The sequence below is a fragment of the Pelophylax lessonae genome (genome assembly GCF_965119305.1).
Source record: "Pelophylax lessonae genome assembly, chromosome: 7".
NCBI lineage: Eukaryota > Metazoa > Chordata > Amphibia > Anura > Ranidae > Pelophylax > Pelophylax lessonae.
In genome coordinates, this window is record NC_138774.1 from 185,543,042 (window position 1) to 185,603,989 (window position 60,948).

At 47.8% G+C, this 60,948-nt stretch overlaps 1 pseudogene across 1 annotated transcript; it reads left to right on the forward strand.

Moving 5' to 3' along the window:
* Nucleotides 1–35,500: 35,500 nt before the first annotated feature.
* Nucleotides 35,501–37,044, forward strand: LOC309560561 (annotated as a pseudogene). Its single transcript has one exon. The product of its transcript is annotated as an uncharacterized misc_RNA (transcript).
* The last annotated feature ends 23,904 nt before the right edge of the window (nt 37,045–60,948 follow it).

Sequence of the window (60,948 nt, forward strand, 5' to 3'; positions counted from 1 at the left end):
ACTATTCCTTCCACTGACACTGATGATGGGGCACTATTCTTCCCACTGACACTGATGATAGGGCATTTTTGTACCTGAAGGGTTTCACATGTACTGTCGCTTTAAGGCTGGCTCCACCCAGGAGTGATGACAAGGGTCAAGGGGCAGAGTGGCCATCTTTAGACACATGTAGAGATGTATTGATATGCAGAGCTGTCCTGTAATGCTGTACAGTGAGTCCTGAATAAACAACCGTTGTTCCAGACCAGAGTCCTGTGTCTCTCACAACACGGAGAATATAACAGTGGCGACGAGGGTGGGATTTACAAGGTTACTATCCGTGTGAGAAAAGAAAGAAAGAAAGAAAAAAAACTCTGGATTGTCAGGAATACAAAATGTCATTGATCGGGACATTAAGTGAATTTGATGGCAAACAGACAACGTGTATTTCTTGGATTGAAAGATTAGAACAATATTTCTGTGCAAATGCCATCCCAGGCGACAGGCAAGTAGCAGTATTTCTGACAGTGGTTGGTGCTAGGACATATGACACACTTAGGGATCTCCTTTTCCCTGAAAAACCAGCAACTAAGACTTTGGCAGAGCTCCTGACACTGTTAGGAAATCACTTCCAGCCTAAACCACTAGAGATTGCAGAAAGATTCAGGTTCTATCAGCGGCAGCAGCAGCCAGGTGAAGATATTAAGGCTTATGTGCTTGCCCTTCGCAGACTAGCCTCAACCTGTTCTTTTGGGGAGTATTTACCGACTGCACTGAGGGATAAGTTTGTCATGGGACTGAATAGTGAGTCTAGCCAAAAGAGACTGTTAACAGAGAAAGACCTCACCCTTACAAAGGCAATTGAGATAGCTTCAGTGATGGAAATGGCTTTGAAAGATACAGAGGCATTGAACCCCCAGAGTAGAAGGGGAGAGGTTAAAGAGGAAGTTTTCAGAACAGCAGTCAAGCAAACTGCAGCTAACTGTAAATATAGACCCTCACCAACCAGGACGTCAGCTTGCTACCGTTGTGGGAATACAGACCATGATCACAAAGTCTGCCGGTTTAAGGATCAGCTCTGTCATAATTGTGGAAAGGCAGGCCATCTGAAACGAGTCTGCCATAGTAAGAAAGTGCGAAATAAACAACCTCTGAACACCAGGACAAAGGCATATATGGTGGGAAGATATACATCGTCATCTGAATCAGAGGATGAGGAATTGCTCCACAGATTGGACATACATCATATGCATTCAGCACCATCAGCAATGACTGTAGAGGTAACCGTGGAAGGAAAGAAACTCAAGATGGATGTAGACACAGGAGCAGCAGTTTCAGTTATCACCCAGAAACAATGGAGAAAACTTCTGATCCGAACAACTGTCCGTCCAACACCAATCAAACTGCAGACATATTCAAAGCAGATACTCCACCCTCTGGGGTACGTGAAAGTACAGGTATCCTACAAGGGTCAGACAAAGAGAATGCCATTATATATCCTAGAACATGGGGGACCCCCTCTTTTTGGGAGAGACTGGATTGCTCACTTTGGCATGCCAGACATCGCCATTAACCCCTGCAACACCGTGACCATCCCATCAGGGGATGAAGAGGGATGGGTGAAGTCCCTGAAACAGCGATTCCCACAAGTCTTTGATAACCATTTGGGAAAAATAAAGCATGACTGTGTGAGACTCAGGCTGAAACCCAATGCCCAGCCTAGGTTCTTCAAAGCTCGGACGGTACCTTTCGCACTCCGAGCAGGTGTGGAAGCTGAACTAAGCCGGCTGGAGGAACAAGGTGTCATCTCAAAGGTAGAGCACAGCGAGTGGGCATCACCAGTTGTACCAGTAAAGAAAGCGAATGGGGACTTACGCATTTGTGGCGATTTCCACATGGCACTAAATTCTCAACTGGAGATAGACCAGTATCCCCTACCCAGAGTAGATGACATTTTTGCCTCTCTTGCAGGAGGTCAAAAGTTCACCAAGCTTGATCTCAGGCAAGCTTATTTACAGTTTGAGGTCCACCCTTCGTCCCGCAAGTTTCTAACAATCAACACTCACAAGGGACTGTATGAATACAATCGGATGGTGTTTGGGGTAGCCTCCGCCCCAGCCATTTGGCAACGCAAAATGGATGAGATTTTGGCGGACATTCCTTTCACACAGTGCCTGTTAGATGACATGCTCATCACGGGCCTGACGGACCAGGAACACAAGCATAACGTGGAGCTTGTGTTGGCAAGACTGCAAGAGCAGGGTCTAAAAGTGAACTTGGCGAAATGCCAATTCATGGTACCTAAATTGGAGATTTGTGGCCACCTTGTGGATGCAGAGGGTATACACACCACGGAAGCCAAAGTTGATGCTTTAGTAAAAGCTCCAGCCCTGACCAACGTCCAGCAGCTGCGATCATACCTGGGCTTGCTGAACTATTACCACAAATTCCTGCCGGATCTAGCACACACTTTGTTTCCATTAAACAAGCTTTTGGAGAAACACTCCAGATGGAACTGGTCGGCTGCATGCCAACGTGCTTTTGAAGTTTCTAAGCGAAAGCTGTTGGCGTCACGCATGCTCGTGCACTATGACCTCCAAAGGCCTCTCACCTTGGCTTGTGATGCCTCACCCTATGGTCTAGGGGCTGTACTATCTCACGTTTTACCAGATGGGTCAGAGAAACCTGTGGCATTCGCCTCCAGGTCCTTGACAAAAGCAGAAAGCAATTACTCTCACATTGACAAAGAGGCTCTGGCGCTCATATGGGCAATTAAGAAGTTTCATCTTTACCTGTATGGTAGGGAATTCACCATACTGACTGATCATAAACCACTCCTTCAGATCTTTAGCCCTGACAAAGGCATCTCCCAGACGACTGCAGCCCGTCTTCAACGCTATGCCCTATTCTTGGGAGCATATAGCTACAAAATCCAGTATCGCAGCCATGATGCCAACGCTAATGCAGACGCCATGTCCCGTCTGACAAGGACATTAACAGACTCTTCTCCACCTGTCAAGAGTTGTCGTTACACCAGCCTGTCCTTTCTGTCTTCCGGGGAAGTAGCAGCCCATACAGCCAAGGATACCTTCCTTAAGACAATACTCTCCTGGGTACGGTACGGTTGGCCTGCAACTGTCACACAGGATTATGAGCCTTACTTCCGTAGGCGTCTGGAATTAACTGTGTCTGGCAACTGTGTTTTATGGGGAGACCGAGTGATCGTTCCACAGACCCTCCGGAGATACATTCTGGAATTGCTACATACTGGTCATCCCGGGGGCACACGTATGAAACAAAAGGCCCGAGGCTATGTGTGGTGGCCGAACCTCGACTCCGATATCACGACATATGTGAATGCGTGTGCTGGATGTGCCCTCAAACGGTCCAGGAACATGTACGGCAGTCCCAAGACAAGAGGGTCGAACACGACGAGATTCCCTGGTTTACAGCCCAGCAAAAGGTATGGGCCCGATCTTATGGCGCTTCCAACACTCGTTGGCTTCCTGCTATCGTCGCAGAGACTTTGGGACCCAAAATGTATAGGGTCTGCCTGGAAGATGGTTCCATTTGCAGAAGGCATGCGGACCAATTGCGTCCTCGTTCTCAGCTGCCCGAATCCCTGACATCGGCTGCACCTCCAGTGTCTCAAGGATCTGCTCCTACCGGATCAGGAGGCATTGAGACTGATGCTTGGGGAGACTCTGAACTTTTGAACTCAGCTCCAACAGAGCCCTCCAGCCCTGGTCCAGAGGTCTGCTCACCCTCTGAGCTAGGGGATCCCCTCTTGGCCCCGCCGGTGTCCATTCCGGCCAGCCCTGCTTCCTCCAGCCCCGAGTCGCTGGGTGCCTGTCCTCAACGACACTGTCGCCCTCCTGACCGGTTTCAAATGCAAGACCGGTTACGAGACTTTCGACGGGCCCGCCGAAAGTGATCCGCTGCCATTTTCTCCCCGGAGCTTCACTGGAAGTTGTTCTTACATCCGGACGTGGAAGAAACCATGTAAATCTCCTGAGTTGGAGGACTGTATTGGACAATTATGAGTTACTGTTTTATGCCTGTTCTCGTTTTGTTGTTTTTTTTTTTTTTTGTTTTGTTTTTTTTTAGGTATGGATGGAAGGTGTTATACCTGAAGGGTTTCACATGTACTGTCACTTTAAGGCTGGCTCCACCCAGGAGTGATGACAAGGGTCAAGGGGCAGAGTGGCCATCTTTAGACACATGTAGAGATGTATTGATATGCAGAGCTGTCCTGTAATGCTGTACAGTGAGTCCTGAATAAACAACCGTTGTTCCAGACCAGAGTCCTGTGTCTCTCACAACACGGAGAATATAACAGCATTATTCCTCCCACTGACACTGATGATATGGTGCTATTCTTCCCACTGACACTGATGGAGTACTTTTCCTTCCTGTGACACTATTGATAGGGTACTATTTCCTCCACTTACACTGATGATTGGGTACTATTCCTTCCACTGACACTGTCACGTACCTTGTGGCAGAGCCTGACGTGTAGAAGGAGAGCTCTCGTACTATTCCTCCCACTGACACTGATGATATGGCACTATTCCTCTCATTGACACTGCACTGATGATAGGGTACTATTCCACTCACCTACACTGATGATAGGATACTATTCCTTCCATTTGCACTGATGATGAACACTATTCCTCCCATCGACACTGATGATAGGGTACTATTCCTCCCACCGACACTGATGATGGTGTACTATTCCTTTAGCCCCCCCCCGCCCCAAAGCACCCCCCCCCCCATGTTGAGGGCATGTGACCTGGTATGGTTCAGAAGCCTGGCTCGCTCGCCCCCACCCCCATTCTGGCCAGCCAGGCTGTGTGCTCGGATAAGGGTCTGGTATGGATTTTAGGTGGAACCCCACGCTGGTTTTTTTTTTTTTTTTTGTTAATGGCGCAGGGTTACCCTTTAAATCCATACCAGACCCGAGGGACCTGGTATGGATTGGGGGGGGACCCCACGCCATTTCTTTTCAGCAATACTGACATAAACTGATATAAACTGAAGTGCCTATATATATATATATATATATATATATATATATGTATATATATAGATCTATATCTATATATATATATATATATATATATATATAGGTTTTCTTCCAGAATGGTCCTGTATTTGGCTCCATCCATCTTCCCATCAATTTTAACCATCTTCCCTGTCCCTGCTGAAGAAAAGCAGGCCCAAACCATGATGCTGCCACCACCATGTTTGACAGTGGGGATGGTGTGTTCAGGGTGATGAGCTGTGTTGCTTTTACGCCAAACATAACGTTTTGCATTGTTGCCAAAAAAGTTCGATTTTGGTTTCATCTGACCAGAGCACCTTCTGCCACATGTTTGGTGTGTCTCCCAGGTGGCTTGTAGCAAACTTTAAACGACACTTTTTATGGATATCTTTAAGAAATGGCTTTCTTCTTGCCGCTCTTCCATAAAGGCCAGATTTGTGCAGTATACGACTGATTGTTGTCCTATGGACAGAGTCTCCCACCTCAGCTGTAGATCTCTGCAGTTCATCCAGAGTGATCATGGGCCTCTTGGCTGCATCTCTGATCAGTCTTCTCCTTGTATGAGCTGAAAGTTTAGAGGGACGGACAGTTCTTCGTAGATTTGCAGTGGTCTGATACTCCTTCCATTTCAATATTATCGCTTGCACAGTGCTCCTTGGGATGTTTAAAGCTTGGGAAATCTTTTTGTATCCAAATCTGGCTTTAAACTTCTCCACAACAGTATCTCGGACCTGCCTGGGGTGTTCCTTGTTCTTCATGATGCTCTCTGCGCTTTAAACTGACCTCTGAGACTATCACAGTGCAGGTGCATTTATACAGAGACTTGATTACACACAGGTGGATTCTATTTATCATCATTAGTCATTTAGGTCAACATTGGATCATTCAGAAATCCTCACTGAACTTCTGGAGAGAGTTTGCTGCACTGAAAGTAAAGGGGCTGAATAATTTTGCACGCCCAATTTTTCAGTTTTTTATTTGTTAACAAAGTTTGAAATATCCAATACATTTCGTTCCACTTCATGATTGTGTCCCACTTGTTGATTCTTCACAAAAATTACAGTTTTATATCTTTATGTTTGAAGCTTTAAATGTGGCAAAAGGTCGCAAAGTTCAAGGGGGGTGAATACTTTCGCAAGGCACTGTATATATATATATGTAGCACCCTACAGGTAGGTGCTAGGTAAATGTATATAGTGGGCCTTGTCTGCCTAACAGCAGGGCTGTGATCTTTTTAACTACTTGCCTTCTGTGCACTTAAACACCCTTCCCATCCAGACCAATTTTTAGCTTTCAGTGCTCGCACGCTTTGAATGACAATTGCGCGGTCATGCTACACTGTACCCATATAAAATTTTTATCATTTTTTTCACACAAATAGAGCTTTCTTTTGGTGGCATTTAATCATCTCTGGGTTTTCTATTTTTTATAAAAAAAAAAGAAAAAAGACAGAAAATTTTGAAAAAAAAAAAGTTTTTCTTATTTTTTGCGAGTAAATTTTGAAAATAAATAAATTTTTCTCCTTCACTGATGTGTGCTGATGAGGCGGCACTGATGGGCACTGATAGGCTGCACTGATGGGCACTGATGAGGTGGTACTTATGTGCACTGCTGAGGTGGCACTTATGGGCACTGATGAGGTGGCACTGATGAGGAGGTACTAATATGCCGCACTGATGAGCACTGATAGGCGGCACTGATGAGCACTGATAGGCGGCACTGCTGGGCACTGAGAGGTGGCACTGCTGGGCACTGAGAGGTGGCACTGACGGGCACTGAGAGGTGGCACTGACGGGCACTGAGGTGGCACTGGCGGGTGGCACTGATGAGCACTGATGGGCGGCACTGATGAGCAGCACCATCAGTGCCCACACTCAGTGCCCATAGTGCTGCCAGTCAGTGCTCATCAGTGCCTAGATGAGCAGGCACTGATGGGCACTGACTGGCAGCACTATGGGCACTGATTGTGTGCACTGATGGGGGGCACTGATGGTGGGCACTGTGGGCATTGAAGGTGTGTTTGGTGTACCTCTGGTAATCAGGGCACTGGTGATCGGTGCCCTGATTACTTTTTTCTGTGTCCCCGGCGCTGTGCAGCTCTCCCTCCTTCCTCACACGCAGGCTCTGTGTGAGGAAGGAGCGCCGGCGATGAGAGATGATCTCATATGTTTACATATGAGATCATCTCTCATTGGACGGCTTGATCACGTAGTGAATGGCCGCTGTGATTGGCCATTCACCACGATCTGTGATCGGCTGTGTCCAAGGGACACGGCCAACACAGATTCCCCCCGATGCGCGCTCGCGGGAGCGCGCGGGGGGCGTGTCACTGGGAGGCCGTTTAAAAACGGCCTCCCGAAAATTCAAGTCATATATAGGCTGTAGCGCGGACGGCAGGAGGTTAAAATAGGGTGTCAGGGCTTCCAGATTTGCCTGCTGAGGGGAGAAGTATCCCCACTGGCTCCTGTTAGAGGCTTCTCATAGGGCAGTGTGGGAAGCCCAATCAGGGGACACATCCCAGCTTGTAACTACCCCAGAAGGCAGATTATGCTTCAAAGGATTCTGGGAGTGGGTATAAGTTTGGGGGGAAGTGCGTGGCACGGTGTTTTTGGCGGAAGCAGAGTCCCAGGAAGGAGAGTGCGGCTGTCTCTCCTCCTGTCTGAGGAAGGCGGATGTCTCAGGGTGTCGCCTGAGTGTCCAGAGAGTGCTGAGTTGAGCTGAGGGGATCCGGTGTGCCGAGAGCCTGCAGAGAGAGAGAGGGGTCCAGTCCCAGGAAAGCCTATACAGGTTGTGAGTACTGAGGATTGCCCCTGGGGGTCTGCCTGAAGTTAGAGGGGACCACTTCGGAAGAGGTTCTGGGATCCAGTGTCAGCTAGCTGTAAAAGGGGTACCTAGGTTGAGGACCCTGAAGCTACAGAGGGGGTACATAGTCAGTGGACCCTGAAGAGTTTGAGGTTAAAGGGAGCACCTGCATTTTAGGCCCTGAATTGTACAGAGAGTGCCAGTTACAGTGACAGTTATACAGAGTTCTACTATATACTACCTCAAGCTGTGCCAGGCGGGGGAAAGTATTCAGTGACTTTCACAGTACAACAGTGTCTGGAGTTCTACAGTTCTCAGTCTTGGATCTCTGGACTATAAGTCGAGGATTCAGCACTTCTTCTGTTTTACAGAATATTCTCAGTGTTAGTGAGCGTTGGCTGGCGCTGGCTGGCGTCAAGGAAGCGCCAACGGGCATTTCAGAAGTAAAAGTCCCAATTGTCATTAGTTTAAGCCTCAAGGAGTATCCCACTCATTCCCTTCTCCCATCCCCTTAATTCCAATAAAACTACAAACAAAGATACCGGAGTTTTCGCTGCTTCAGTTATCACATCCAGGGTCACAGCTCACATGGGCTGAAGAGATTATCGGTACTAATGGCAGACCCACATCAGGCCATAGGCCTGAAAACCTTGCTACATATATGTATACAGTATATATATATATATATATATATATATATATATATATATATAACTTTGTGGTATACACTGCACTGATCTCAACAAACTGTAAAATGCAAAAATCTCTCTCCCTGCCAGAAATGTATTATTAACTATACTGCACTGCACTATCTGTTAAACTCAATACACTCTTCCTCGAAGGAATTCCACTCATAAATGACCCGCTGGCCAAGGGATTCAAACCCACAACCTCTCAATTGCAAGCCTGGTATTCTACCACCTACACCACCATCAAGCCTGATTAGGCTGAACACACTCTCCCTGCCTGCCTAACTACCTAACTTCTATCTCGCCCTACACACATTGATGATAGGATACTATTCCTCCCCCTGGCACTGATGATGGACACCATTCCTCCCACTGACACTGATGATGGGCACTATTCCTCACACTGACACCGATGATGGGGTACTATTCCTTCCACTGGCACTGATGATGAATACTATTCCTCCCACTGACACTGATGATGGGGTACTATTCCTTCCACTGACACTGATGATGGGCACTATTCCTCACACTGACACCGATGATGGGGTACTATTCCTTCCACTGGCACTGATGATGAACACTATTCCTCACACTGACACTGATGATAGGGCACTATTCCTCCCACTGACAATAATGATGGGGTACTTTTCCTCTCAGTGACAATGACAATGGAACACTATTCCTCCCACTAATACCAATGATGGGGTACTACTCCCCCTACTGACCACAGGCTCTATGTCATTTTTTAACTCCCACTTACTACCAAGCACTGTTTACTCCTAAAGACACTGGGCCATTTTCTTCTCCCACTGACTACTTTTGGGCTTAGAAAAGCCATGGCCAACTTTGTTACATACTACAAAATTTCAGCCTTGGTTTTTCACACCAAACCAAATGTGACAGTGGAATCCCTGGCCCTGTTACCATGCTGCTAAATCCTGATGTCTTCTAAAATATCTCAGACCTTCCACTTCAAAAGCTCAGCGCCGTCCCTTGTGGGTTGCTTCTTCACTTTTATAGAGAATTGGTTTTCTCGTGACGTTTAACCTCTTTATCTGATATTTTATTTTCCCCCTTAATTGGTTACTCGTTGCTGTGCCGGGCAGGAGGATTGCGTGAAAGACACAGATGGCGAATCATTTGAAACGTCTGTGTTGGGTTCAAGCAAAGGCACTTCACATCCAAAGGCAAGTGTGAAATTCTAGGATAGTCTACTGCACTCAAACTTTCTCCTTAAAAAAGGCATTTTCAAAGGGCAAAGTGATGCTTTCATCTGACTTTGAATCCAAATCTACCGTACAGAATGAGATTGCCTTCGTTTAATACTGAAGACAGCTGCCGGTTCACACTTCTGCGTCTGTCCTGGAACTGAAGACTGAACAACTGAATTTAATGAGATTTGTTCCGTTTCTTTATGCCATCAATAATTCTGTTGATTGCTTTTTTAAAGCTTCATAGAGTCAGACAAGAACATTTGCCATCTTAACTGACTCCGGGGACACAGCCTACCTCCGACTGTCACCCTGGTGTCCATCTTTTGCGCCTGGCTGCACTGTTTCTCCTTGTTGCTGGTAATCCTATCTTCATAAAGGTTCTGAATTTGTGAAAATTCAGGCAGTTTTCCCTGGTTCTCAGCACTTTCCTTTTTATGCCTCAGAGATGGAAGCTACACAGCACAGAGTCATGTACTGGCCCCCTTCTCCAGATGCATTGTAATATATGGCTGCAATGGGCACACGTGTACTTTGTGTAGGGGTGGTGCATTGTTTCAATAAATTGCATTTTTTACTTTTTTTTTTACCTTATGGTTACTTTTTTATCTAACGCTATGGGTGATGTACGGTGGGCGGCGCTGCAAAAACATGTGCAGCAGGGAGTGGACTACAGCTATCTGACTTTGCAGGCTTGCCTTCTGCCTTCCCAGACTGTATCCCCCTAGTGCTGGGCTTGGATTACTTGCATAACACTTCTGAGCCTAGAGGAGAGCATTGTGGGAACTGTAGTCTTCTGAGCAGACATTCTGAGCAGCTCCAGGGGACAATTATGGCCCACTATAAAGTGATCTGCCGGGCAGGCCTACACTCTCTTGTTTCTCTGGTCCCATCGTATGAACACCCTCTCACAGCCTACACAAGGGGCGCCCCCAGCAGCATTGCTGAAAGCATTGGAAATCAGACGACTCACTGATTCAGCAGACTTATTGCCTTCTCTGCCTGCTTCCAGTAAGAAGAAGCCACTTAGATCATTCGTCAGGAAGTTACCAAAGTTCCCAGGATTAGTGAGAGGGCACCTGCCCAACATCCAGCCAACAGCCACTATCATATCACTTTGAACACTGTATACAGACCCTATACCAGGATTGCTGAAAGTTTTTCTATTAGTCAGAACTAATTGCTTGCCTTGACTGTCCATCACTGTGCCACACTTAGGGATCCTTACTCTTTGAGCTCTAACTGCCTGTGAAGATCCTTGCAAGGCCTTGCATTCTGACCATTGCTGCTCTACTGCTCTTGAAGGGGACACGTCACTAATACCTATAATACATCATCTCTCATTAGGATCAAGGGTATTATAGGCCTGCCTGGGGTTCCCCATTAGTAGTAGTGATATCTACAGCATTCAATAGCTCTTTTCTTTGAGGAATCTAATCCCTCAGAGTCTGGTATTTTGTACATGGATATCATTTGACTGTTATTTCTAGTTATATAATTGTCTTGAGAACTATTTTAACTTAGTCTTGGCAGTTTTTCCAGGACTCAGCTGACCAATACCTTTTGAGTCTCTTCTCTTGTTCAAGTAAAGTTGAGAGAGCTAAAGTCATATACATTGTGTCAGTGTGTTATTTAACCAGTTCTGGACCGGAAGGATTTGCCCCCTTAATGACCAGGCCATTTTTTGTGATTCGGCACTGCATTATTATAACTGACAATTGCGTGGTCGTGTGATGCTGTACCCAAATAAAATTGATGTCCTTATTTTCACACAAATAGAGCTTTCTTTTGGTGGTATTTGATCACCCGTGCAATTTTTTATTTGTTGCGCTATAAACAAAAAAAGAGCGACGATTCTGAAAAAAAAAAAAAATAATTCAGTTTCTGCTATATAACATATGCTATATAAATTCCCGAATTTTAAAATCAAATTTGTTCATCAATTTAGGCCTATTTGTATTCTGCTGCATATTTTTAGTAAAAAAAAAAAGATCCCAATAAGAGAATATTGATTGGTTTGCGCAAAAGTTATCGCATCTACAAAGATTTATGTCTACAAAGATTTATGTCATTTTTTTTCATTTATTTTTTTTTACTAGTAATGAGGGCGATCAGCGATTTTCAGCGGGACTGCGACATCAGCAGCAGACAGATCAGACCCCTAGCTGACATTTTTGGGGGGACCAGTGACATAGTAATCAGTGCTAAAAATATGCATTGTTACTGTACCAATGACACTGGCAGGGAAGGGGTTAACACCAGGGGCGATCAAAGGGTTAAATGTGTCGCTGGGGGGTGCTTTCTAACGGTGTGGGGGATGGACTTATGGAATGAACACAGGGACCTGTGTTCCTAAATAGGAGGAACACAGGAGCCCTGTGTTCATTGCTGACAGAACAGCGGTCTGCCTTGTTTAACCGGTTGCCGACCGCCGCACGACTATATACTGCGGCGGTCAGCCCCGGCCAGGCAGAGTGACGTATCGGTACGTCACTCGCCTGTCACTGACTTGCGAGCCTATAGCGAGCGGGCGCGCGCCCGCCGAGGCGCGCGCCCGCCGCGGCTCGTTCACAGGCAAGTCAGTGCGTGTGACCGGCGGACTCGATGTCCGCCGGCCACACTACGATCGCTCCTGTGAAGGGAGAAAGACAGAGCAGCTTGTGTAAACAAGCTGCCTGTCAGTTCTCCCTGTGTAAAAGTAAAGATCTGACCGTTCTACTATGTAGAACGGTTGATCTTTGCTTTTACACCAATAGCAATGTCCCTACACAGTAGAAAGCACGCCCCTAGGACACACTTAACCCCTCCCTTCCCAATAAAGTTAACCCCTTCCCTGCCAGTGTCATTTTTGCAGTAACAGTGCATATGTATAGCACTGATTACTGCAGTAATGTCACTGGTAACCCCAAAAGTGTCAAAAATGTCAGTCAAGGGTCCGATCTGTCCGCCGCAATGTCGCAGTACCGAAAAAAAAATCGCAGATCGCCGCCATTACGCGTTAAAAAAAAAAACACCAAAAATGACAAAAATCTTTCTCTTTGTTAGTAAACGCGGTAACTTTTGCGCAAACCAATCAAAATACGCTTTTTGCGATTTTTTTTACCAAACATAGGTAGCATAAAACAAATTGGCCGAAAAATGTTAAAAAATTTTGATTTTTACTTTTTTTTTTGGGGAATTTCATATAAAAAAATGTGAAAAATATTGTTATTTTTGCAAAATTTACGCTCTTTTTTTGTTTATAGCGCGTGATCAAAAAATCGCACAGGTGATCAAATACCACCAAAAGAAAGCTCTGTTTGTGGGAAAAAAAGGACGTCAAATTCGTTTAGGTACAGCGTCGCACGACCGCGCAATTGTCCGTTAAAGTCACGCAGTAAAAAATCGCAAAAAAACCCCTGGTCCTTTAGCAGCCAAATCCTCCGGGGCTTAAGTGGTTAAAACGGCAGATCGCCATTCTGTCTCCCGTCAGCTTCCCGTCTGGCGAATGGGCGCGCGCGCCCCCATGAGCGCTTCAGCGAAGCGACGTATGGGTATATGTACGGCGGCTGGTCGGCAAGTGGTTAAAGGTTTACACAACATGTCTGAACCTAGAGTGTCAGGAGGGCTGGAAAGTTCACAGGGTCAAGGCTGCGCAGAGGAACATGCAATTTCAAGCAAACCACAAGGGGGCAGTGCTACAAATGCATACACGTCTCAGTTTTTACACTGTGCACACCACTGCACATATATGATGTGAACAGGGCAAATAGAAAAAAATGTTTTTAATGTGCCCTTGCATTGATACTCATTGGTCTATGGTGATGAATGCCACTCAACAGAATTGGTGTGAATGAGCCCTAAAAGAAATCTCAGAACGCTTTCTAAGTTGCACACATTGCAATGTTTTGGAAAGTATTGACTTATTGCTTTTTACTTGTAGCACAACCAGAACTAAAAAAAAAGTGAAATAATAACCATTGTCCACTTGTATGATCTTCAGAGCAGTCAGTTCTTTCTTTCATGCTATGGCTGAGTGTCCCATTTTCTAGGGGTTTTTTTCTTGGTAAGGCGCCTGAACTCTGCCTCCAGTGTGGGTGTGTGTGATCTCTGCTCTGGATATCCAGTGGTGGCAGAGAAGTGTAATTGGTTGCAATAATCAGCGATGAGTAATGCTCACAAAGTCTTCTTTGCAGCTCTCTGGGGGTATTGGTCTGTCTGAAAGGGAATTTTTACTTTGCTTGTTTGGGCCCTGCTGCGTATTTCAGGATTATCCCGGATCTCTGAAAGCTATTTTAAGGCCGGATTATGGGTGATTAAGTGGGGTTTATATAGGCTTTTAGCCAGCGCTTCATGGTCTTAAATTTTTACAGTAGATTTTGCCTCTCTGGTTATTTATGAAGTGCTTTAACTGAAAGTCTTTTCTTTTTTTTTGGGTCATTTGGACAAGGGCAGACATCCTGTGTTTAGAAGGCAACTTCTAGGCAAAAGGTAAAATCCGTGAGTTATCAGCTAATGCTGTCTGGGAATGTTACTGTATTAGAAAGTTCACTTAATTTACATTTACTCTGAGCTTTGGGCCCCTTTCACACAGGCGGACTGTTCAGATCCGCCTGTTCGTTTTTTTGGCGAATCTGAACGGTCCCCCCATGCATTCCTATGGGGGATCGGATGTCAGCGGAGACATGTCCGCTGACATCCGACCCGATCCGATCCTTCAAATCTGGACAGATGGAAACCCTATTTTCCATCCATCCAGCGGATCGGATCGGATGAAAACGGACCGACGGTCCATTCCCATCTGATTTCCCCCATAGAGATGCATGGGGAACTGACAGCTGTGTCTCCGCACACAGCGCGGAGACACAGCTGTCATCCTTCTGCTCAGCGGGGGACCGGCGGCTCGATCCCCCGCTGAGAAAAACGGAATCCGTCTGACGGACGGATAGTGTGAAAGGAGCCTTAGCAGGTTTTTCACAGTGCTTCTGGAGGGGACTGCAGTATTTGCCATAAGTCTCAGCTGTACAACCACCCCTTCTATTAGCAGCAGAAAAGTGTTGGTGCTGGAACTATGGACCATACCAATTGCATTTCAGGGGCTATAAATAAGGCCTTGCAGAATGTAATGATACTTGAAACAAAAAAAGATGTAGTAAGTGGTCAGCCATCAACACAGAATGAAAACCAGAGTAAAAATTAAATCTACTCCACAGCAGCCTTTCTAAACATTGTTAACACCGAGGAACCCTTGAAATAACTTTCAGGTCTCAGGGAACCCCTGCTAATAATTACTATATCTACAGTTCATGGTACATACAGTAAAGTCTAGTACACACGGGCCGAATATCAGGTGGCATCAGCCGGTTCAATAGAACCCAGCCGACATTCGGCCCATGTGTACTGCAATCGGTCCGACAAAAAAAAAATACTGACCGGAGTCTTCTGGCCAGGGGGGCTGTCCCCTTGTTGGGACATAATAGAACAGCAGTGGACATCGCTGTACTGAAGTCAAATAGTTAGTACAGCTGCTCCTCCTAAGCTGTCAGTTTTTTTCGTTCAACCCTGCAGGGTTGAATAAAAAAAAAATACTAGTGAGTACTAGGCTTATGTGTGAAAGTCACTAGGTGGAATGCTTCTTATATGTGTGGACATTGGGAAGAATCTCCCCTTACAGATATCTAAAAGGATCATTGGTGTCAGTGGTTGCTTATCTGAGGAGGCAGAAACTGCTAAAGGAACCCTGGTAACCTCTTGAGGACCTTAGGCTTCCACGGAACCCTGGTTGAAAAAGGCTTTTCAAAAGTTTTAGGTTTTGGGTTGTGATATCACTTTAGTTTCCACGTTTGTACATCAGCCATTGCTAGGAAAGGGACCCATAGGCAGGATCCAGTGCCGGCACATATACACACATCCTAAAAAGGAATTTTGGCTTTACTGTACCATGTAAAAGCAGACAAAGACCCAGTGTTGGGGATTACATTGGAAATTGGGTCCAATTAATGTTCTGGACACAGACAGCAGTATTCTGTCAACAATTTTTAACCAGGTTCAGTTGCAAAATCAACTGACCTGGATCAAAGTGACCCACCACCCAACACCTATCATTTTTTTTTTTTTTTTTAAACAAAATTTTATTGGAGTTTTTGAAATACAAAAACCATAAACATATGGAAGAAAACAAATGAACATATCAGTAAACCATACAACTGTACCCATACAGATAGGAGGAGAGGACACGAACTGCAATTGCACTAGGTGTCGTGTGGGGATGAAGCAGAGAGGGAGGAGGGGGAGGAGGAGGGGGAGTGGGGGGGGGGTATTGAGTAACTGGGAAGAGTAATACCGAAAGGGGGGGGGGGTGATAAATAAGAAAAAGAAGTCAAGTAAGAGGACAAGATAAGAAGAAAGGGAGGTTCAAGTCGGCACAAAGATTCTAACGTATTAGGACAAGATGCTCACAGTGTCACACAATAATTTCCAATCAGGGTGTTCCAGATGAAGGCTGGGGAAAATAAGACAGGTACGAGTTCCACTTGGCTTGGAAGCGTGCGGGGGAACCCGACAATAGCTTTACATCTAGTAGTTCCTTAACCATAAGTGAACTAAGAACGTCGTGCACCCCCTGGATCTTGGGGGGTCGTGGGAAGTCCACTTCCTGAGGATAGACCTTCTGGCGACCATGAGACATGTGGATATCCAGGGTTTGTTCTGGTATAATATAACTGACTGTTAGGACCATGAAGATTTCCGAACAGAAGGAGGAGTGGGTTGTTTATTGGGGGTAATCTTGATACTGTTGTAACTAAATGCTGTACATCCAACCAAAACTTGGAGATTTGAGGACAGTCCCAGAGTCTGTGGGATAGGGTTGGTCTATGCAGTAGACACCACGAACATGCTTGAGCTGTGGGCGAGGTAGCAGAAGATGCAAACGGAGAGTAGGCCCTATGCATAATCTTTAGTTGTTGTTCCCTCCAGAATTCGTTTTCAATGAATTTACAGATCGTATTAAAGCCGCTGACAATGGAGGTGAGCAAAGTGAGGATAGTGAAAGACATTCTTCCAGGGTGTTGGTGGATCAATGTCTTTTCTATGGAGACGGTGGTTTAAGAGGGGTTTATAGACATCCGATAGCGTTAATTTCCTGATTTGAACTAAGGAATCTAGCAAAGAGTCACAGGAGCGCTTGCTCTTATCCGGGCATAAGTCTTCAGTGAACTTTGTGGCTTGTTGGAGATGCAGAAAATGGTTAAGTGGTATATTGTATAGGTCACAAAGTTCTGAGTAGGGGCGTGGGCGACCCGAGTTAGGGTCAAATAGCTGATGAGCAAGGGAGAGACCATTGTCGGGCCATGTAGAGAAGGGCAGGTATTGTCTGGTTTGCGGAAACAAGGGGTGGCCCATGATTGGGAGGTATTTGGAGAAACGGGAAGACAGAGATAATAACCTTCGACACTTCCCTCCATGCTATCACAGTATCTCGCAACAACAGATTATTTCTCAGACATGCCGGTATAGTGGGTAAAGAACAATGTAAGAGAGCTGCTAAGCTAAGAGGTGACACCATGTGGGATTCCAATTCAAAGTTAGCAAATCTAGACTTCCCTGTGATCCAGTCAAGACCCACCCTCAGAAGACAGGATAAGTTGTAGAGTCTAATGTCTGGAATGTTGCCCCCTCCCCCTCTCTTCTGGGACCTATCATCTTTTATGGTGTCAGTTAAAGCTATTGGCAGGAGCTTGGGCTCATCTGCTTGGCAATTTTTCTTATCAGGCAATGGTTAAAATTGTCCAAAAAATTCTGTGTGTGGCATACAGAAAGCTACTGGTCTTGGCAAGGTTTTTTTGGCAGAAAAACCAATTACAATTTCAATATGAATTACAAATTTGAAATCAACCTTTTAGCACATCCGTTTTTCTTTGCCTACAATGTGAAACTATTGTGCATGAAAGCTCATTTTCTGTAGCTGGAAGCAACCTTCTGCTTCTATATGTACAGTATATGCAGATGTATACAACCAAGATCTCTAATTTAAGTCTAGATTTAGATGCCCCTCCTTGTCATTTTGAGGAATAATTTTGTATGGCACCGGATCACTTGGTTTTAGGTATGGATCTTATTGGTAGGTTTTGTCTGGCATAGGAAGTTTCCCTTAAAGCAGCCATCTGGAATGAAGGCCCGTTTTTCCTGATTAGCAAGTCCTACTCCATTCATGCACTTTAAACTGAAACACAGATTGTTTTCTAGAGCTGTCGCATTTTGTGACTGTGTGGTTTGCTCTGTAGAGGAGGTCCTTACTGTTTATTGAACAGCCTTTGGATAAGCATGCCATACAACAGAGGTACCTACCACAGAGTGTTGTCTTATGCGTAATTCAGTAGGTCAAAAAATTGGGCCACTTTGTGACTTTATTTTGACATGGAGCAGATGTAGAAGCTGTAACTTCTGGCAGAGAGGAGATGATTGAAGGCAGGGCACTGAGTGTCCTCTGGATAATGTCAGTGCTGTGAGGACTGGGCATGTGCGTGTGTGTCTGCCAACAATGTCTTCCTCATTCCTGCCCTCTGCTTGTGCCCAATGTCACCTCACATGACGATAGACATGTCACCAGACACCAGCCTCGTGTTTTACAGTGTCTGAAAGAAGAACTGTCTGTGTGTCCTCCATTTCACTACCCAGTGATGGTGTCACTGTCATCCAGCAGAAACCTAACTGGCTGTCAGGGACAGTAAGTGTAAGTCAGTAGCTGGCAGCATGTGAAACACAGAGCCAGGTCACAGGGAGATTTTTTTTAACCACTTGCCGACCAGCCGTCATATGTATCCTGCGGCAGGTCAGCTCTGTTACGCGAAACAATGTACATGTACGTTGCTTCGTGTAGCAGTTAGTGTGGGCGCACATGCACCGATTGGCTAGACGGGGAGCAAATCAGCGGGTCCGGCGAGCACGATGTCTCCTGGGCACCCGTGATCGCTTCCCATGGAGACAGACCGGCGGTCTGCCGATGTAAACACGGCAGACCGCTGTTCTGTCAGTGATGAATACAAGGATGCTGTGTTCCTCCTTTTTAGGAACACAGGTCTCTGTGTTCATCCAGTGAGTTCATCCCCCACAGAGTTAGAAAGCACCCCCTGGGCACACATTTAATCCTTTGATCGCCCCTGGTGTTGACCCCTTCCCTGCCAGTGACATTAGTACAGTAACAGTGCATATTTTTAACACTGATTACTGTAGTAATGTCACTGGTCCCCCTAAAAGTGTCAAAAGTGTCAGTTACAGGTCCGATCTGTCCATAGTTTTATAGCAGAAAGTAAAAACGATTGTTTTGGTTTTTTTTCAGAATTGTCGCTCTTTTTTTGTTTATAGCGCAAAAAAAAAAAAAAAACCACAGAGGCGATTAAATAGCACCAAAAGAAAGCTCTATTTGTGAGAAAAAAAAGGACATCATTTTTATTTGGGTCAGGGTCGCACGACCGCGCAATTGTCAGTTAAAATAACGCAGTGCCGTATCGCAAAAAAAAAGCCTGGTCATTAAGGGGGTAAAACCTTCTGGTCCTTACGTGGTTAAAGCAGTTGAGTTATCAGTCATATAAACCTCTGGTGTGGAGCGGAATCTAGCTTGTATAATAGTGGGGAAGGTGGAGAGGAACAGGGTGGTCTAGAAGATGGTACCCAAATGTCTCTGTTACTATAACATGCTTTTTTTTAAAGGATGTAATGTCTTTTTATTAATTTACCAGTATATTTTTACAATGTAAGCATACAAATACACACATTATCAGTCAAAAGTAAAAAAATAAAAATGGGTAAAATAATGAAAATAAAAGAGGGGGGGGGGGATATAAATACATTAAAGCGGAACTGTAGTCTGCTCACATAATTTATAATAAAAACATCTTTGCTATTCTGAAGCTTTCCTCCAACCACTTTGCATATTATTTTAGATATACAATGATTCTCTACTTGCCAAAAATGCTGCAGAAATCTCACATACACACACACACACACACAAATATATATACACAGACACACACATATATATATATATATATATATATATATATATATATATATATATATATATATATATATGGACACACACACACACATATATATATATATATATATATATATATATATATATATATATATATATATATACACAGACACACACCACTTGTTGCCTGCTCATTTCTCCTCTCTGGATGAATACTCATGGATCTCTGCAGTCTCCTGTTATCTCCGCCCTCATCCAGCCCCCTCCAGCTCTGCAGCTAACTCATCCCTCCCTCCCTTGCTTGCAAATTTTACAAGAGTGAGTGAGAGAGCTGTACATGATTTTATTAGCCTAGACAAATGACCAGACAAGAAAGAGGAAGTGGACTGTATAAGGTATTTACTGGCAGGAACAAAAATGTTTTACTATCTAAAGTTAAACCAACAAGGGCAGAGGGTTTAATAGATTTAAAGATGAAAAAAATGACTAAAGAGCCGCTAAGAATTCCAAATACTACGTACAATTTAAAACAATTTCCCTATAAATGTACTTTCTTGTAGAAAAGGGGGGGGGGGTTGAAATAGGTGTTTCAACCCATATAAATACCTCCTGGAGAGGCTTACATTAATAACATTCAAAAATCCCATACTTTCTCTCTGAATTAGATCTGTGAGAAGTGTTGCTTCCATGTAGTCCATGTATTCTAGAATTTTTCGTAGCTCCCCTTACACTTATGAACCCAGCATTCAGCTTCCATGATCCTATCTACCCCTAACCTCCAGTCTAGCAATGTAGGGGCACTGATGACTCCTACAATATCGGGGTATAAGCAGGACCAGATTAACGTAGGGGCTATTGGAGCTGCAGCTCCAGGCCCCTACCTTTATATAGGCCCCAGGTTGGCCATATTTACTGTTACCGCTCTTCTGTCACTTGTAAACACAGAAGTCTGGCTTCTATGCTCGCTTCCCCAGGCAGCTCCCTCAGAACCTCCCCACACAGCACGAAGGCCGGACAAGGAGGGACAGTTGCCGATGCATGGATGTGTTTATGGGCTTCAGAGACAGCATCCCATGTGGAATTAGGCATGCATGGCTGCACCCTTCCTCCTCTGGGTGCATGCCAAGGCACGGCCCTTAAGGCCCTTCAAAATCCTCAGCACCAAGCCCATGATGCTCTTAATCCGGCCCTGGGTATAAGACTTTTGGCAGCATCTAAAAAGAAAGGTAATACTCAGTTCCTATAGCCTTTGACTAAGATTACCGTGTTATGAAATAAGATTTGAAGGGGATCCTTACTAACTGGCAGAAGTGATATTCTGTTTATCCATGTTAAAATATCCTCCCAATATTTTTGTATTTGAATGGCATTGCCACCATAAATGCATAAGTGTTTTTGGTTATGGTGTAACCTAGTATTTATCCTAAAGTAGGGTGACCAGATGTCACCGGTTTTCAGGGACAGTCCCCGGACAGAGGACACTATCCCCGGAGCCAGTCTGTCCCCGGATTTGTCTTCGAGTTGCAGGGACAGCGCTAGATGCAGGGCCGATCGTGGGTGGGTGCTGAGGCAGAGGGGGGTGCTGAAGCCAGTGGCATACCAACGGGTGGCAGTCCACCCCAGATGCCACACATTGGGGGGGGGGGCAGGCTGGTGGCGTCACCCACTGTGTCAGCTTTAATTTGAATCGCTGGGCGCGCGGCATCACCCAAAGTCCCTCCTCCTGATTTGGCTCCTTTGATAGACAGCACACTTGTCCAATGCCGGACGTGTGCTGTCTATCATAGGTAGGAGCCGATCCAGGAGACGGGGCTTGTGTGACGGCGGGCGCCCGGCGATTCAAATTGGAGCTGACACAGCAGGCGACGCCAGTCTGTGTGATGATCCGACCGGCTCTCCTCTTCTCTCTGATCCCCTGCACTGGTGATGCTACATAGATCGGCACTGGCGAGGCTGCATTGCTGGGCACTGGCCAGGCTGCATTGCTGGGCACTTGTCAGGCTGCATAGATCAGCACTGGAGAGGCTGCATTGCTGGCCACGGGTGGGGCTGCATAGGTGGGCACTGGTCAGGCTGCACAGGTAGGCACTGGTCAGGCTGCATCGCTGGGCACTGGTCAGGCTGCATCACTGGGCACTGGTGAGGCTGCATTGCTGGGCACTGGTCAGGCTGCATCACTGGGCACTGGACAGGCTACATTGCTGGGCACTGGTCAGGCTGCATTGCTGGGCACTAGTGATACTGCATTGCTGGGCACTGGTCAGGCTGCATTGATGGGCACTAGTCAGGTTGCATTGCTGGGCACTGGTCAGGCTACATTAATGGGCACTGGTCAGGCTGCATTGCTGGGAACTGGTCAGGCTGCTTTCCTGGGCACTGGTGAGGCTGCATTGGTGGGCACTGGTTAGGCTGCATTGCTGAGCACTGGTCAGGCTGCATCACTGGGCACTGATCAGGCTGCATTGCTGGGCACTGGTGAGGCTGCATTGGTGGGCACTGGTGAGGCTGCATTGCTGGGCACTGGTCAGGCTGCATTGCTGGGCACTGGTGAGGCTGCATTGGTGGGCACTGGTGAGGCTGCATCTGTGGGCACTGGTCAGGTGGCATCGCTGGGCACTGGTAAGGCTGCATTGCTGGGCGCTGGTCAGGCTACGTTGCTGGACACTGGTCAGGCTGCATTGCTGCCAACTGGTGAAGCTGCATTGGTGGGCACTGGTAAGGCTGCATCGCTGGGCACTGGTCAGGCTGCATTGGATGATGGGCACTGGTGAGGCTGTATTGGATGATGTGCACTGTTGAGGTTGCATTGGATGGGTACTGGTCAGGCTGCATTGCATGGGCACTGGTCAGGCTTCTTTGGATGGGCACTGGTCAGGCTTCTTTGGATGGGTACTGGTCCGGCTGCATTGGATAGGCACTAGTGAGGCTGCATTGCTGGCCACTAGTGAGGCTGCATAGATGGACACTGGTGAAGCTGCATTGCTGGGCACTGGTCAGGCTGCATTCCTGGGAACTGGTCAGGCTGCATTGCTGGGCACTGGTGAGGCTGCATTGCTGGCCACTGGTGAGGCTGCATTGGTGGGCACGGGTCAGGCTGCATTCCTGAGCACTGGTCAGGCTGCATCGCTGGGCACTGGTCAGGCTGCATTGCTGGGCACTGGTGAGGCTGCATTGGTGGGCACTGGTGAGGTTGCATCTGTGGGCACTGGTCAGGCGGCATCGCTGAGTACTGGTAAGGCTGCATTGCTGGGCGCTGGTCAGGCTGCATTGCTGGGCACTGGTCAGGCTGCATTACTGGGCACTGGTCAGGCTGCATTGGATGATGGGCACTGGTGAGGCTGTATTGGATGATGTGCACTGTTGAGGTTGCATTGGATGGGTACTGGTCAGGCTGCATTGGATGGGCACCGGTGAGGCTGCATTGCTGGCCACTAGTGAGGCTGCATAGATGGACACTGGGGAAGCTGCATTGCTGGGCACTGGTCAGGCTGCATAGATGGGCCCGGCTGAGCCTTGCATTCTTTATGTAGCTCACTCCTGAGCCCTGCATTATTTATGTAGCATGCTCCTGAACTCTGCTCTTTGATTTTTCTCTTATCTTATTTTATCTTATTTTCATAGCATTTGGTAGTCATATCTCAAAAAATTCTAAGAAGTATCTTTTCATTTTTATCTCATGGATGAAATGTGAGAAATAACGTATATATCATAAATCCATAAACACATACCACATACACTGCAGACATAATTTGAGGAAAATATGCTTATAAAATAGTTTACCATTTGCCAATAAAATGTAATTTTAAAAATCTGGTCATCTTATCCTAAAGATGATGTCAAGGGCCCTGGCACTGGTATATGGCAGAGTGATATTTAATCACTTGTGGCAGAGTACATTGCTCCTGCTTCTCTTAAGTGGCACAGCTGTTGCTGTAGTAACAAGGATAGGTGGGGGTGGGGGGAGGGGGGTGTCACTGTACTAATATTTTCTATGGACACCATGTCACATAAACTGTCAGATGTTCCATGTCTGATCTAATACTTTGTTGCACTTCATTGTGAGTGGAACACCAATGCACCTGAATCGCTGCACAGCACAACACATGGTGTCCTGTGCATGGTGCTGCTATAAAATGCAGTCTGTTCAGTTTATATGTGTGTTACAGTCCATTTATTTTGCATGGTCTGTCTAACACACAGCAACTTGTCTCAATGCATGACAATGTGTGCGTTTGTGGCGCACAGCCCTGTGTTGTGAATGAGCCCTGAAAGGAAATTAATTTTCCCAATAACTGTGCAGTGTGACAGCCAGGCTATACGTTCTGACCAATCTATACGCCGTCAGGTAGAAAATCACGCTACACAGCTGTTGGAAAGATTTGCTGATTTAACAGATCACATCAGATACAAAAAAATATATAAACAAGAGGAGGACTGAGAACCTTTGTCCTGGGGGATAAGCACAATCATCATGATGGGGACAGATTTCTGTGGGCTAATGTAAGTGAGCCATGGTGCTGGTGTGTGCTCTTAAAGGGCATGGTTTATTGTGACCCACCTTCAATCCTCCAGCATCTGCTTGGGGGGGGGAAGTAGGTGGTCAGTTGTTTGTCACGTCCTCAATGCTTTCCCATTAATTTGTTGGGTGCCAAGCACTTGGTCAAATGGAAGGCCAACCCCCGTGTGGGTTCTTCTGAGCTACGTTAGGCACCTTTGTACCGGGTCACTTTACTACACATGCATAGTTGCCAACATTTGAAAAAAATTTCCAGGGACACTTTGCAGCACAGCTATCAATTACTTACCACACCCACTTCCCTGAAGCTCCGCCCACTCCGCATAATTAATCTCCGCCTATTTATCAGATTATAGGGTCTACTTCATAAAGAGAGCAAGGCCCGAAGCGAAAAAAAAAAAAAAAAATAGCGCAGGGCAGACATGACCATGTGAAGAGGGGAGACAGGGCAGGTGTGAGTTAAATTAAATTGTTTTGAGTTGGGGGGTATTCAGGGATTGGTGTATCAGGTTTGGGAGGGGTTGAGGTACAGTTAGGAGGGGTGGCCCCTCAGATTGGAGGTCAGTGGAAGTTCAACGGACGAAGGAAGAAGAAGCTTGGTCACCCACCTTTTTCACTGCAGAGCATCTCACCTCAGCTTCCCTGGTCTGTGATGGCGGATTTGGACGTTTTGCTGGAGCAAATTAAGGCCGCTGCCGCGGTGAAGGGGACTGAGTGGCTCCGGTCCCAGGTCTCCACGTTGATGGGGGTTCAGGACTCTGCACAGGATTCGGAGGGGCTTGCGGTCCCACGGGCTCGGCGGTCACGGCCGCCGGAGCGTTTTTCACCGGACCCTTCCCCTCGAGCTCAGCGTCATCCTAGGAGCCCCGACAGGGACCCTTCAGGGCCGCCGGCTAAGCGTACTCCTGCTGCGGCCGTGCGCGCCTCTGGGAGGAATCCTCTGCATGGACGGAGCTCTGGGGGTAGTGGGGGGAGGCGGCCTTCGGTCTCTCCCCGTCCCTCTCGCCAGGGTGCTACTGGACTGGCGGGCTCCCCTACTGGCGATGCTCCGGTCGGAGGGGTGCCTCGGCGTGGGAGCGGCTTCATGGCGGCCGGTGGCAGCAGTGATCGGCGGGACTCGGAGTCGGCCTCGGCTGGGCGCAGAGAGATGACGCGGCGGGGCAAGTCACGTGGCCGGGTCATCGGAAGTTCGGCTGGTTCACAGAGGTCTCCGTCGGGCGGAGCTGGAGTACGGGGGCGTGGACGCCTGTCGCTCGGCTCTGCAGATGGCGGGAGTGCGACACCTGGTGGACGGAGGTCGGCGGTGCCCGGGGACGATCGTTCGGAAGGCGAGGTGTCCGGATCGGATGTGGAAGAGGATGTCGGTGGTCGGTCGGCGACGAGGGAGGCTGGATCGGCGGCTGGGGGCGCCCCCCCTGGGCAGACAGGTGAGGTCACAATTCCTTCTCTGGCTTTGTCTGATTTGCGGGGCTTGTTTGATGTGGGGGGTGGGAGTGCTGGAGGGGCTCGGGGGGTGGGGGTGTCCCGGCCAGTGGGGGCGGGGACCCCGGAAGGGGGTGATGATGGGGGTTTGAGGGGCTTCCTCCTGGGTCTACGGGACCTCTTGGGGCGTTTGCCCCCGGGGGACGGGGGCCGCTTGTCTCCAGCGGCGGCTTGGGTGCCTCCGGCGGGGGGCTCGGGCACGGAGCCGGGGGGGGCCCCGGGGCTGGCGGGGCCGTCTTCCACGGGGCTAGTTGCAGGGGGGGCTGGGGCCCCTCCCCAGGTTGTTGGTGCGCCGGCAGTGGTGGCAGTGACGGCCGGGGCGGCGGGGGACAAGACCGGGACGGCGAAGGAGGGGAAGGCGGACGCTGTTCGCCTGGACGATTCAGCGAAAGGTGAGGTATATGTTTGTTTTGAGGGCCCATTGGGGGCACATTTGAAGCAGGAAGTCCGGGAGAAGATCTGGAAGGGTGAGTACGTGGAAATCTTCACGCTGTTGCCCCTCGAGAAGTTTCACCTGGACAGGGTTAAACCGGAGGAGCGCAAGAAGGAGGACGAGGAGGCGCGACGCTATCGGCTTATCCCTCGGACCTTCGCCAATTGGCTGCAGGCCTTTGCCATTCTGGCGGGCGTCATAGGGGAAAAGGCGCCGGAAAACTGCTCGGCCCTGTTCTGCTACATGGACGCTGTAGGGGAAGCCTATCGGGTTTACGGGGGGTCGGCCTGGCTGCGGTACGACGAACAGTTCCGGCAGCGGAAGGCGGTTAGGCCGTCCTTGCGGTGGGACCACAAGGACATCAGCCTGTGGATGCGGCTCATGTCGTCTGCGAAGGCTCCGAATCAGTTTTTTCCAGGGGGGGCCGGTGGTTCTGCGACCCCGGGACAGCCGGCCGCAAAGAGGAGGGGTTTCTGCTGGCAATTTAATGAGGGTTCCTGTAAGTTCGGTGGCACATGTCGCTTCAAACATGAATGCTCCGGTTGCGGAGGTTCCCATTCCTTGGCTCGGTGTTTTAAGTCCGGAAAAGGGCGGTCCGGAGAGCCTTCGCACAAAGGGGACGACGCCGGTGAGGGTGGAAAGGCTGCGGCCTTTTCTAGATAGGTACCCCGATAGGGCGGCTGCCCGACTTCTGGGGGAGGGTTTTGCGGTGGGTTTTCGTATCCCTTGCTCTTTGGCCTCGGTGCCGCCGGTGGCGAGGAATTTGCGTTCGGCATTGCGCCACCCTTTGGTGGTGTCGGATAAGTTGCACAAGGAAGTGGCTCTCGGTCGCATGGCGGGCCCGTTCTCGGAGGTGCCGGTGCGTGACTTGGTGGTTTCGCCGTTGGGGGTGGTTCCCAAGAAAGAACCCAACAAATTTCGCCTCATTCACCACCTCTCCTTCCCAAAGGGTGGGTCTGTGAATGACGCCATCGACCCGGATGCCTGTACGGTGTCTTACATTTCCTTTGACGCCGCGGTGGCCTGGGTGCGACATTATGGGCGGGGGGCCTTGATGGCCAAATCGGACATTGAGGCGGCGTTCAGGTTGCTCCCGGTTCACCCGGACAGTTTTCGATTGCTGGGCTGCCGGTGGCAAGGGGCGTATTATGTGGATCGCTGCCTTCCTATGGGCTGCTCCATATCGTGCGCGCTGTTTGAGACCTTCAGTTCCTTTGTGGAGTGGGTGGTTCGGGAGGTTTCCGGTGTGAATTCGGTGATCCACTATTTGGACGACTTTCTGTGTGTGGGCCCGCCCTCTTCCAACGGGTGCGCGATCCTGCTTGCCACGTTGCAGCATGTGGCCGGGAGCTTCGGCATTCCGTTGGCCCCCGACAAGACGGAAGGCCCGACCACGGTGCTCAGCTTCCTGGGCATTGTCGTGGATTCGGAGGCCATGGAGTGTCGCCTACCGGAGGATAAATTGGGGGCTTTGAGAGCTGAAATTGAAGGGGTGCTGGGTTTGCGCAAGATTCAGTTGCGCAGCTTGCAGTCGTTGCTGGGTAAATTGAATTTTGCCTGCCGCATTATGCCCATGGGCCGGGTTTTCTGCCGACGGCTGTCGGCGGCGACTTCGGGGGTGAAGTTGCCCACTCACTTCGTCAGGCTCAACAGGGAACACAGGGATGACTTGCGTCTGTGGCACGGTTTTTTGGCCACATACAATGGTAGATCCTTGTGGATGGCCGGGCCGATCAGCAACTTTGATTTGGAACTGTTTACCGATGCTGCTGGTTCGGCGGGGTACGGGGCTTTTCACCGGGGGGCGTGGAGCGCCGCCCCTTGGCCGGGGGCATGGCAGGTAGCGGGGCTGGTCAGCAACTTGGTGTTGCTGGAACTGTTCCCGGTGGTGGTGGCCCTGGAGATTTGGGGGGCGGAGTTCAGGAACCTGAAGGTTCGCCTCCATTGCGACAATCTCGGGGTGGTTCAGGTGATCAACCGCGCGTCGGCTTCGTCTCAGCCGGTGGTGCGCCTCCTCAGGTATTTGGTGTTGCGGTGTCTACGGTTGAATGTTTTCCTGTACGCTGTGCACATTCCGGGGGTTAAGAATGATATTGCTGACGCGCTGTCTCGTTTTCAGTGGGACAGGTTCCGGGAGTTGGCACCAGCAGCGGAGCAACGCGGAGTCACGTGTCCGGAGTGGCTATGGGGGATTGCCTTGGGGTCCTCGCTGGATGGATCAGGAAGTCGGTGAGCGAGTCCACGTGGTCGGCTTATTGCAAGGTATGGTTGGAGTGGCTGGAGGTGTTGCGGGTGGCATCGGTGGATCCTCTGGGTCCGGAGGTCAGGTGGGTGTTACTTTCTTTTGTCTCTGATCATTTTGAGAGGGGCGCGTCGGCTTCCGCTGTGGCTCGCAAGTTGTCCGGCTTGGCCTTTCTGTTTAAATTTCTGGGTTGTCAGGATTACACGAAGGACTTCGTGGTGAGACAAGCGTTACGGGGCTATTCCAGGGCTTATCGGAGGAGGGACACTAGGCGCCCGGTGTCCTTCGCTCTTTTGCAGGACGTCTGCCGGCAATTGGGGGAGCACTGCGCCTCGAGTTACGAGGTGGTGTTGTTTAAGGCGGCCTTTTCTCTCGCTTTTTTCGGGGCTTTCCGGATTGGGGAATTGGTCAGCTCCTCCCGGACGGTGCCGGGGGGCCTATTGGGTCAGGATGTCTCTGTCGGTCGGGAGGGGGTTACTATCCTCCTTCGACGGTCCAAAACGGACCAGAGTGGCAAGGGGGTCCGTGTCCGGTTGTTCGCGGTGCCGTCTTCACCGCTGTGCCCGGTAGGGGCGGTTCGGGATTACTGGGCAATCCGCCCTTCGCGGCCCGGTTCATTTTTAATGCATGCGGACGGGTCGTCGTTATCTCGTTTTCAATTTGTATCGGTGTTCAGAAGGTGTGTGGGCTCTTTGGGTTTGGATGCCAGTAGGTTTGCATCTCATTCCTTTCGGATCGGGGCGGCCACTGAGGCTGCACGCTGGGGATTGAACGACGATGCGGTCAAACGCATTGGGCGCTGGGAGTCTAGGAGGTTCTTGTTGTACGTTCGTCCACAGCTGTTGGTGTAGGGTATGTACGGGGGGTGGTTTTGTCGTTGGGGGGGTGTGGGCCCGGCTGGTTATCTGATTATTGGTTGGTTTTCTTTTCCTTTTGTCCCCTTTTCTTGTAGGTTTGGAACCCTGCCTTGTTTGGATCGTGGGACACTCGTATGTTTTCTGGGGGGCCCGGAGAGCTGATGTGCGTCCTAATGGTAGACAACTTGGTTTTTCTCGGCACGAGGCTTGTGTCAGGTGGCTGGGGGTGCCGGGGCTTACTTGGGGCAGGGTCCTTCCCGAAGTGCATCGTTTCGCCCGGTTGGACAGGCAGCCAGATGTTTTGGTGCTGCATGCCGGGGGCAACGATTTGGGGGCCAGGTCCGCGCGGGCCTTGATCAGGGACATAAAGTTGGATTTCCTTCGGCTGCGCACGGCTTTTCCGGCGCTGCTTGTAGTTTGGTCGGATATGGTGGCCCGCACGTCCTGGCGCATGGCCAGGTCGGTCGCGCGCCTTAATAAGGCTCGGATTAAGTTGAACAAGGAAGTGGGGCACTTTGTGTGTCGGAATGGGGGGTTGGTGGTTCGCCACCTGGAGTTGGAAGTGGACACATGGCGGTATCTGCGGGATGATGGAGTCCACCTCAATGCGGTGGGTATAGATTTATGGGCCCTGGGATTACAGGATGGGATCCAGCGAGCCTTGAGGGTTTGGAGGGGCACGCAAGGGTAAGGTGTCACCCTTGGGTGCTGGTGGCGTTTTGTTGGTCTTTGCTGGCGGGGGAGGTGAACAGTTTAGGATAAGGGTATGGTTGGGACTCATCGTTGGTATGGGTCCCTATGGTGCATTCCATTTAATGTCAGTTTAAATGGAATTCAAAATGGTGGCACTGCGGGGAGTGGTTTGTCTCCGAGCCGGTGACGCGGCTGGAGGCCTATCAGGGCACAGGTCCCGCAGTGCAGGATTTGGAATTATTTGGAGGAGCCTCAAAGACCAACAGGCCTAATGACTGATTGTTTTATGTTTGTAAGGAATGTTTTTTCTCCTTATGTTAATTTTAAGGTAAAAGGGTTAATAAAATGGCTGCTGTGGCCAATTAACTCCAAGCACGGTGTGGTCTCAATTATTTAGGTAAAGGGAAAGGTTTATGGCATGGGGGTGGAGCCTTTGGCTTTAAGCAGCCTAAGAGTTTGGGGGTGACATCTATTCTACATTGGTCAAGCAAGGCCCGAAGCGAAAAAAAAAAAAAAAAAAATAGCGCAGGGCAGACATGACCATGTGAAGAGGGGAGACAGGGCAGGTGTGAGTTAAATTAAATTGTTTTGAGTTGGGGGGTATTCAGGGATTGGTGTATCAGGTTTGGGAGGGGTTGAGGTACAGTTAGGAGGGGTGGCCCCTCAGATTGGAGGTCAGTGGAAGTTCAACGGACGAAGGAAGAAGAAGCTTCCCACCCACCCTCCCTAATTTCTGGGACTGTTATGGTTGATTTTGATTCATGTCTTTTGTGCTTTCTGTCCTTTCTGGGGGAATTTTATATGGTCATTGTGGGAGATGGGGAGGTATCAATTTTATTTGCCCTCCATTTTGTATGTTCCCACTCCATTTTCTATATATCTTAGTTATACAAGCTTTGCAAATGTGTACGTGTTACAGTTATGGCAAGTTTCTGTTTGTGGTTTTTGATGAAATCATGTCAGGCGTTTCTAGCAATAAGCTATATGCCCTATATGGTATTAAGTGTACTCGCTTTTTTCCCGAAATGACGCTTGGTTTCCTTAAACTGTTTAACCAATAAGAACATAACAAGTATCCTATACTTATGCTATATGCCCTTACTCTTTTACTATATAAACCACAACGAGCCTATAATAAACTGAGAGTTGGTTTCACCATACATCTGTGTCCGTCTGTGTTACTTCCTGAAATCACTCTCCCAGGCCTGTCAGACACAAAGCGAGCAAAAGAAGTTAATGATGGTCCGGGACTATCATTGGGATCAGGGATCCCAGACACTAACAGCTGGGGGCTCGTATGCCGGGATATGAAGGTCATCCCTCGCGGACAACCACGCTCATTCGGTAAGTAGAAAAATCCTTTTCTATACAGCCGATTGTAGTGTGGCTCCGGGGCGGGACACTGACTAAAATCATATCAAAGTGAACCAAGGGGGTTGGTGTGTTCCGGGAACACACGCAACAGACCCATAATTGAAATATTTCAGGGAAATATTTTTAGTCTCAGGGAGACTTAAGAAGTGTTAGAGAAATTGCTCGTTTTGTGTCTGAAAAATCTTTAAGCTTTCCTTCTCTGTCGCATAGAAGTGTAAGATAATTTGTTTGTGTGGCCCAAAAGGTTTAGTTATAGTTATAGTTATAATTATATATGACTTGTAAAAAATTGCGCCTGCGGACTGTTAATATAACACACTGTTCCTGATAGCGACAGTCTCATTATTACTGTAAAAATTGACTGACCGATCGTAAGACAAATTAAGATAAATGTTTATTATGTGCATTGTTTGTTTGTCTATAATGGTAGGAAAACCTTCTTGATAGCCACTATACCTGGGAGTATCAGTCAAGACTCGGAAAAGTTTTTTTTGGTTGTTCCAAGAGGGGACATTCAGAGTCAAAAAAAAAAAAAAAAAAAGTATAAGGTTTAATATACATACACCAAGTGGCTTTTCAGGAGGGTTTTTAACCATAAAAAGGGTCTAAGGACCCAGATACATTTAAGTGATTTTGTGAATGTGTAAATCTTAGAGACATGTTTTGTTAAGTGAGAGAATATTGGATTTTGTTTATGGTTTTGTGAAATTATACTGAAGGTTTAGGTCTGATGCTGGCCATACATGATACAATTTTCTTACAATTTTCAGTGCAGTTTTCTTGAAATTTACCTTCAACTATGTAGTACAAACGTTTGCCTAATTAAAGACAAGTAAATTACAGAAAAAAGAGTTCTGTCCGTCCGCATTCTCTTTCAGTAAATGTTTAGTTGTAATATCTTTAGAATGAGGAAGTATCAAACCAAACAAAACCCATCCCCCCTGATCGAGGCGAGATATGTCGCCTGGGTCTCTGGTGGATGCACATTTATTAACCCTTGGATAGATAACCAAGCAAGATGGTCAGAAAAAAATAGGGAGTTGTAATATAAAGTACATGGAAAAAGCGGGGAGAATTGGAGATGCTAATATAAGTGACAGTTCTTTACCCACAGCAATTGCCTGTAGACCGGTAGACGGGTGAAACTGTTTGGTGGTTTTGGACTCTAGGGCTCCATTTCCACTTTTGCGACTTGTTGTGCGACTTGACACATGTCAAGTCGCATGATAGGTCAAAACCCATTATTTACAAATAGGACCGCTCAAACTGCTGCGACTTGAGTCGCAGCAACTTGAAAAAAGGTTTTTGCACTACTTTTGGGCGACTTCAGGGCAACTTGTCCCTCACAGAAGGAGGTCGCGCTGGGGTCCCCAGAAGTAGCTGCAAACAAATTGCACTACAAACTTGCGCTTGAAGTCGTGTGACTTTGTAGCCGCAATAGTGGAAACATAGCCTTAAAGCTGTGGTTAAGTGTCACTGCGGAGTAGCACAGTCTTAGGATTCAATAATTTGTCGGTAATTTAAAGTCACAGTACATGTTAATTATAAAACAGCACGTTTCTGATTGGGCTACTAAAACCAATATTACCTTACAAATGCCCCTGACCACACCTGCACCCCACGGTTTCGTTTTCCAAGGCAGATGTCGTTTTCTTTGCAGCCATTATATTATCTCAAACAAGCAGAAAATGTTTGTGTGTCAGATTCATTTAAAACTAGTAAATTTCCTTCCGTGTGAGAGGAAGTAATGGTCACTTCTGCAATTGCAGCTAGCAGAAGTTTCTAAAAAAAAAAAAAAAAAAAAAAAAAAATAATAAAGTTTTTTTTGAAAATTGGCACTAAGCCAAAAAGTTTTTAGTTCTTTATCTGATCATAGCATGCAAGTGGTATCTGATATGCCATCTCTACTGACAGCCATACCATCCGATGTTACCCACTTTACAGTGATTGGTTTAAGTAGTGTGTTTTTTTTAAGCGTCCTATTGGACGAGGAGACACAGCCATCTTTGTTTCTTATTTTTCAGTCAAGGTAACTTACCTGGTGTAGAAATGCCTTAGGGCCAAGCAGACAATTCAATTGTCCGCTCTATAGTTCTCCAGACCATGCAAGAGGGGATGGACACCTGCTCATGGTTCAGTCCCGCTACAATATGTATATGACATATGTAGTCACTCTGTGGAGGCCAGTCAGAGCGAGTGAGTTTATTGAAATGTACATGTATGTGGACACAAAGTGTCACAGGAATTATGACAGCGGTGTCAGGAAAGTGTTGTTCACCTTGGTTTTGTTCTCACAGAGAGTGATAGTAGAGTCAGTCACATAAGAGCTGCTGCTCTAGTGGGTCTTGCCAGCCCACAGTGGGTCTTGCCCGCCCACAGGATCATTGATTGTTATGGATCCGGACTACTCCTATCTATAATAACATTTTGAGACAAACCACAGGTCCAGAAATGTCACCAGAAATGTTAAATGCGTTTATATATCTGAAAACTGCTATGGTTGTAGCGCCTGCACTGGGCCTCCCAAATCATGGAAAAATGTTTTGTGTTTATGCAAGGGACAATTGTAAGACCATGACAGGTGTACTTGCCCAGGAGTATGGTGGTAAACTTTGCCCTATAAGTTTTTATCCAAAGATGGTCGCAGTCCAGGCCTAAAGGCATGCCTGAAGTGACTCTGAACATAGCACATAGCATCTTGTGAGATGGTAATAGGGATGGCCACATCATTTGCCCTAGGTAGGCCCCAGCTTTAAATGGGCTACTGGTATTAAAGGTTGTGTTACACCACAACATGATTTATAGGCAGCCATAGAAGGAGCAAGAGATGTTTTTGTAGTTCATTTCTTGCTCCAGGCCAAAATATCACATATTGTTAGAAGCCATAAACGCATGCTACAGAACAAGTTTTAAGGAATTGGGTGATGATTTAGAAAAAGTTGAAAATGGCCTTTTTTCTAAAAGAGGGGAGCTCTTGTATGTATCCCCGCAGCTAGTGCCCCACTATTTATTGCCTAGTATTGTGGAATAGGACACAGGGGGTGGGAAAGAACATATACAGTATTACTGGCAGGTTTTTTTTATTTGCAAGCCCATCTAAATTCATGAAAGCATATGTTGCTAGATGCATCACCTGTATTAGGTACAAACAATCCAAACATATAAGGCCAAACATGAGCATCTCCAATACCCATCAACCCCATTCACACATCTACAAATAGGTTTTTACATATAGGCCCAAAGCAGGGAAGAAATAAGAGTTCCTTTTAGTCAATAGTAGATGGATTCAGCAGATGATATGGGCCAAGAACCGCATGACTGCCTAGAAACTATTGAAAGTGTCACTTCACCCCGTGCAGACATGATGAAAGAGCTCATCACCAACCTTCTTCAGGCTATGTTGTTACCCTCAGAGTTAGCTATCATTCACTGTAGGGCACATACCAGAGGTACTGATGACATCTCCAAGGGCAACGCACTAGCAGACAAAATAGCAAAAGCAGCCGCACAACAGTTACCTTTAGGAGCCCTAAAACAAATGCCTGTCCTAACCCCCATCCTCCCCGATGATGCCCAGTTGATCACAGATCTACAAGCCTCAGCCACTGCTGAGGAATTGGAGGACTGGGGTTATCCTGTCTTGCAAAAGAATCCTATAACAGGATTAATTTGCAAAGAGGGGAAACCATGTATACCCCGTAATAGTGCTCCTATTTGCATTGCCCAGAATTCAGGTACAGTGGAAAGGATAAATAGGACAATCAAAGACGAGTTGAGAAAAAGTAAATTGGAATTTTGAATCAAGTGGAACGAAAAAGTTGCTCGCACCTTTCTTTTCTTTTCACAGGTATCAACCCATCACTTGAGGGAAGGAGATGAAGTAGCATCACAAGACCAAGGCTGGATTTCGTTTTGGACCAAAAGACAAAGGTAGTCGCAGTGACCAGAATCGCTGTCCTTGTGGAGAACCAACAAGCCTGGATCCATGCTACTCGAGTGAAATTGGTAAAGGAGGCTCCACCCCCAGAAGCAAGTCCAGATCCAGACCCAAGAGAGGTACTAACGGGGGCGGACGGCCCTGACCTCGAACAGGAAGGTCCAGAAGCAAGAGAGGTACTAACGGGGGCGGACGGCCCTGACCTCGAACAGGATAGTCAAGAAAAGGGGGATTCAGAGGCAGGCGGCCCTGACCCTGTAGAAGAATGACATTCCTGATAGCACCAGATTCTGGAAAACTTTGGCTACTTATAGGACTCGTATCATTTTCAGTCTTCTCTGTAGTATGGGTTACCACTAACTGTATTTATCATCCAGAAGACCTGGTAGGGCTACAGGCCATTTGCGGAGCTTCCAACACCCCAACACAGAGTAATGCACATAACAGACAAAAGAGAGATGAAAGCTCAAAAAGCCTTACAGATAAAATGTCATTGTTGCAATTTAAATATGCCTATGCCCAGAAGTCCGGATATGAAAAATGTTGGATATGTAGTAAACTCCATCCTAGCACAGCTAGAATCCCCCTAGTAGCGATACCTTTAAACTTCACCCCTTTTCTAAATGGTACACCTCCTGTTGTCCTCACCAATGTCACGAGAACACTCTCAAATGATACCCTCACTTTCCAAATTATTGGTAGAAGTCATTCCCCAGACTGGTGTTTTAGGTTGGGAAACTCCACCAAGGGAGCTGAAGTGTGCCAGCAAACTAAGATTAATTTCTCAATGACCTCGATGGACAGCTCCTTCTGGCACACCTCAGAACCAGCCCTAAACGCCACTCTGATGAACTTTCTTAACTCCAGTTCCACTTCCTCTTCCCCAATAGGACAGTTGTTGTCAAATTTAGCTTGGTCCAGTTATTCTGACCAAATAATGGCAATATTTCACAAACGTCCCCTAGCCTTGGGAAACAGTACTTATATTTGTTGTGGAAAGATTTGTCACCCTTGGATCCCTATTGCACCCCAAGGGTGGTGTTACCTCGCATCCCTAGTTCCCATCATGGGTGTAGTGGGAGACAACAAAGGAGGACATCTCCTTGAAGCTAGTATGTATCCTAGGTACCCCCTCAAACACCGCAATAAAAGGGAATTATTCCTTGAAAAGGATATGGTATGGGCCTGGTTCCCCTCATGGACCGGATGGGGAATAGACATGATGAAAAGGTTGAATAATTACTCTAAAATTCTCGGTGACATCCTAGATAAGAACTCAGGAGACATTACCAAATTAAATATAGAAGTGAGGGCAATTAAGAAACAACTTGAGCTCCATGACCTGGCCATAGAAAGTATGAGTGCTGCTCTTACTGGGTTATGTGAAGTTACGGAGGATTATGAATGTTGCACATGGATACGCAATACATCTGTTGAGATACCCGATTATTATGATATTATTGCACAACACAGGAAGGAAGTAGATAAGCTGCAACAGGAAGCCAGGAATATTGCTAAGACATGGAGTCCTTTAGTAATGTAGAGTTTGGAGTCGGAGGAATATTTTCCTGGTTGAAAAATATTGCTATGACCGTTATTATAGTCCTGCTCTTTTTGCTTTTTCTATTTGCATGCTTCAAGCTGGTAATGTGTATTATTGCTAGAGCTTCCAGGCCAAAGGTGAAGAACGTTTCAATGCTAGCCCACCAGTCTACAGGCTGCAAGAAACCCCCAACAAATAGCCCCAATGAATATATTAAGTATGTCAAGAGTCACAAACAAAAGGGAAAGAGTAATCTCACTATATAGAAAGAGGTTAGGGACAGTTAGGGACAGTTAGTCTGAAAAAAATCAATTGGGAGGGTTATTGATTTTAAGAGGGGATTGTGGGAGATGGGGAGGTATCAATTTTATTTGCCCTCCATTTTGTATGTTCCCACTCCATTTTCTATATATCTTAGTTATACAAGCTTTGCAAATGTGTACGTGTTACAGTTATGGCAAGTTTCTGTTTGTGGTTTTTGATGAAATCATGTCAGGCGTTTCTAGCAATAAGCTATATGCCCTATATGGTATTAAGTGTACTCGCTTTTTTCCCGAAATGACGCTTGGTTTCCTTAAACTGTTTAACCAATAAGAACATAACAAGTATCCTATACTTATGCTATATGCCCTTACTCTTTTACTATATAAACCACAACGAGCCTATAATAAACTGAGAGTTGGTTTCACCATACATCTGTGTCCGTCTGTGTTACTTCCTGAAATCACTCTCCCAGGCCTGTCAGACACAAAGCGAGCAAAAGAAGTTAATGATGGTCCGGGACTATCATTGGGATCAGGGATCCCAGACACTAACAGTCATGGCAGCTGGGCGTTTTGTTGGTCTTTGCTGGCGGGGGAGGTGAACAGTTTAGGATAAGGGTATGGTTGGGACTCATCGTTGGTATGGGTCCCTATGGTGCATTCCATTTAATGTCAGTTTAAATGGAATTCAAAATGGTGGCACTGCGGGGAGTGGTTTGTCTCCGAGCCGGTGACGCGGCTGGAGGCCTATCAGGGCACAGGTCCCGCAGTGCAGGATTTGGAATTATTTGGAGGAGCCTCAAAGACCAACAGGCCTAATGACTGATTGTTTTATGTTTGTAAGGAATGTTTTTTCTCCTTATGTTAATTTTAAGGTAAAAGGGTTAATAAAATGGCTGCTGTGGCCAATTAACTCCAAGCACGGTGTGGTCTCAATTATTTAGGTAAAGGGAAAGGTTTATGGCATGGGGGTGGAGCCTTTGGCTTTAAGCAGCCTAAGAGTTTGGGGGTGACATCTATTCTACATTGGTCAAGAATTACAGGAAATTGAAAAGGGAATTGAAAACTTGAGGCCAAAGTAGCAGAGTTGGAATAATTCTCTCATTCAGCTGCACTACTTCTGCCTAAAGTTTAAAATTCTCATCACAGTTCCCTGCAATTCTAAGGCTCGGGTCACACTATTGCGATGCGGGAAAGCTGCGAATTCGCAGCCTTTTCCCGCATCGCACACGCACCCCCGGCAGTTCACACTGCCATATGCGATACGCTGGGGGTGTCAATGTAATCTTAACGACACCCCCAGTTTGATCGCATATCGCAGTGCGATCGTGCAGTTCGCACAGGATGGGATCGCACAAGTGTGAACCGCTGTGCGATCCGATCCTGATGCGGCTGCAAAAATGCCTCCTGTGCGTGTTTGCACCGGGTGCGATGCGAATTTAGCCATACAAACTGTATGGCTAAACTCGCACCGCACAGCTGATCGCATGTAATGTCGGAGCAGTGCGCTCCGACATTACATGCGAACCCGGCACTCGCATGAGTGTGAACCGGGTCTAAAGTGTGAAATGTGCTCAGGTCTGACCATAGAAAAAATGGAATATGTAAATATAAATACAGTGCAAGGTGTAAATAAGTACGATTATACTTATACTATCTGGTATAATTAGGTTTTATTGTACTTATTTACACCTAACACTTTATTTAGATTTACATATTACATTTTTTGTATGGTCACACCTGAGCACATTTCACACTTTATTCACCTGTCTTTGAATTCAGCCCTCCGTAGGGTGATAATTTTCATTTACATAAAACAATGTGGCATCCTTTCCTTCCTAACACATTACCCAGTCCATACCAGTATAGATCCTAACACATTACCCAGTTCACACCAGTATAGATCCTAACACATTACCCAGTCCATACCATCCTAACACATACCAAGTCCATACCAGTATAGATATCCAGCATGAGATTTTTCCCATTGAGGATTGAGGTCTGTTTTCATTTTTTTGAGCAATATATATATATATATATGCACACACATACACGGATATGTACACACATTTATCTAGAGCTAGAAAACTATATATATATATATATATATATAGATATGTATCAATTGACAGGTGTATAAATTATATCTATAAAAAAACATTATTGATAGTAGTAATTAATGGAGTGTGAGGCCTCCAGCTTGTCGGAAGGTGCTCTGCCTCCCCCTGCTGGCGGGTTTTGGAAAGTGCACCATGCTGACACCCTGCCTTCGGTGACACGTTAAATTTGCGACAGGCGGGAAGAGTGAGCGGGCACAGAGAGAGAGACAACCTGCTGCTAGAACTACAAGTCCTAGCTGGGGTGAGAGCGACACTGTGTGGCACAAATTTTTTTTTTTTTTTTAAATGATTTACAATGTCCCTGATTAACAGGGACACTGTAAAATACCAGGAACAGGCTCATATTTGCCGGGATTGTCCCGGGAAAAACGGGACAGTTGGCAGGTATGCACATGTGGTACCATTGCTTCATTAACGCTCAGGCTGCCGTGGGGAACTACTCAACCTTAAATGGGATCTCTACTCTTAGAGATGAATGTGCATCATGTACACTGACACCGCAACTGTTCTCCAGGTAGCTCTCAGTTCCCTGTGACAATGTACACCTTTCTGTAATCTGCATTTAGGAGGGACACACTAAGCCAATGTTCACATCCGTCTGTCCAGCAGTTTTTACTACAATTCCGCAGTGGTGGAGTGGGCCCTGCCATCCACTCCACACATGCACTTAATGTAACATTTGAATCTTCCGTACCTCTGTACAGGATGGGGAACCTCTGCGGTGCAATCTACTCCTGCTGCTCTGGGAGACAAACCGCTGGCGAAAGGAGTGCCGGCAACATCTCCCTCCCTTGGTGCTAGAGGTCGTTCATTCTATACCAGGTACAGGCTACCAACAGGCTGCTTGTTACACTTCTGTTACTCTTGGCAACTACTAATGTTTTCAAAGTACTCCACTCCACATGAATACTTTCTTGTCCCAATTTGTGACGGTTACCTGCGCTATACCTTTTAAATAACTTCAGGCCAGGCAAGGACAATGTCTCAATACTTTACTTGGAAAAAGTCCATTACTGAACATTCCAAAGTCCAACGTATAAATGTAAGGTCCTTTCTACATCACTACTACTAACCACAGGCTTGTGTGCTGTCCTGGCATATCCGCTGAGGTGTAATCCTGCATTCATTGTCCTTTAGAAGCATTCTCCCAGGATGTAAATCCTTCAGAGGCATAATCCAGTGCTGGTGTCTTCAGGGTAAACCACACGTTTCTGCTTCTCAGGATCTCATCCCCTACAGGTCTTGCAACCTACAGCTGCACTAAAACTCTCTCCCAATGGTCTGCTCGGGGGGAGGACTTCTTGAGCCGGACCACTGACCCAATTTATTTGTCACAGGATAAGTGGGCCGAAGCCAGACAAAAACCTGGCAAAAAGACTAACAAACTGGGCATGGCATTAACTCCTACACTCCTGACCGGGACAGCAACTAACTGTTGAAACCTGCCCATGTGCTTCCATGGCAACTCTTGATGTTTAGTCACATGACATTTTAGAGCCACAAAGGAAGTTAAAGGTCTTTCACACGAACGATCTGATCAGATCCGCCTGTCAGTTTTTTAGGCGGGACCTGATCAGATCTTCCATGCATCCCTATGGGGCAGCGGATGTCAACAGAGACATCTCCTCTGACACCCGCTGCTATCCGATCAGATCCTGTCCGTGAAATCCAGACGGATGGAAACCCTATTTTCCATCCGTCCAGCGGATGGGATGGGATGAGAACGGACAGTGGGGATCTGACAGCTCCCTCTCCGCACACAGAGCGGAGACAGAGCTGTCATCTGCCTGCTCAGCGGGGATCGGCGGATCGATCCCCCCTGAGCAGCACGGAGTCCACCAGAGGAGGCGGACCGCGTGAAAGGAGCCTAATGCTGAAAGATTTCCCTCTCCCTCTGTGTGTCACTGACTGCAAGTCCCACTTAAGGCTGTCATAGATGTCAAATTTTAAGCTGATTCCAACTAAATTGGCTGAAATTGAGCCATGGTGGCCTTGTCGGCACCACCCAGATCAACAAAAGTTGAATAATCAACCAACTTTTGCTGAAGGAGTCAGGTGGAAAATTGTTGACCAAACAGTGGCTGATCAGATGCAGTCACTGGTCGGGTATTCTAATAGTCACAGGTGCCAGCTGTCAAAATACAAAAGCCGACAGGGGCCCTGAGGAAGTCACGTGGATTTGACGTAACGTGCGGAAGGAGCTGGGTGATGCTGATGCCGAAGGATAGTGGTATGACTGCTGTTTTTGCATCTAAAAGGTGAACTTACCACTTTTTACCTGTAAGTGTTAAAAAGTTTCTTTTAATAAAATTCTGCTACTGATCTTATTACAATATGAGAGTCCATCCCGTTTCTGCTTGAGAATTTTAACAGTGGAAAAGGCAGAGACTGGAGGTCCTTTAAAGGAACACATACCGGCGGCGGCTAGCAGGCTTTAAAAGGCGAAGATCCTTATGTGAGGAGACATTGGAGCATATTTATGCCACCAATGTGAAACGCAGATATATAGGCCTAATAACAAGAGTTACTTGTCTAAGACTTGAGGTAAACGCATTTGAAGAAAGGCGGTGCAACCCACTGCATGTTGATGTGAATCAATGTGATTACATAGAACAAAGTGGAGTAAGACATTATTTACTTTGATCTTTGTGGACTTTCTATTGCTAATTGGGAAGTTATATGTATACAGGATATATACACTTCACATAGAGTCAATTATGACCTAATATAGTATGTTTATTATTTACTTTGATTGAAGGAATATAAGTTTTGTTGCACATATTATACACTCACCGGCTACTTTATTAGGTACACCTGTTCAATTGCTAATCAACCGATCACATGGCAGTGCATTTAGGCATATAAAGATGGTGAAGATGATTTGCTGAAGTTCAAACCGAGCATCAGAATGGAGAAGGGGAAGGGGATTTAAGTGACTTTGAACGCGGCATGGTTGTTGGTCCCAGACAGGCTGGTCTGAGTATTTCAACTACTGCTCATCTACTGGTATTTTCACACACAACCATCTCTAGGGTTTACAGAGAATGGTCCGAAAAAAAGAAAATATCCAGAGAGCAGTAGTTGTGTGGAAGAAAATGCCTTGTTAATGTCAGAGGTCAGAGGAGAATGGGCAGACTGGTTTGATATCATAGAAAGGCAACAGTAAATCAAATAACCAAGGTATGCAGAATACCATCTCTAAACAAACAAAACAAAACACATTGAGCCTTGAAGCAGATGGGCTACACTACAGCAGCTGAAGACCACACCAGGTGCCACTCCTGTCAGCTAAGAACAGGAAACCGAGGATACAATTTGCGCAGGCTCACCAAAATTTGACAATAGAAGTTTGGAAAAACGTTGCCTGGTCTGATGAGTCTCAATTTCAGCTGCAACATTTAGATGGTAGGGTCAGAATTTGGCATAAACAACATGAAAGCATGGATCCACCCTGCCTTGCATCAACGGTTCAGGCTGCTGGTGTAATAGTGGGGGCACATTTTGGGCCCCTTTTTACCAATTTAGCACGTTTTAATGCCACGGCCTACCTGAGTATTGTTGCTGACCATGTCCATCCCTTTATGACTACAGTGTACCCATCTTCTGATGGCTCCTTCCAGCAGGATAATGCACCATGTCACAAAGCTCAAATCATCTCACCTCTGGTTTCTTCAACATGACAAGGAGTTCACTGTACTCCAATGGCCTCCACACTCACCAGATCTCATACAATAGAGCACCTTTGGGATGTGATGGAACAGGAGATTCGCATCATTAATGTGCAGCCGACAAATCTGCAGCAACTGCGTGATGCTATCATGTCACTATGGACCAAAATCTCTGAGGAATGTTTCCAACACCTTGTTGAATCTACAGCATGTTACAAAGAATTCAGGCAGTTCTGAAGGCAAAAGGGCGTCCAACCTGTGTATTGAAAGATTGTGATTGCACTACAGGGGAGCACCGCATAACATGTATATTATTACTAATACTATACAGTGTGGGAACGCATATACACTGCTCTAAAAAATGAAAGGAACACTTTGAAAACACATCAGATCTCAATGAGGAAAAATCTCATGCTGATATCTATACTGATATGGACTGGGTAATGTGTTAGGAATGAAAGGATGCCACATCGTTTGATGGAAATGAAAATTATCACCCTACGGAGGGCTGAATTCAAAGACACCCCGAAAATGAAAAAAGTGAAAGTGAAAAAATGATGCAGCAGGCTAGTTCATTTTGCTTAAATTTCATTGCAGCAACTTAAAATGGTACTCAGTAGTTTGTATGGACCCCCCGTGCCTGGGGCATGCTTCTAATGCCGGGGGATGCTCCTAATGAGACAACTGATGGTGTCCTGGGGTATTTCCTCCCAGATCTGGACCAGGGCATCACAGAGCTCCTGAACAGACTGAGGTGCAACCTGGCGGCGTCGGATGGACTGAAACATAATGCATAGTTGCCAACATTTAGAAAAAATTCCCAGGGACACTTTGTAGCACAGCTATCAATTACCACACCCACTTCCATGAAGCTCCGCCCACTCTGCATAATTAATCTCGCCTACTTATCAGATTATAGGGTCTACTCAATATAGAGAGAATTACAGGAAATTAAAAAGGGAATTTCAAACTTAAGGCTAAAGTAGCAGAGTTGGAATAAGTCTCCCATTCAGCTGCACTACTTCTGCGTAACATTTATGGGCAGCCTGATTAAGAAGCGCTTCCAGGGACAATATAAATTACCTGGGACAGGCTCCTATTTGCAGGGACTGTCCCAGGAAAAAAGGGACAGTTGGCAAGCATGCATAATGTCCCAAAGGTGTTCCACTGGATTTAGGTCAGGCGAGTGTGGGGGCCATTCAATAGTATCAATTCCTTCATCCTCCAGGAACTGACTGCATACTCTCGCTACATGAGGCCAGGCATTGTCCTGCACCAGGAGGAACCCAGAACCCACTGCACCAGCCTAGGGTCTGACAATGGGTCCAAGGATTTTATCCTGATCCCTAATGGCAGTCAGGGTGCCATTGTCTAGCCTATAGAGGTCTGTTTGTCCCTCCATGGATATGCCTCCCCAGACCATCAGTGACCCACCACCAAACCGGTCATGCTGAATGATGTTACAGGCAGTAGGGCTGCGCATCTTCACCTACCTCACGATTCAATTCGATTACGATTATTAGGGTCACGATTCGATACGATTCGATTCCGCGATGCATCACGATTACTGCCCAATGCCCATGCCCAGTCCACTGCCCAATGGTTTTCAAAACTTTATCAAAAAAAACAATCAAGCAGTCACAAATTAAATAATCATTTTTATTTTCATTTGCTTTTAAAGGACACTTTTCTGGACCCTGGCGTGGCCTGCAAGCCCTGCATAGTGCACTGCAAACATAGATGAGGTCTCCTCAGGGATGTGATAAATACATGGTGGTGTATGGAGGTCTCCTCAGGGATATCCAGGATGTGATATATACATGGCGGTATATGGGGGTCTCCTCAGGGATGTGATATAATACATGGTGGTGTAACACCACCATGTATTATATCATATCCCTGAGGAGATCCCCATACACCGCCATGTATATATTACATCCCTGAGGAGACCCCCATACACCGCCATGTATATATCACATCCCTGAGGAGACCCCCATACATATATCACATCCTGGATATCCCTGAGGAGACCTCCATACACCACTGGTGTATGGAGGTCTCCTCAGGGATATCAGGGATGTGATATATATTATATACATGGCATTGGATGGGGGTCTCCTCAGGGATAGACTGATGAGGCTCCTTCAAATAGGGATTATGGATCCATAAAACTCTGAAAACTGTCATACCTGGCACTTTTATGTGTTCTAACTCTAAACTCAGTGACACAGTCAATGAACAGGTCTAGGGAGACTAAGGGTCCCCCCCCCCCCATGAAAGGAGTCAACAAAGGACACCAAGGTGGGTGAAAGTCAAAAAGGTAAATCTTTATTATGGCACATAAGCCCAAAAATAACAAAAATAGTGTGGCTTGATGTTACATAGTTACATAGTTACATAGTAGGTGAGGTTGAATAAAGACAATAGTCCATCTAGTTCAACCTGTGTAGGTGTGTGTGGCTGTAATCATCTCTCATACCCCTGAATGTTCTGATCCTTGATATGTAAGTCTAAGAGTCTTTTGAAAGCCACCATACTACCCGCAGAAACCACCTCTTGTGGTAGAGAATTCCACAATCTTGTTGCCCTAACAGTAAAGAACCTCCCGCGTTGCCTGAGGTTAAAACACTTCTCCTGGGGGGCGTGGTCTGGACATGGACGGCTGAGGTTGTGTTCTCCCCGAGCTCCGTGCCTGCCCGACCCTAGCCCAGCCGACGATCACTGCTGACGCCCGGGATGAGATCAGCGAGGCGCAGGAGGACAAGGGGAGCAGCTGGACTACCGAATACCCCCCGCCGGAATCCGGTTCGTGGAGATATCCAGCACTTCTTCTCGCCCACGCCGGCTCCCGCCGCCGCCTCCAATATGGCGGCTGCACGCTCTCCCCTTCTGCAGGATGCGGGTCCTCCTCCAGCGTCGCCGGCTTCCCCCGCTGCATCGGAAGCCCTGTCGGACACTCCGGCTGCCTTTGGAGTCCTGGGACCCAGCCCTTCACAACCGGCAGCCCGGGTGGAAGTAGACTCGGAGCTCCGCGCCCTGTTGCGCGCCCTCCCCACCAAGGCCGATATCGAGGCGATCGTGGGCCGCCTGGAGGCGAAACACCGACAGGAGGTGGCCGCGGTCCGGACTGAGGTACAGGTGGTAGCGGATCGGGTGTCGGCGGGGGAGACCACTATACAGGCTATGGATGGACGCTTGGCTTCGGTGGAGGCTGCTCTGCGGTCCCAGGAGGAGGTGACCATGGCCATGCAGATCCACATGGAGGATTTGGAAGACCGTAGTCGGCGGAACAATGTCAGGATTAAGGGACTGCCCGAGGCCACTGGTGCTGACGACCTCCCGGCCACAGTCACTGCGATCTTTGCACAACTCTTAGGGGAAGCTTTACCCCCCCGCATGGACTTTGACCGCCTGCACAGAGCGCTGGGCCCGCGCTCCTCGGATCCGGACAGACCGCGTGACGTGCTGTGCCGCCTGCACAGGTTTGCCCACCGTGAACTTATCATCCGAAAAGCATGGGATGTGGGCACCCTGGACTTTGATGGGGCAGCCCTCAAACTAATGCCGGACCTTTCCAGGGCCACGTTGTACCGAAGGGCCTTACTGAGACCTTTACTGGACTTGGCACGCCGCAGCGGCGCCACCTACAGATGGGGATACCCGCTTTCTGTCACCTTCCGCAAGCCGAACTCTTCCTTCACACTCCGCTCCCGAGCGGAGCTCCCTGCACTCTTCGCCTTTTTGGAAGCTGACCCCATCCAGGTACCTAACTGGCTCCTCCTGTTGCCCAGGCCGTCGGATCGCAGACCGCCTTCCTCCGGGAACTTCCTGGGATCTCCACGTCCTCACCGCTCCCGACGGAATTCCAGACCCAGGGCACCTGAAGCACATAGAGAACCCTGACTGTGCCTGCCCTCCATCCCGCACCCTCTTTGATGCCCTGAGGTGGCCCACCAGCTGGCTGAACTGATCCCTGGTTCCTTCACCCTGCCCTGCGGATGCCCATCTGACTCAGGTTTGATTGTTGTCCATTCCCCCCCCCCTCTCTTGCCCGGGGTGTGCCCCCCCGCGGATGCCCCTGTTTCACCCGCCTACACGGACTGGCCTTGCTGCCCCCCACTGACTAGCATTTACTCTACCCGCTGCCCCCACTGCCCGAGGCGGGGGATGCTGGGACTGGGCGCCGCCAAGACTGTTGTTGCAGACCGTTATATGGCCCCCACTTTGTGTACCCGCCGCATCTGTGGCCTGCGCTGCCGTCTGCAGTGATGCTCATGGAGTCCCGGGGGTGGGTGCTTGGGGGGGGGCGCCTGTGGACTCTCCGTGGGTTGTGTGGGATGGGGGGGGGTTTGTGGAGACCTGTTGTGGGGACCTGCACCTGTTCTCCTAGGGATCTGTTACCGGGGTTAATGTGTTTTTGCTGTTATTGTTTATTACATTGTTCGGTCCTGCGATCCTCGCATGCCCCAGAGCGGGGGGGGTCCTTTACCCCTGGTCCTTTGTGGGCCTCTTGGCGGAGACGCAGTTAGCCGTGGTTACGCTACCTGTTTTATTATGTGCCTTGATGCTACTGTGGGTGCTGGCTGGGCCCTACGGGGTTCTCGGCCTGCCCCCTCCCCTTCCAAACACGCTGTCTTTCCTCATTTCTGTCTTCGACTACTATCCTCCATGCGTTACTCTCTGATAGGTCTCTCTCTCTAATGATGGTGCCTAACATCCTTCGCCTTCTGCTCTCTACCTTCCCTCCTATACACATACACAGTGCTGGGTGGGCTGGGCATCCGGACTTGGGTTCCATTTTTCCCGTTTTTTGTATTTTCTGGTCTGTCCCTCTCCAACCCTCGACCCCCAGTAGGTTGACGCCAGGTGGGCACTGGGCCTCCTGGCGTTCGTGCAGTAATTTCTGCTTCTTAGTTTTGCTACCTCCTCCTCTCCTCCTATTCTCTCCTTCCCTTGCACTCTCTCTCTCCCCTCTTACTCCCACTCTTATCTGCTCCTCACCCTTACCCCCCTTTTTCCCCCCCCCCCTCTCCCCCCCCCCTTCTTGTTTGTGTGTACCCCCCGCTCCGTACGGGCTCATGGACGCCATTCACATTGTTTCTTTGAACGCCAAGGGGCTCAACGTCCCCGAGAAGCGGAAAGTCCTACTCAATGAACTCCGCCGCAACAGGGCGGATGTAGCTTTCATTCAGGAAACCCACTTTCGGGACGATCGCCTTCCACTCCTTAAGAACCGCTTCTATCCCTTTGCCTACCACGCCACTAATACCGTGGCGAAATCTAAGGGAGTCTCGATCCTCCTCTCTGCTAAAGCCCCCTGGCATTGTGAGGGAACGTTGGTGGACCCTGGGGGCCGTTTTCTGTTTTTGAAAGGGACTCTGGGCCCGGCTCGCCTCACCTTCGCGTGCGTGTACGCTCCTAACGAGGGGCAGGCCTCCTTCGTGGCGGGTGTTTTGGAGAAATTGCACACGTTTCAGGAGGGGCAACTCATTCTAGGGGGCGACTTCAACCTACCACTAGTGCCTGCTGTGGACACCTCCTCGGGGTCGTCCTCAATCCCCCACGGGCACCGGAAGAGGTTCTTGCAAGCCCTCCATGGTGCACAGCTGGTGGATGTCTGGAGACTCCAACATGGGGGGGAGCGGGACTACTCGTTCTATTCCCCACCCCATCAGACATATTCTCGTATCGACTACTTTCTGGTACCACACCGCCAACTCCACGCGGTACGGTCCACCTCGATAGGATCCATGACCTTCTCGGATCATGCGCCCATCTCCCTGACCTACTCCCTGACTGAGGGATCGGAGATGGGGTCCAGGGTGTGGCGTTTGAGTGACTCACTCCTCCAGAACGCCGAGGTACAGGCGGAGATTCAACGTGAGCTTTCTGAGTTCTTTCGGGTAAATGACCCGGATGACTGTGACGCAGGCATGATATGGGAGGCCCACAAGGCGGTAGTGCGGGGACTTTTTATTAAGCACGGTTCCCGTCTCAAGAAACAGCGCCAGCAGCTGCTGGAGCAGCTGTTGGGTGAGATCCACGCCCTGGAAACTAGGCATAAGCGATCCTTTTCGAGAGAGTTGGAATTGGAACTGATTGCCCTCCGCCAGAAGGTTCATGACATTCTCTTTATGAAGGCTAAGGCTGACTTGCAGAGGGCGCGTCAGAAGTTCTATCTTTCTGGCGACAAATGCGGCCGGTTGCTGGCATCTTCCATTCGGGCGCAGAGGTTGGCTAATTACGTCCCACACGTTCAGTCCCCGACGGGACAGCGGGTTGCCCTCCCGAGGCAGATTGCTGCGACCTTTCGCGACTTTTTTTCCGCCTTGTACAATCTTCCTCCCTCCGTGTCCCCCGCGTCTCACCTGGAGGAATATATCGCCTCAGCACGCTTGCCCTCCCTTGCGGCGGAAGACCGTGAGTCGCTGGAATCCCCGATTACACTGCTAGAGTTACAGGGCGCTCTAGGCTCCTGTAAGGCGGGGAAGGCCCCTGGGCCTGACGGCTTCACGCTACCCTACTTTACCACTTTTCTGCCCACCCTCGGCCCCCACTGGGTGAAATGGCTCAACCTTCTAGGATCTGGGGAATCTGCCTTCCCGAGGGACTCCCTTCGGGCGCACATCTCCCTCATCCCGAAGGAGGGAAAGGACCCCTCTGCCTGCGCCAGTTATCGCCCGATTTCATTATTGAATGTGGACCTGAAAGTGTTCGCAAAAATCTTGGCGAATCGACTTGGACCTTATATGTCCCGTTTGGTCCATTTGGACCAGGTCGGCTTTATACCATCCAGGGAAGCTCGTGATAACACGACCAAGGTCCTCAACCTCATTCATACTGCCCGGTCCACTAATACCCCTTGCGTTTTTCTGAACACGGACGCCGAGAAGGCCTTCGACCGGGTCAGCTGGAGGTTTATGACGTCCACCTTGCGTACTGTGGGACTCGGTGCCACCATGCTGTCCTGGATTGGGCATCTTTACTCGAGCCCGACCGCTCAGGTGAAGTGCAATGGAGTCCTTTCGGACTCCTTCTCGATCTCCAATGGCACTCGCCAGGGCTGCCCTCTCTCCCCCCTTCTCTTCGCCCTCTCCCTGGAGCCTTTTCTGTGTAGGGTGAGAGCTAATTCAGACATCTCCGGTCTAGCCGTTGGGGACATTGAATGTAAGGTCTCTGCGTACGCAGACGACATGATGTTTTCCTTGACAAACCCTGTCGTCTCTGCGCCTAACCTTCTCAGGGAGTTGGCGCTATACGGTACACATGCTAACCTGAAAATCAACTTCGGTAAATCTGAGGCGATGGGGGTCGCTGTCCCCCCGACCTTGATGGCCGCCATCTCTTCCTCTCTGCCTTTCCGCTGGACCCGAGGAGCGCTCACGTACTTGGGCACCCGCATGGCACCGACTATCTCGAAGCTTTACGAGCTCAATTTCGCCCCATTGCTCGTCACGGTCCGCCGCCTCCTCGAGGCCTGGTCAACCGGCCTTCATTCCTGGTTCGGGAGGTGCAATCTGCTGAAGATGACGGTCCTCCCTAAGGTTTTATATCTGCTCCAGGCCCTCCCAATTAAGCTTCCGTCTACCTTTTTCAAACAGCTGCACTCTCTTTTTGTGCGGTTCATCTGGGCCACGGGCACCCCACGCTTGTCCCGGGCACTTTTGACGTTGCCCAAGCACTGTGGCGGCCTGGCCCTGCCGGATGTGCACAAATATTACTTGGCGACACACCTCGGTCGCCTTCTCGACTGGCGCAGGCACTCGGCATACAAGTTGTGGGTTGGCCTGGAATTGGCGCAATCTACGATACCCCTAGGAGGCGCCCCCTGGTGTAAGGGACACTGGCCACCCACTCTAATATCCCACCCTACGATTGGGGCTACCCTCTCTGTGTTGGCCCCGGTCCTCCTTAACCCTGCTATTTCTTCTGCGACTTCTCCGCTATTTCCGATCTTGGGGAATCCGGCGTTCTCTCCGGGCCTGATGGGTCGAACATTCCAACCGCTGGTAGACCGTGATAGGAGAGTGGCGTCTCGCTTTACGTGCCCAGGTGGTTGGCCCTCCATAGCGGAGCTATCGGACCCGACGGGGCGCTTTGCCCTCACCTTTTGGCCGGCAGTGCAATTGCACCACTTTCTCCTCTCCCTGCCGGAACCTGACCTCTTCAACAGGGAATTGACCGCTTTTGAGGTACTTTGTGAAGGTGAGGGAATGCTCCCGCACACGTTGTCTCAGGCTTATCACCTTCTGGTCTCCCCACCAGAGGATTTCACCCCTCCCTTCCTTTCCAAATGGGAGCAAGACCTCCAGATTTCCCTCTCACCGACGCAGAAGCTTAACATCTGCACCATAGCTCTAAAGACGCCGACCTGTACCAGACTGCAGGAGTCCAACTATAAGTTGCTCACCAGGTGGTACAGGGTCCCTTCCCGTCTGAGCAAAATCTTCCCGGGGACCTCGGACACCTGTTGGCGCTGTCAGGAAGACAGGGGCACTCTGCTTCATGTATTCTGGTCCTGTCCGAAACTGCGAGACTTTTGGACCGCGGTGGGCTCCCTACTGCGAGATCTGACCGAACATACTATCCCAGACACGCCTGAATTTTTCCTCCTGCAGCGCACCAGCATCCCTCTGAGGAAATATAAACTCTCTATTGTACCCCATGTCCTCTGTGCGGCTAAGTCCTGCATCCCGCAGTACTGGAAGACCTCCCGATCGCCCACCATCAGGGACTGCATGCGGAGGCTGGTCGAGGTGAATAGACTAGAGGATCTGACCCTCACGGCGCTCCACCAACGTGAGAAATATGAAAAGGTATGGGGATACTGGAAGGTCTTCGTCCTGTCGGAACGGGGAACATCTCTGTTGGGTTCCTGAATCCGGACGAGAAAGTCTTCTGCGGAGGGAGTGGTCCCCGGGAGCCAGTGCGGAGCGGCCCCCCCCCCCTTCCTCCCTCCCCCCCCTCCCTCCCTATTTCCTCGCCCCCCCTGTAGATGTGTGTTTGTCCCTCTCTCTGCTTGTCCTCCTCTTTCTCTTTCCTGTTCTCCTTCTATCTCTCTATTGCGGTCTTAGTTTTACTTGCAGACCCTTGAACTGGATCTGTACTGCGCAGCCGATGAGCCTGCATTGGTCACTACCACTTGTTTGGTGCTGGCGCATGACAACCTTAAGTACCTCCCCATGGGCCTAGTGCCCCGGAAACTTGGTTATTTGTATTTGTAGATGCTTACATGACGCACTTGTTTTCCTCTGTCGATGCTTCAGTATTTGTCCTGACCTTTGCACTAGCAGCACGTATATGCGTGCTTTCCTCCTACTTATGTGTTATTTACCTCGGTGATTTACATGTTTCGATTACATTGCACTGTATTGTACTGTTTATCTGGTTCAACCTTTACAATAAAATCATATATTTGAAAAAAAAAAAACACTTCTCCTCTAATCGCATTGTATGCCCTCGAGTCCTCATGCAATCCCTTCGAATGAACAGCTTTTTTTCTAAGCTGGGATCCCCATTAAGATATTTATAAATTGCTATCATGTCCCCCCTCAGATGTCTCTTCTCCAGGGAGAATAAATCGAGCGATTGTAGACGCTCTTCATAGTCAAGGTCCTCCAATCCCCTAATTAGTTTAGTTGCCCTTCTCTGGACTCTCTCCAGCTCCAACACATCCCTCCTGAGGACTGGCGACCAGAACTGGACGGAATACTCCAGATGCGGTCGGACCAGAGTTTTATAAAGTGGAAGGATTATAGTCTTATCTCTGGAATGCATCCCTTTCTTTATGCATGCTAATGTTCTGCTGGCTTTGGCAGCTGCCGCTTGACATTGCATGCTGTTTCCTAATCTATCATCAACCAAGACTCCCAGATCCTTCTCCATTTTTGATTCCCCCAAGGGCTCCCCTCCTAACGTGTATTGTGTTTTTATGTTTTTAGTCCCCAAGTGCAAAACCTTACACTTCCCTACGTTAAACCTCATTTGCCATGTCGTTGCCCACTCTGTTATTTTGTCCAGGTCATTCTGTAGGATATCTGCTTCATGTTGTGAAGTTATTGCCCTGCCCAATTTTGTGTCATCTGCAAAAACTGATATCGAACTACTGATCCCGACCTCAATGTTGTTTATGAATAAATTGAACAAGGTTGGTCCCAAGACTGAGCCTTGGGGGACCCCGCTTACCACCTCAGACCAGTCTGAGTATGCGCTGTTTATTACCACCCTTTGGACACGCCCTTTTAGCCAGTTCCGTATCCAAGAGCAAACCCTGCTATCGATACCTGCAGACCTTATCTTATAAATTAAGCGCTTGTGGGGAACTGTATCAAACGCCTTAGCGAAATCCAAGTACACCACATCCACTGGTCTCCCCCTATCTAGCTCACAGCTCACCTCCTCGTAGAATGTTAGGAGATTGGTTTGACAAGAACGCCCATTTGTAAACCCGTGCTGATTACTGCTGATGATGTTGTTGTCTTTAGCAAACTCTACGATATAGTCCCTTATCATCCCCTCCAGAAGTTTACATACTACTGATGTCAAACTGACAGGCCTATAATTTCCCGGGATATGCCTCTGGCCCTTTTTGAATATTGGAATCACGTTAGCTTTCTTCCAATCCCCTGGTACATCTCCTGTCCTAATACTGTCAGCAAAGATCAGGAACAGTGGTCTCGATATAACTTTACTGAGTTCCTTGAGTACTCTCGGATGTATGCCATCCGGTCCTGGTGATTTGTTTGTGTTAAGTTTATCCAGCCTTTCCCTGATTTCCCCCTCTGTTAGCCATAGTGGCAAGTCCTGTGTATTACTACTAACCATACAGTCATGGTCAGTGTACCCCTCCTTTTCCTGTGTAAAGACTGATGAGAAAAAAGCATTCAGCACGGTTGCTTTTTCAGTGTCCTCTGTAACCATCCCCCCATCATTGTTAATTATGTGTGCAATATGCTCTGCCTTAGTTTTTTTGCTGTTGATATATTTCAAGAATTTCTTTGGGTTTTTTTTACTATCCTCTGCTATTTGTCTCTCAAAGTTGATTTTAGCCATCTTGATTTCTTGTTTACTTTTCTTATTTGCCTCCTTGTATTGCTCGAAAGCCGATACTGTGCCCTCTGATTTATACTTCTTAAAGGCCAATTTTTTCCCCCTAATAAGTTTTTTGACGCTACAGTTTAGCCAGCCAGGTTTGGCTTTGTCTCTTCTAAATTTATTTCCCATAGGAATGCACTGCAAGATGCCTTTGCCTAATATGTTCCTAAAGCATTCCCATTTTTCCTCTGTGGCCAGGGATCCCAGGGTTTGGTCCCAGTTTACCCTTTCCATCAATGAGTACAATTTTGGAAAGTTTTCCCTTCTGAAGTTTAGGGTTCTTATGTTCCCCACTTGCCTTGTTATATTGTTATTTACACTAAATGTGATCATCCTATGATCGCTAGAGCCCAGGTTGTCCTGGACTCCTACCTCCGAGATTAGGTCTGGGTCATTAGTGAGCAATAGATCCACTAGATGGCACACAACAAATATAATTAAAACATCATAAAAGTGAGGACAACACACAATAGGAGAAAATCAACCCGGGTATAATAAGGTGGCTTATTGCATAGGGAATGCAGTTGCTGGTGAAATGTGGGCCTATTAGGGCTCCAAAATAATTGCACAGTCCCAGATGACAGCAAGCATTCAGTAAGGATTGACCAAGAAAAACCTGATATACACAGTCCTGGTTTAAAGGAATGTGATCAGTCACTGTTCCCCATGCAACAAGCATAAAAAGACTTGTTGCATGGGGAACAGTGACTGATCACATATTGGCCCGTATGGACTCTAGATAAATTGCACAGTCCCAAATAGCAGCAAGGATATGAAAAAGGGATTTTTTGTTTGCAAAACAATCACGGCTTGGGGGAATGGAAGAACAACAGGCAGGTGGATTCGTAGTTGGAATGATTTCATCCAGTGAGTGGGACTGAATCTGGTGATGCCGGATCAATGGCAAATTTGTTTGTTTGGGCAGAAGAGTCCCCCATATAATGTGGCAATAGTTGATCGCACACAAAGTGAATGCACCGTGAACTTTACATTACCGTATGTGAACTGCGAATCCAGACCATAAGGGGGATATCCCGGGGAGGATGGACACCCACGATACTCTGGCGGTACAGCCCGGCCTGGCGTTCCCGATAGCTGCCGTCCTCCGATGATTTCCCCTAGAGCTGGGGGCGGGCAGTCCAAGAGCGGCCCGACGTCACACCGGACGTATGAGGCGGGGAACATTCTTGCTGCGGCCGTAGAGCGTCCGTCGATCGGAATAGTCACACTCCCATTGGTGGATGCCGCCGCCGCCACTCTCATCAAGCCCCACCCCCGGAACTGACGTCATTAGCAATCGATTTTGCAGTCACCCCGAATCGATGCAGAATCGCGAAGGGTCGCATCGCGATGCATCGATTCGGCGATTATACTCCGCAGCCCTAACAGGCAGCATAATGTTCTCAACCGCATCTTCAGACCCATTCATGTTTGTCTCATGTGCTCAGGGTGAGCCTGCTCTCATCTGTGAAAAGCACAGGGCACCGGTGGAGGACCTCCCCCAATTCTGGTGTTCAATGGCAAATGCCAATCGAGCTCCACGGTGCCTAGGCAGTGAGCACAGGGCCCACTAGTCCACATCGTCCCTCAGAAATCTGTTTCTGATTGTTTGGTCAGAGACATTCACACCAGTGGCCTGCTGGAGGTCATTTTGTAGGGATCTGGCAGTGCTTATCCTGTTCCTCCTTGCACAAAGGAGCAGATACCTTCTTTGACCCTGTCCAGCTCTACTGGAATCTCCTCCATGCAACCTTCTGGCAATGGCACAAATTGATGTGCCGTCCTGGAGGAGATGGACTGCCTGTGCAACCTCTATAGGGTCCAGGTATCGCCTCATCCTACCAGTAGTGATGCTGACCCTAGCTAAATGCAAAATCAGTCAAAAACAGTCAGAAAAGATGAGTAGGGAAAAAATGTCAGTGACCTCCACCCATAAAATCATTCTTGTTTTGGAGGTTGTCTCATTGTTGCCCATCTAGTGTACCTGTTGTTAATTTCATGAACACCTAAGCAGCTGAAACTGATTAACAACCCCCTCTGCTACTTAACTGATCAGATAAATATCCCAGGAGTTTAATTGACTTCATGTTATACTCTATTTAAAAAAATGTTTCTTTAATTTTTTATTTTTTTTTGCATTGTATACACTACCGTTCAAAAGTTTGGGGTCAGACAATTTCATGTTTTCCATGAAAACTCACACTTTTATTCATCAAATGAGTTGCAAAATGAATAGAAAATATATTCAAGACATTGACGGGGTTAGAAATAAGGATTTTTATTTGAAATAATAATTTTGTCCTTCAAACTTTGCTTTCATCAAAGAATTCTCCATTTGCAGCAATTACAGCCTTGCAGACCTTTGGCATTCTAGCTGTCAATTTGTTGAGGTAATCTGAAGAAATGTCACCCCACCATTTCTAAAGCACCTCCCACAAGTTGGATTGGCTTGATGGGCACTTCTTACGTACCATACGGTCAAGCTGCTCTCATAACAGCTCAATAGGGTTGAGACCTGGTGACTGCGATGGCCACTCCATTACAGACAGAATACCAGCTGACTGCTTCTTCCCTAAATAGTTCTTGCATAGTTTGGAGGTGTGCTTTGGGTCATTGTCCAGTTGTAGGAAGAAATTGGCTCCAATCAAGTGCCGTCCACAGGGTATGGCATGGCGTTGCTAAAAAGAGTGATAGCCTTCCTTATTCAAAATCCCTTTTACCTTGTACAAATCTCCCACTTTAGCAGCACAAGAGCAGCCCCAGACCATCACCTTAGCTCCAACAAGCTTGACAGATGGTGTCAGGCACTCCTCCAGCATCTGTTCACTTGCTCTGTGTCTCACAAATGTTCTTCTGTCTGATCCAAACACCTCAAACTTAGATTTGTCTGTCCATAACACTTTTTTCCAATCTTCCTCTGTCCAATGCATGTGTTCTTTTGCCTATCTTAATCTTTTCCTTTTATTGGGCAGTCTCAGATATGCCTTTTTCTTTGCCACTCTGCCTAGAAGGCCAGCATCATGGAATCGCCTCTTCACTGTGGACGTTGAGACTGGCATTTTGCGGGTACCATTTAATGAAGCTGCCATTTCAGGGACTGTGAGGCGTCTATTTCTCAAGCTAGAGACTCTAATGTACTTTCCCTCTTGCTTAGTTGTGCACCGGGGCCTCCCACTTCTATTCTGGTTAGAGCCCGCTTGTGCTGTTCTCTGAAGGGGGTAGTACACACTGTAGGAAATCTTCAGTGTCTTGGCAATTTCTCGCATGGAATAGCCTTCATTTCTCAGAACAAGAATAGACTTGTCGAGTTTCAAAAGAAAGTTATTTTTTTTTGCCCATTTTGAGAGTATAATCAAACCCACAAATGCTGATGCTCCAGATACTCAACTAGCTCAAAGGAAGGCCACTGTTAGGCCCCTTTCACACATACGGTCCGTTCAGTTCTTCAGTTCAGTCACGTCAAAATGTATCAGTTTTCCATCCGTTTTTCATCCATTTTTTATCAGTTTTTCATCCTTTTTTCGTCAGTTGTCATCCGTTTTTCGTCAGTTGTTATCCGTTTTTCATCCGTTGTCATCAGTTTTTCGTTCGATCCGTTTTTTTTTGACGGATGAAAAATAGGGAATTCATCTGTTCAAAAAAACGGACATTGACGGAAGCGGATGAAAACGGATGTTAGCAGTTGATCATCCAATGTCATCTGTTTTTTACATAGAGATACATTGATGACTGTTTTTCATCCGTCAACAGATGGATGAAAAACGGACAAACTGACAGCATGTGTGAAAGGGGCCTTATAGCTTCTCTAATCAGCACAACAGTTTTCAGCTGTGCTAACATAATTGCACAAGGGTTTTGTAATCATCAATTAGCTTTTTAACACAATTAGCTAACACAATGTACCATTAGAACACAGGAGTGATGGTTGATGGAAATTGGCCTCTGTACACCTATGTAGATATTCCATTAAAAATCAGCCTTTTCCAGATAGAAAAATCATTTACAACAATGTCTAGACTGTATTTCTGATTAATTTAATGTTATCTTTATTGAAAAAAACAGTGCTTTTCTTTAAGGGGGTCAACGTGACCCCAAACTTTTGAACGGTAGTTTATGCGAGCAGCACCCTTCATATATAATTAAACATTTTATTTAAATTGGAGCACTGTTTATACAGTTTTTATTTCAGTATCATTTGATTATATTAATAGGGGTAGCATGAAAGTCACCCTTACTTTTACATAGTGTGTAGTTGTGTCAATTAAGAGCACCCAGAGAAAAGCACAGCCTGTGATTGACAGCCTAAGCTTTGTTCCTGCATGGAGGGGGGTTGTGTCTCTTTCCTCCAATCAGCTCACCTCACTGAGCTCTGAAGTGTGTCATTTCAACTCTACACCCCCTTTTTTTCTGACAGCTCAGACAAGCTTTATACATTCTGGACTTTGAATAGATGTAGAGAAGAGAAGACTGGAGATAAACAGGTACAACGTATGTAGGAGGATTTGTGTCTGCTCTGTGTATCCTCTGAGGCCAGTCACTCACTGGGCATATGGAAGGGTTTACAACCACTTTAGGTGCTGAGCGTGAAACGTGTCAGCCTCTCTCCCCCCACTGCGTCACTTTTTTGTTATTTTATGCTGCTCTGTTTACCTGTTTTTATATAAAAGTGGATCGCACTTTGGAATGCAGCTATCCGGACTTTCTTCATTATTCATATGTACAACCTTGTGAGCTGGGTTGGCCCCCGAATGGAATGTGTGTGAGGTGTGGTAGGAGCACACGGACCTGGAGCAGCGTTTCCTGTTAGACAATGCGTCTTCTACAGCTATCAGGACAGTTTGGACAATATTGTTATAAAGCAATCAGAAGAATTATTTTTGTTGTCTGATAACACAGGATTGTTTGGGTAATATTTACACACAATTAGTATGGAGCTGAAATTCTGGATCGTATAAAGGGGAACAAAGTTGATGGAAGGTAACCTGTGCTGGGAGGAAGCTCGGGCATCTACTGCTGACCTCATCTTCTGGTAATGACAGCCAGGCAAGCAGCATTTTCAGAGGCAATTCAGCAATCACAGCCCCAATCACAATATTTCTCTCTACGGATATCTCCTCTTCTAAACAGACTCCAGGTCCCCCTATGAGAGTCTATGAGCAAATCAATTCAGAAATGGTGCAAACTGAAGAGGAGTTATACATTTCTGATTCTCTTTGATTTGCAATTTAGATTTCTCCTGCCTGTGGGAATCACCGCCAGCCTTCCTGGATTGTACAATTCTCCAGAGGTGAAATCTTACCGCCAGCAGTCTGCTAGGACTGCACATGTCTGATCATGAGACCTCTCCCTCCCACTTTCACCCCAGCCTTCCCTCTCTCAGGAGATTGCTGCACCCTCCTGTCATGGGATTCCTCCCCCCCCATACACTAACCCTCCTCCTTTTATTAGACTCCCCCCTTCCTCCTCCTATTAGACTGCCCCCTATCATCTCACAAAATCACCACCTCCTGCTATTAGACTGACTCCCATCCTCTCAATTATAGAGTACCCCTCCCCCTTATTGGATTGACCCTCCTACCTACTATTAGACTAACCCCTCTCCTCTAATTAGATTGACCCCCCTCCTTTGCTATTAGAGTCACCCCCTATTAGACTGACCCCCCTCCCGCTTTTAAACTGTCAGCATAGAGAAACCCCCCTCCTATCATTAGACTGATCCCCCCCTCCTCTCATTACACTAACACCCCCTCCTGCTATTAGAGTGACCCCCCCCCCCCATCCTGCTAATGCACTGTTAGTGTAGAGAGACCCCCCTCCCATCATTTTTCTGATCCCCCCCTCCTGCTATTAGAGTGACCCCCCCCCCTTCCTGCTAATGGACTGCTAGTGTAGAGAGACCCCCCCTCCTATCATTTTACTGATCCCCCCTCCTGCTATTAGAGTGACCCCCCCCCCTCTAGCTAATGGACTGCTAGTGTAGAGAGACCCCCCTCCCATCATTTTTCTGATCCCCCCTCCTGCTATTAGAGTGCCCCCCCTCCTGCTAATGGACTGCTAGTGTAGAGAGACCCCCCCCCCCCTCCTATCATTTTACTGATCCCCCTTCCTGCTAATGCACTGTTAGTGTAGAGAGACCCCCCTCCCATCATTTTGCTGATCCCCCCTCCTGCTATTAGAGTGACCCCCCCCCCCTTCCTGCTAATGAACTGCTAGTGTAGAGACCCCCCCCCCCCTCCCATCATTTTACTGATCCCCCCCTCCCCTTCCTGCTAATGCACTGTTAGTGTAGAGAGACCCCCCTCCCATAATTTTACTGATCCCCCCTCCTGCTATTAGAGTGACCCCCCCCTCCTGCTAATGGACTGTTAGTCTAGAGAGACCCCCCTCCTCTTATTATACTGATCCCCCCTCCTCTTGTTACATTAACACCCCTCCTGCTATTAGAGTAACCCCCCCCCCATTAGAGTAATAAAGTGATCCCTCTCCTGCTATTCGAGCGATTCCCCCATTAGAGTGACCCCCATCCTAATAGGCTGTTAACATACAGAGACCCCCCACTCCTCTCATTATACTGATCCCCCCCACCATACACTGACCCCCCCCCCCCTTCTGCTATTAGACTATTAGAGTGACACCCCTCCTCTTATTAAACGGATTTCCATCCTCAGTACTACACCGACCATACCGACTATTGGACTATTAGAGTGACCCCCCCCCCCCCCGTATTATACAACCCCCCTTGTTCGACTCACCCCCTCCCTCTAATTACAGTGATCCCTCCATTCTCGTTACACTGACCTCCTCCTTTTATTAATCTATTAGAGTCACCCCCCCCCCCCCCATTACACGGACTCCCCTTCTCTTAATAGACTAGCCCCCTCATTACACTCGCACAAGTGGGGAAGTGTCCTCTGTCTGTCAATGTCTGTCTGTCTCCTGTGTAGTCTCAGTGTGTAGCGATCACTCTCAGCTCTGGGGTGACTCCTCCCCCTCCCCTCTGACATCCAGTATTCATGAATGGGCAG